Source organism: Haliotis rubra, unplaced genomic scaffold (assembly GCF_003918875.1).
Source record: "Haliotis rubra isolate DU_JTF1 unplaced genomic scaffold, ASM391887v1 Scf54, whole genome shotgun sequence".
Taxonomy (NCBI): domain Eukaryota; kingdom Metazoa; phylum Mollusca; class Gastropoda; order Lepetellida; family Haliotidae; genus Haliotis; species Haliotis rubra.
In genome coordinates this window covers 1,738,088-1,810,176 of record NW_025767235.1, presented here as the reverse complement: position 1 = coordinate 1,810,176, position 72,089 = coordinate 1,738,088, and the positions used below count along the sequence as shown (strand labels likewise).

The window sequence follows — 72,089 nt, the reverse complement described above, 5'->3', positions numbered from 1 at the left end:
CCCAAATGGGCACAATGTGTGAAGCCCATTTCTGGTGTCCACCGCCGTGATGTTGCTGGAATATTGCTAAAAGCGGCGTAAAACCAAACTCAGTCAGTCAGTCAGTACTCTCAAAGTTTCAATTTGCACCCAGCCATAAGCTACTTTCAGAGCTACAACATACAGCCCAAAGTGTAACTTTTAGCTTAGATTTTTTTTAGCGAGTTAAGGTTATTCTTAAAACAATTCAGACAACTTGAAAATGTCCTGTCACTTGTTAAGCTCGAGGAGGATGCAAATCTGACCAAGACACGTTATCACTGACAAACAGATACTGTTTGGCTCCAACTCCATGCAGCTCTCATGTGAAAACTAAACGTTCATTTAAAATGTTGTTGTTGTTGTTGTTGTTTTGAATAAAAAACATTTTTGAAATATGATTTGTCTTAAATAAGCATACTGTACAAGTAAGACGCTCTTTATAGCGAAACTGTGCCAGCCTGTGCTTTGATCTGTCGAGGCGGCTGTAAAATCTATTTTGAAGTTAGCATTGTCACAATGAGAAAAAAACCACATAATTACATTCACATATATTCATATATAAGTTTAGTATAACAGTAAATTAGATATGCTTGACATGTTAGACTCATGCGAGGGAAATCTCACACGTTTACACCTTGGTAAAATCAACGAGAAATAATTGGTTCTGCAAACCCAGAATGTGGGATCGAAGGTACTCACGCCGACAGCTGAGTCGCCCTGACCAGGACGCTTTTCAAAACACAGACGTAATTTCCTGTTGGGTATTTATGGCTTAGTAAAAAACATATTTTTCAAGATCAAGATGAAAATGAACATCCTAACGCTATTTTCAGCAAAGACAGAGCCTTTCCACACATAAACCTCTCATGTACATATAATTTACACAACATTTTTTCCCTTTACACCAAACGGAATTTGTTTCTGATGATAGTCAAGACTGGGTATTCATTTAACACTGACGTTCTAAATCTAACAGACAATAACATACACATTACAATGTTTTCCGATTACATGTGAATGTTATCCGCTTCATCGTTGCCGTACATATATAGCCCGATGTGATACTGGTTGCAGACTTTGACCAGTTACTTGAAGCACTCGGGCACAGTCATCGAGATTACGTTACACAAATGTGCTGCAATCACGTTATACATTGTACTACAGTCACATTAAACATTTGAACTCCTGTCATGTTACATATATGTGCTACAGTCACGTTACATATATGTTCTACAGTCACGTTACACATATACTACAATCACGTTACATATATGTGCTACAGTCACGTTACACATATGTGCTACAGTCACGTTACACATATGTTCTACAGTCACGTTACACATATGTTCTGCAGTCACGTTACACATATGTACTACAGTCACGTTACACATATGTAGTCTACAGTCACGTTACATATATGTTCTACAGTCACGTTACACATATGTACGTTACAGATATGTACTACAGTCACGTTACACATATGTTCTACAGTCACGTTACACATATGTATTACAGTCACGTTACACATATGTGCTACACTCACGTTACACATGTAGTCTACAGTCAGGGGCGGTGGGGTAGCCTAATGGTTAAAGCGTTGGCTCGTCACGCCGAAGACCCGGGTTCGAATCCCCACATGGGCACAATGTGTGAAGCCCATTTCTGGTGTCCACCGCCGTGATGTTGCTGGAATATTGCTAAAAGCGGCGTAAAACCAAACTCAGTCAGTCAGTCAGTCTACAGTCACGTTACATATATGTTCTACAGTCACGTTACACATATGTTCTACAGTCACGTTACACATATGTTCTACAGTCACGTTACACATATGTACTACAGTCACGTTACACATATGTGCTACAGTCACGTTACACATGTAGTCTACAGTCACGTTACATATATGTTCTACAGTCACGTTACACATATGTACTACAGTCACGTTACACATATATTCTACAGTCACGTTACACATATGTGCTACAGTCACGTTACACATATGTGCTACAGTCACGTTACACATGTAGTCTACAGTCACGTTACATATATGTTCTACAGTCACGTTACACATATGTACTACAGTCACGTTACACATATATTCTACAGTCACGTTACACATATGTGCTACAGTCACGTTACACATATGTGCTACAGTCACGTTACACATATGTACTACAGTTACGTTACACATATGTGCTACAGTCACGTTACACATATGTTCTACAGTCACGTTACATATATGTGCTACAGTCATGTTACACATATGTTCTTCAGTCACGTTACATAAATGTGCTACAGTCACATTACACATATGTACTACTGTCACGTTACACATATGTTCTACAGTCACGTTACATATATGTGCTACAGTCACGTTACACATATGTTCTACAGTCACGTTACATATATGTTCTACAGTCACGTTACACATATGTACTACAGTCACGTTACGCATATATTCTACAGTAACGTTACATATATGTGCTACAGTCACGTTACACATATGTTCTACAGTCACGTAACACATATGTTCTACAGTCACGTTACACATATGTGCTACAGTCACGTAACACATAAGTTCTACAGTCACGTTACACATATGTTCTACAGTCACATTACGTTAATGTGCTACTGTCACGTTACATATATGTTCTACAGTCACGTTGCTCAAATGTGAATATATGTGAACTACAGTAATATTCACCAAGGGTTGCTCCTTGGCCTACCCATATCCCTCATCAATGAACTCTGAAAAACTCATGTACTGAACATATGTTGATTTTCTTGCATTGCATGCACCAGTATACTTTGTAAACAAAGAAAAGTAATGCAGTTAACAGCAGTCCCAGCTGAATTGCTGAGCTCACTTTATTTTTGTCTGCTCTTCAAAAGTGTTTGCGTGAGACACACTTTAAAACCAAAAAAAAACCTAAAAACATATTCCTTGATGAGAAGGGTTTTTTTCAGCATTTGACCAAACTGTAATGTAAAAAGAGAACTGATTTCGCCACCCAAATGATTGTAAATTCATAATCAAATAATCGTTTGATATTCTAAATTAGATAACGTTCTAACCTTTTAATCCACCAGACATCAACATCTCAAAAAATAATTTTCAATATCAATGATTAAGTTAGCTAGCTCCGCCGCAGGGGTCGGACCAAGCACAAAGATGGAGAAGGACGCATGAAGACTGCCCCCCGTGAGGGCTTGGTGTCCTCTGCCAGTTAATCAAATCTACCTTGACCTTTAAGAGAAAACATTGCAATTGATTTTCTCAGAGTAAGAATCAATTAAGCTTTCTACGGCAATCTTTCGCCGCTTTGGGTAAGCGGGGATGAAAGAAGCGATATTTACCTAGAGATGTATAATCGCTTGTGTTATTGTTGAGGATACGTTAGCTGAGAGGCTTTCAAGGTTTGACTGACAAGTGAGTGAATACACGACTGCCAGACTCGGACACGCGGTCAAAGATAGCCCTTTTCTGGTGTGCCTTTGTCCTCGTCATATGAATAATAACCAGCCCAATACATCATCTTGGTTGGGACGGTTTCACAAGGTGATAACATTATCCATCTCACTGACAACCGCTTCCGACCAAAATCTCTAAATAGACTGTAATTGAAGCCGGTGACAACAAAACTATATGCAGTTGGCTATTAAATGTAATTATAAGGGCAAATTTCGAAAATGAATCACTTCATGAGAAATTCATTAGGACATATTCACTTAATCTTTGACATTGCGTGGGCGTTCAATGATTAAATTGTATTTTGCGTGGGCTGTGTATTTAATTGTTTGGTCTTTTATGGTGAGAGATGAGAGGACATTATTCCAATCAAAGTTCCGTCAATGCTGATGCATTTATGTTTCTTATTAAATTTACAAATCACACATCGTATTTGGTCTGAGCAATTGCAGTTGTTTGCGTGCAAGTGGAAACTACACAGCATACGAAGTATTGATAATATGTGTATTTATAGATTTAGTAAAGTACAAGTTCTGTGTTTTTATACGAACTTGTTAACAGAAAGCAAACACATACTAGCTGTTGACAGCTTTTCGTACTGATGTTGTTATCGTGACAGTTTGTTCTCTTCTAATGTTTCAGACATGGAATATATTTGCTTGTAACCAGATCATATTGTCATAGAATCCTTCTCCAAATACCAAAGATCAGCATGAGGGCTTTTTCATAGGTAGCACTGCTAGATTGCGAAACTCACCACTTCAAGCCATTCTACATGCACGCTATGTCGAGGAGAAATGGACAACGATCAGTCGCGTAAACCCATTTATCACTTCCTCACCATCGTTAAAATGGTTTTAGTTCGAAATCTTTTCTAAGTGTAAACTCTCGGCTGTTTCAGTGTGAAAGAGGGTCACTTCTTTTACGGATATTGCTGGTCCAAGTGTGAGAGGTTACATCAGAAATAATGCATTTTCAACATAACCGCAGTATGCATTCATATACCTTTCTTTGTGTTGGGGAACACGTAAGATCAAAAGAATAAATTTAGTGCAAAAGGAATTCAAAGTCACACGGTTCCCTATATGAGAAACACCCATACCTTACATAGAACAGAACAGAACAGAACAGAACAGAACAGAAGTCTATTCTCATAAAAAAATCACACAAAGTGATATATTCAACATAAAATGAAATATAAAGAAGACACGTACATTCACGTAACAAATTTTGCTAATTTTAGTATAATTGGATTGTAATCACAATTCATAAGATGGAAAATTTGGCTACAGTTTGATTTGAGCAGGAATATTTAGGTAGATAGGTTTGACATTGAGAGGAGAGTGATGGAGAGACATATAGAAAGTGGAATTCATCACAGACATCTAAGTTACATAATGTACAGATGTTATTTTCATTTGATACATTTACCCAGCGCATAGCTTCAATTAGAAGTCTGTGATTAAGTTCATAATTTTGTAATCCATAATCTCAGATTAAAAGGTAATTGCAATAAGTATGGTTCTAATTTTTAAAAGCCTTTGAACTTTCGACGAGGAAAACGAATTACACATATATACATCCGTGCATAAAATAAGCACCACCCTGTATTTTTACCAATTAATTTTGTGTAAAATGAAATTCTAAACTCTTTCCAAAAAATAACCTTTATAATTTGATAGAGCAAGCATTTAACATTTCAAAAACGAAAACATCATTGAAATTACCATGTACTTTAATTAGGAATATTTCCTATATTTAATACAGGTGTTATTCTGTCCTATACCAAGTTACCTCTTTTGAAAAGTGAAAGTAATAATTGATTGTTATGTGGCCTATAAATTGTTATTCATTGTGAATGGATGAAATCTTGTAAACTAAGATTTAAGAAAAGTTACAGTTAAATTAAAAATAAGTAAAACTTTAAAATGCACTAAAAGTTGCTTTACAAACAAAACAAACAGATGTTAGCTGTAATTATCAGTATAGTCAAAACTTAATTTAATTGTGTAGTTTGTGCAGGAGAGGAATAGTCATTTTGGGTAAAAATTCAGTCCCATCACATTTTCATGAACACATTCTTTCATAAAGAATAGAAAAGGTTATGCTATTTGTAAAACTGTCAATGGATAAAGCTTCTTTAACTATTGGTTGATTAAATTGATGGCTATACCCTAACTTTTCTGTAGCATCACATCTTCCGATTCTCTTCCCACACTTCCCACACTACAGCCCCAAACCTGACACAGCCGTCCAACACAAAACACTTCCGGTTCTCTTCTTACACTACCGCCCCAAACCTGACACAGCCGTCCAACACACCACACTTCCGGTTCTCTTCCACACTACAGCCCCAAACCTGACACAGCCGTCCAACACAACACACTTCCGGTTCTCTTCCTACACTACAGCCCCAGACCTGACACAGCCGTCCAACACAACACACTTCCGGTTCTCTTCCTACACTACAGCCCCAGACCTGACACAGCCATCCAACACACCACACTACAGGTTCTCTTCCTAAATTTTCTCACCACTGTTTGACCAAGAAAATATAGTCATTATTAATATTCATGTAGTTATGCCCTGGGAATGGAAAATGTTCAGATATAGCTGTGAGTCGCCTTAATGTCTCCACTGTCATTAATGTATCAATTTCATACACGCTTCATTTATAGCCATCACTTTTCAATACTCTGTAGACAAATTAGTAACATGAGGATCGACGAGACAACCGTTTTTCAGTGTCGAAGTATCTATCGGTTAGCTTCCAGACACACTGGAGGGTAAATATAGCAATATTAAGCAATAACAAGTTTGACATTTCTGGTTTATTAATTTTGACTGTAGATGGGACTTACAGTTACACGTGCATCTTGTAAACTGTACTCCTTACCGTATGTTGACCAAAATATACTTCTGGAATAAAGTAAATGTACATTATTTGATGTCATGCCATTTTTATTACACAAAGATAATAACATTAATTGTGGTTTTATCTTTAATTAATAATAACTGTCTACAGGACAATATCGAAATCTGTATGATTTGACACTAGGCATCGTGAAGAGATGAAGAGATGTGGTGTCAAAAGTCAGTTCACAAATTCAGTATCGTGTGTGTCCACCATTGGCGTTGATGCAGGCTTGACAACGACGACGCATAGGACACTCAGCGATTGAAGAAAGCTTGGGGGACTGATGTTGCTATGTCTGAACCAACGTTTGTCCCAATTCAGCTGACGTCAATGGCTGATTCTGGGCTTGACATAAACGTCGCTCCATTTCATCCCAAACATGCTCGATAAAGGACAGGTCCGGAGAAAGAGTACCGGAAATGTTCTGCGGTCAAAACACGTGACGTCACGCGTGGACGGTCAGTCCGAGGCAAATCTCTCGTGTTCCCATTTTGTTGGAAACGTCTCCATAGAGATGAAATCGTATTTTGATGGACACCAAAATGTCTGCCCGCTTCGTTTTGGGCCATTCCAGTCTCCAGCATACCCACGGCGAGCAGATGCTGATTTTCTGTTAACCGTGCCATTGCGTACGCGCAGTTTAGGTTGTAATTAACGTCTATTCCACAACATTCACAGGCAAGAGAATAATTAACAGTTCTTCAGTTTTCAATATCAGGTGTGTAAGTTTCAGGTGTCAAAAACAATGCAAAAAGTGAGTAAGTACATTGTGCACAGAGTGCACGTGCCACGCGCGATACGTGACATCAAATTTCATGCTTTCAAGTGCTTTCCTATGAACATGTTTGTTTAGGGTTATTTTATAACTTTTCAAATAGCTTATCTTATGTAAGTTTATGTTATACACATTTACTTTTTTCCATTAGTATACATTGAAGAAACATACATACTAGACGACAACCAAATCGGTTATTAATATGCCGTTGTAGAAGAGATCACATTGCATGTCGGTAATCTCTATAATGGTCTAAATTTGCTGCAGGTACACACCTGTCAGACTTATCGACACTATGGCTCAATAGATAATAAGCTGTGACTCAGGTTACTATAGGCCATCATAAAGGGTAAAATGTTCAACGCCATTTCTTCTATAGATCGTAATCTGCAATACTGCATTCTAATAAACGGTCGATTTAAGCGTGTGTTAGCTGTGAATGGTGGAATAAATCAAGGATGTGTGTTATCTCCCTACTTCACATGCATAAGAAGTGCGTCATGACTGCATTTAACCATCTTTCTTTTTGCGTCATCTCTGACAATAGGACAGTTTGCATTACAGCGTACTAAAATCTATTACAATTAGTTGGACTGAGTGTATATGTGCTTGTGACGGTGAAGCTGGGTGTGGTAAAGTGTTGTAGATGTGTAGTGACTTTTCAGGACCTGTCTACTATACAATTCCATGGCAACAGCCAGGTTCGCCAGGCAAAACTTTGAATTATTTAGAGCCAAATGCAAATCACTTAGTGGTATAGAATATAATAATATATGTACAAATCTGTTACGACTCGAATGGAGGTAGTATGTAGGTTGCATGCAACATAGCAGGTACAGAAGCGGTCCAAAACCGCGTAATGCGTTTTTGCATAGAAGTAAGGAGGTTGCAGGAGATTTGGGTTGGATTCCAATGCGTGTTCGTAATTGAATAGTATCATGCGTCATTCTTTGCGTTCATCAAATGTTTCATGGAACTATTGGTGGGCCATTAGAAGAACCTCAGCGGACCCACAGTCAGATAGGCAAGATACAGTTATCACAAACCATATTAATTAACAACAAAGACCATAATCATCAACCAAAAATGACAATTTTTATTCATATCCAACAGCCAATTGGAAAACGTATGTGCTACAGTATGAGAGAACGTAGGTGAATTATATAAATAAACTCCGTACTGTGTATCTAAGGACATATGTGGGGCTAAATGTCATATCAAAGGTGTTTCTTCCCTGAAGACGTGCAAGTTTTCCTTGTAGATATGTGTTATATTTTACCGTACACTCTTTCTGGGTCGATATATTATGTATGCCCTCTTGTGTATGTAACGATATGAGAACGAGGTGTAGATTATCGGGATATCTACTCAACCACGGATCAGCATGGATTCGTTTTGTTTCACACGAAAAAGTATCCGATATTAAAAAGCTTTCAATGTAATGTTTATTTCCAGATGTATAAGTACCATTGGGGAGGAAAAACCCTTCACACTGAGTGGGAATGAGCTCGTATTTTTGTCAGGCTTTCTAATACTGAAAACATATTTCATTGAAATGTGAAATTGTCCTCATTCCTCAGGTTACGACAACAGCAACTAAAACACAATTTTAAAAATAGACATGTCAGTTTTGCAAGAACTGGTAACATCATCGACAACAACCAGTCTCTATCCGTGGGCGAGCTCACGTTATATGGTGGAAATCCTATTGCAACCAGAACTCATCACTGCAATAATTACTTCAACATCAAGCTTATCAGTTTCAACCGATGATAGTTTTGGTTGTGTTTTTATGTTTTGTTTGATTTGCGGTTTAGCGTTACCATGGTTTCAAATTGAAAACGTGACAGATTTGTCTCATAATAAATAACAAAAACTCAGACATTGTCATAAAAAAACGCTATTAAAAATGAGTATTGGAAAGGATGTCCAAGGAGCTCAAGAGGACTCCAGTAACAACACTGTTCACCAGTTCAGCATTCATATCACTTAATCTCATTAAAATCAATGTTAGTGGCATTTCATAAGGCCAAGTCATTAAGACATTTCATCCGACCAATTAGAGCATCGCGTACATGAAAATGCAACCTGTACCAACACGAGGCTTCCCGAATGACAGTTACGGGCTGTAAAAGAACACCCATCATAAATGGCACAAACTTCAATAACCAGTTGAAGGCACTGCTGTGTCATCGTGGCCATCCAATACACAAGCCACAATCTCTAATCGTTAAGGGGGAGGTGGTATAGCCTGTTGGTTAAAGCGTTGCCTTATAACGCCGAAGTCCCGGTTCTATTCTCCACATGGGCGTGTGTGAAGCCGTTTTGTGGTGTCCTCCAAAGTGATGCTGCCGACACCAGTTTTGGGATTGGCCTTGGATTCCCACTACGACAGGGCATGATGACACGTTTCACATACACAAGGTGCCATCAATGAATTTAATTTAATAATTTATATAATTTGTTGCCTTTTACACCAAATTCAGTCTGTTATTTTCTGGCGTTGTTCTATATTTACATTTGGGCGGTGGGGTAGCCTAATGGTTAAAGCGTTGGCTCGTCACGCCGAAGACCCGGGTTCGAATCCCCACATGGGCCCAATGTGTGAAGCCCATTTCTGGTGTCCCCCGCCGTAATGTTGTTGGAATATTGCTAAAAGCGGCGTAAAACCAAACTCAGTCAGTAAGTCTACATTTATTCTTTTTAAACACTCTAAGAGAGTTCAACGTAGGATAAGCGCCTCCCTGCTCGGCTGCGTGGACGTTTTATACTAACAACATTGTGTAATATTATCAGATAACAAAGAACATACACCATAACGATGAGACCTAGATTTGGTCCCGCGTTAGCTCGGTTCCTGTTCTTAAACTTTATCTTGGCGAGCTAATTCAACCTGTTGAACAGTCGACTCAGTACTGTTATCTGCAAACACGTGGAGATGACGATGAGAGCTGTTCATGACGTCAGTGTTATGCTGTTATGTAACATAAAGTGTGTGGGCTGACAGCTGGATCAAGCTGGCTCAGGTAATCAAGTATCAGCATCCACATTTGTCAGATTGTTATCAACCGGCGTGATGCCATCAATTAACACCCCCTTCTTAAACGTGCCCCTGTTAGTGAGGTGTCGATGCTTTTAGCGCTGTCAGCATTCCCCATGGGAACATCAGGAACGGACACCTGGACACGATCTGTACCCAGGAAACGACGGTCGTTATGACCTATGCCACTTAACTCACCTGGTGGTGCTGCTAGATGACTTTGTTGGCTGTGTCGATTGCTGCTCATTACAACATCACTACATTAACTGATCGAGATAATATCTCCATCATATAGTTGGAGTGAGTGAGTTTGGTTTTACGCCGCTTTTAGCACCAGAAATGGGCTTCAAAACATAGCGCCCATGTGGAGAATCGAACCTGGGTCTAACCACTAGGCTACCCCACCGCCCCATATATACACTAAACGCCTAAAGAAACGTTACCCTCCTACCTTTATGAATTACTTAAAAACTATCAAAGATATGTTATTAAAGGTATATGATATCAAAGGTATTAGTTTACAAGAAAGCTTAACAACACAGCTTTATGCAAATCTCAAATGCATTCATTTATAGGTGAAATGCATCTTTTTCAGAAGAGTTGAATTGTTCTATTTTCGTCCATGCCGAAATATGCCAAGAACAGTGATTTAGATGTCCAAAATAAAAGTTGAGATGAAATTCTGCTTTGGGACAATGATAAACCATTTAAAGTCATTATTTTTCAACTATTAAAACAAGAAACAACTGTTTGTAGAGTGTGTAAGATTGTAAAATGATCTTTCCTATGATCTCAGGCTTTTAAAACATTTTCTGCTGATTTTGCATCAGTGAAAACAAGTAAAACGTGTATTTGATATTGTGAAAAAAGTTAAGGAACATCTAAAATTATCTTTGTTAAACATTTTTGCTTGCAAAGTAACATTTTTCCATTTTCTGTTTACACATAGCAATATCAATCGCCAAAACACAGCAATATTCAAGCAGTATTTGCATCCATATCACATGTTGAATGATTCTATAGGGTATGAAGAGAGTCTACAATAATATGATACACAAGTACGAGAAATATGCCACGATTGACATCTGAAGAGAGAGAAAGAGCCACTGGATGGTGCAGATGGGGTCGACATACAATGCTGTTGCCAACGCCCTCGGATGCCACCGTATCACGGTTATAACATTTATTCAGGGCTTCAGACAGACTGGGGTCACCGTAGACAGACCAAGAAGTGGACGTCCACGCATCACAACGCCAGCTGAAGATAGGTACCTCCGTCATTAAGGAAGGAGGGTAACGCTTCTTTTGGCGTTTAGTGTAGTTGGAACACTGAGTGTCTCGGTACACAAACGGATTATATTTCCAAATGAAACATTCGGCACTTGCAAGAATATAATTAAATTATTGTATGCTGGTAATACTGTCATTTGATGTTATTAACATGGGAAATGGGTGATAAGGAATATACATTGTCTGAATCTGAATTTTTGTAGATTAACCGATTACTAAAGTTCAACAGAAACACTTTGGAAATGATACAAACGTGTCTGGTGATGGCAACTGGATATTTACTCAGTACTTATCCAGTCTCATTGTGACAGTAATTACACTGTAAATGTAAGCATTGACGTGTTTGTTGTTGCTTAAAGCCGCACTCAGCAGTATTCCAACTATATGGCGGCGGTCTGTAAATAATTGAGTCCAGACCAAACAATCAACATCATGAGCATCGATCTGCGCATTGGGATACAATGACATGTGTCAACCATGTCAGCAAGCCTGACCACCCGATCCCGTTAGTCGCCTCTTACAACAAGAATGGGTTGCTGCAGATCAATTCTAACCCGCATCTACATTTGACGTGTTTAATGGTTTCAGGATGCATTTAGTTATGTCTGCCAATGAAACTAAAACAATGATATCGACCTCACTGTCTGATCATACGACATGATGATAATGTCTTCCTCTTTCAGCTGGACACCTCGCATCGGTGTTAGGATAGAACACGGGTGTCCGGGGTGGAGATCTATATTTACATACTTAAGCATATATGTTCGTTGCAAAGGGCGATGATTGAAAAATAACAGTTACACAAAAAAGTTGTTGGATCAACTCATCTCGAGAATGTGACATTACCGCTCGATGTTCGATGCTCGATACGCAACAATAGAATAGGGTGTTGTACGATGGTACTTTATGTCAATACAGTAAGTACTGGGAGAGTCGGGGTCAGCAATGCGTCTTCATGGCGTACCCATGTTAAACTGGCGCGCGCGCGCACACACACACACACACACACACACACACACACACACACGCACGCACAAGGAGATCTGAAGAAACGATTTACCTAAGTTTGATCTTGCCACTATACTATCTGGACGAAGGAGAATTTCTTTTTTTTCAGAATTCAAGTACAAATAAACCCTGTATACATACCTTTGAAGTATTTGATTTAGCAAGAGTCGTTTTCCACTCCAAACGTCATTCGTATAAATCTGCTTTTACTGACAATTTTGTTTCACTTATCATTGACCATGACTGACCATAAAACTCATTTGAAGCAAAAGTAACAGATGAGATTCCGGGTCACATAATGAACTCAATGCCAGCAGTACTGGTGAGAGGTGGGTAGATTAGTGGGCCCCAGCACATCAGAGACACTTCATCCCGGAGAATGAATGATACAGATACGTGTCGACCCTTTGACTGATGTGTTCAGGGATTTCTGTTGTATTGTCAGAAACACGACCCCGAGTCACAGGTGCCACACAAGCAGGGCACCAACTTATAAAAGAAACCCATCATATTGGTCAACAGTGAAACAGTACCTTCAGTTACATGAGTTCCTATTACTAAATTGTAGACATTCGCGAAAACGGAATGAAGTGTTCCATCAGTTTTCCTGATAAGCCACTTGATAAAGCCTCCACATTATTTTGTTAGCATATGTATGGATGTAATTGCTTCTAACACAAAGGCTGTCAAATGTCAGTAAAAACATGAACGTGAATTATTCTTTAAAACACAACAGCACCCCAGAGGCACTCCGTGGATAACATTCTTTACACAGAAGCAATTTGCTAAAAGGAATCGCTCTTGCGTGGTAAAGTGGATTGCAGTTTTATGCTGACAAATGGCATCGACTCAAACAAACAGAAGAACAATACGTAAAACTACAAGGGTGTCGATCGTCAGCCGTCCAAGCAGCAGAACCGTGATTGGTACACGGTGTGCTGTATAGATTACAATGTGCTGTATAACAAACATAACTAGAACACAAAAAAGTCAACTCCCACACTCCAGTGTTAAGTAGATGGTACCCTTGGCACACTATAATCTGTAAGAAGAGCACTGATTTACTGGTATGCCAGCGACATAAAAAACATTTCAATTCATCTTCAGCTGTTGAACCAAAGGACTTGTCGATAGCTCTTAAGGCCACTTCACTTAAGGAAACATACATCACACACGAAACGCACAGCTATGAAAAAGTGATGAGTATGAGATGCTAAACTGTTTACTTATTGAAGGAATGAGCAATTAATATTTTTGAACAGCTATCTCATTGATGTAGAATGTCAAACGGTCAGGCGATTAAATTCCTGCGACTAGCAGCATCACGGACAAACTTCAAATACGTTTACATAATGTCAGAGAGCTACTGTGAGATAAATCTGTATTTCTTCATTTGATCAGGCAGCGGTGTGCACTGCTAAGCCTTCGCTGCTGACATCCGGGTGTCTTAGATATCTTTGTATTGGCAAGTGAAGCCCAGATCGTAATAGATGTCATTATCTGGCTGAAGTGAGGCCGCCACTGTAACGAGGCTCAATTCACTCCTTTGAGGATAATGAACTCTGCTTCGTTGAATGCATAAATGAGCTCGTTGGAGCTACTAATTACTTTATGCTATATGTAACATGGGTGGGTGTGAAAATACGCTTCTAAGTTGATAAGTAATGCTTGTTGTAGCCTTTCTTTTGTTCTGCTATAAAGCTTATATGAGTGCAAAAGATCTGTATTTGAGAACGACAGAGGAAGAGGTAATTTTCCATGAACATACGAGCCAGCGCGTGTATTCATGGTTTAGAAACACCCCCAGCTTGCTGGCTCTGCCTCCGTTTCGACAGATTCAGGATTGACATCAGTTAAAGACACAGTGATTTACCCAAACCTAACGTAATTTTAACAGTTTGAATTGAAACCATTTCTAAGAAATAGTACCTACATTTTACAGCATCAGTTTCCTAAAAACGATACTTTTGTATATCTGTTTCTAGCAAGTACCTTAAGTGGTGGGGTAAGGGAAATAGGGGCTCTAATCACTTCAAATGTGTCACAAAAATTCCACGCTGCTGTGGGAAGTTGGGCTCTGATGTGATAACAATACTTACCCCCGAACACTCAAAAACAAAGTAATCCTGAGAATTCTTTATCTACAGTTAATAAGTTAATACGTTGTATGAGTGTACTGATACAGAAAACGAATATTCCATTCACAACGTGTTATGAATATCGTGCAAACAGGCCAATGTCGTGTAAGCTTCTGCCATGATGTGCTAGTGAGCATGGTTGGGGTAAGAGTAAAATGCTGAACATTTCAGTGATGAAACCAGGCTGAACGTTGTTCTGATGCTGTTTTAAACTCAATTAAACGTTGTTTTAACATGCGGCGCCTGTAGGAAGGGCTACGTGCAGTCCACGGTGAGTACAAAGCAGATTACAATCATGATAACGACAGACAAATAACGCATGATGACAACTGCGTCAATCTGGTCGACCAGGGACGACAACTGGCGCACATTCCATTTCATCAAAGCGACTACCAAGTGTTACGAAACCGTTGTATCACTCAAATTGGAGATGGGTTCCACACAGCTCTATTGTTAAGGGGCTATCGTCCAGGTGCTATCCCACACTGTCTCACTACTGCAAGATGGCGTTCGTGGGCGTTATATTTTCGGATGAATCAAGTTTTACTTTTGACTTCCTTGACCGGCGGAACCTGAATGGCGTAGACGGAATGACCGTCTTCATGCCGTCAACGTTAGAAACAACGACCGTTTTGAGGGTGGCTCTATAATTGTGTGGGATGTGACTGGCGGAACAATTGCATTAAATTGTTACTGAGTATCTCCAACAGAAGACTATAATCACCATCAGTAACCATTTACTACTCTACAAGAACTTGCCGCTGTCCTGCAGGAAGAGTTGCATGGAATGAACGAAGTGGACGTTTGATAAAGATTATGCCTCGTCGAATACAGGATTGTCTTGCGAATAGAGGCAGATTCATTTATTATTCTGACCTTTGACGGTAAATGATATGATGAACAGATGGCCAATCATCCAACAAAATCTATCATCTGACGTTCAACGACTAATGCAAATCTCAGTCAGATATCAGGTGTGGGGTAGCCTAATGGTTAAAGCGTTCGCTCGTCACGCCGAAGACCCGGGTTCCATTCCCCACATGGGTACAATGTCTGAAGCCCATTTCTGGTGTCCCCCACCGTGATATTGCTGGAATATTGCTAAAAGCGACGTAAAACTAAACTCACCCATATAACTCAGTCAGATATCCCTGTTACAATTTAGAACAATTTCTCATCAATGATGTGAAATATTCATAGTTGGGACACTTTTCTATTGAATGTACGATACAGTATTTTAATATCATGTTTTTCTGAAAGACTTAGTATAAAACGAGGATTGAAGCAAACCGATTATATAAGACGATCTACGTTGCCTTAACTTTGCTGTGTGTTAGAACAACTACGATCATATCACTACATGGAGTGTAATACAAGCTGTATTGATCTATAAGCACAACACACATTATTAGTCAGTACGTGTAGCCTGGTGTGAAGGTGACGTTGTGGACGATGTGTCCGGCGTGCCTGCATCACGTGACCTATACAGCCTGGCACTACCTAGCAGTGAAAGATACAGCATACAGCAGCAATACGGGATCAGGTCTCACCGCCTCAGAGTCCCGTGTGCTACAGTGTGTTCATCAGCCGGCTCGCGGCTTAATGCTTTCCTGGAAGGGTTATTAATTACAACCATGCACAAACACCAAGGCTGAAAGCTTCCAACACAATGGTATGTCGCAGCTGTCAACAATGAGGGTAACGAATACATATTTATTTAATGGTGTTGAGGGATGACAAAGGATCTTTGAATGTTTAAGTAACTTGCCTCTTACAATTTCATACTACGCCTAAGCTAAAAGCCTTCAGTAAAAGACAACAGGTGTTTACAAGCGGTAAGGTATGCATCATGTACTAATGATGTGAGTTTCTACAGTTAGTTGTAGAAGGTAGTATTGTCTTCTTTGCACAATGGTTCAGAATCAGGAAGGATGACAGAGTCTCAGGAAGTACATAAACCATCCCTGTGACGCATCCCCATATGTAGTCACGTGATGTGTTTGGTCAGAATATAGACTTTTGTAAAGATGTGATTAGGTGAAATGTATTTCCATTGGACTGACTGACTGAGTTTGGTTTTAAGCCGCTTTTAGCAATATTCCAGCAACATCACGGCGGGGAACACGAGAAATGAGCTTCACACATTGTACCCATGTGGGGATTCGAACTCGGTTCTTCGGCGTGACGAGCCAACTCTTTTACCATTAGGCTACCCCACCGCCCCTATTTCCATTGGAAAGGGTACTGTAGTCAACCCACGTATCTAAACTGCCGAGCAATTGGGAACATATTCTGGAAATTTGGATTGAGCAACAACCCACAAACCTTATGATAGCATCACATGACCGGGAACAGACGCCGAAACCCTGCAGGTTCTAAGTACTCTTATTAAACACATCACCATCGAATCAACATTGCATGTTAGTTTCATTGTAAACATTTCGGTATAGTAGCCATGTGGTAGTCATGTCTGACTCATCACTCATCCCTGGTTGGAGTTGTACGGTAATCATGCACCCATGTTTTTCACAGGTGACCAATGAGCCTTTGCATGTGTTTGTGACGAGGGCCGCAGGTGGGGCAGGACAGGCCCATCCTCTTGTCAACACCTGTTATCATCGCTATCTGATATAATTCTTAAACGACTGCTAATCATACAGCCGGAATAATATACGGGCTCAACGTGGTTCCTGCGTCAATAGTGTCAAGCCCATTTCTGGTGTAAACCGCCGTGATATTGCTGGAATATTGCTAAAAGCGGCGTAAAAATAAACTCATTCATTCATTCCTGCGTCAATAAAATGGTTCTAAGGTTCGCAAGAGTGTTTTCAGAGGGGGACATCAAGCAAACTCTATTAGTAAATAATTCTTGAGATAGTTCTTCTGATGCACTAGTCATTAAATAACAACTTTATCAATCCTTAAATAAGCTGTACAAAGGATGACATTGGTCAAACTCTCTACATCAGGAGATCCTGTCATTGTCAATAGTTTCAAGTCTCTGGGCGTACATAAGAGACCAGGCAAGAAAACCGAGAGGGGAGTTTCAGTTTAGACTTGGTATGCACCTGAGACACATCAGACACATCTGTCTAACAGTTGTGGACCATCTGTCAGTAGACTAAACCCCTGACAAGAGTTGTACCTGCTTGAGTACACCATGAAAGGCATGGACGTTTAATTTGTTACAACCCACACGTACGCATACACACTCGCACTCGCACTTGTACACGCCCACGCACACGCACAGTTCCGGATTGTCGCTTCAGTATCACATCACCTGCGTGGCTGGAGACTTACAAAAGTGCTAAAATGGTTCACATGAGGCTCCAGTCGGCAGGATATCATGTATGTACAGAGGTCCCCAAACTTAAATATTTTCAAAAATAATCTCAGCACTGTTTGACCATCAGTACAAATTCATTGCTATCATTGATATTGTTTCTCCAAGGGAATCGTAGATATTCAGATATAGCTATGTGTCGCCTCAATGTCTACACTGCCATTAATGTAACTACGCCAGACACGCTATCTTCTATAAGCAACACAATGTAATACCCCACAGGCAAATTAATTAGATGAAAATTGAACAGACCAATCAGGTTTGGTGTTAAACTATATTGACATCTAACAGTTAGCACACAGACACTAGGGATGGCAAAACGGCAGCAACAGTGTGGGATAGCGGTGATGTTGTAACGAGCTGCCAGAATTTCACCTTCTATTGTAAATGATTGAATCTTATTGATTAATTAGAAGTCATCAATCACAATTGTTTGCTTCTGTCTAAACAGCTGACAACTGCTTTGCTGGGTGTCAGCATATACCATAGTATGACTTGTCGGGTGTCTTGCCATCAGCAAAGTACCATGAACGTATTGGCAGATCACAAATACTGGCAGTCATTGATTATATTTATCCAGAATTCTGCAGGGTTACGAAAGCAGTAGATTAGCTAAATAACTCCAATCAAAACTGACATATTAGCCTGTCCAAAACGGAACTTTTATTCAGCACTAATTAACTGTCAAGTGTAGTCCCAAATATAACATATGTAACTGTTAGTGTTGGCGTCCATCCAGCTCTAATTGACTGTTAGAGGCGGTTTCCATTTGTTCCATTGTTTAGCCTGCAACTTTGTTGTTGCATTACTTTTGTTGTTCTTACATGTACATATGTACTCATCGAAAACATAGGGGAACGCGTGAATTGATGGTCATTGTAATATATTTGAAGAGGTAAGAAAAAAGTTCACACAGATAGAAATGTTGGTCTCTAGCGATCATTTTCAATATCGGGTGTGTCCCCCGTGTTTGTGGACAACTGCTTGGCATCGTCGTGGCATGCTCCGTATGAGTTTACGAACGGTACCATTCGTCTTGTAGAGCCCGGAAAAGTTCATCCAAGTTGTTAGGCTGCACAGGTCGTTCACGAACATTACGGCCAAGAACATCCCATAGATGTTTAATGTGCCATGGCAACACTCGGATGTTTGCAGCCCTCAGTCTGTCCCTACAAACATGGACGATATGAGGACGGGCATTGTCTTGCTGGAACTCAAGCATCCTTCCTGCCGTACGCACAAAAGGGCTGACAATCGGATTTAAACTTTCGCCACGATAGCGTACACCTGTCATCCTCCCATCAACACGAATAATATCTGTTCTGCTGTCAAAGTTGATCCCGCCCCATACCATCACAGCACCCGCTCCATAACGATCATGCTGTTTAATGGCGCAGGCACTGAAACGTTCACCAACACGTCTCCAGACCCGGATTCGTCCGTCATTATGGTCTATAGTCCGTTTGGCTCAAAAGCGGACCGATGAATTGCAATCTAACTCGAAAACTAATAAACATAAAATACTCAATGAAACGCTGATAATAATCAAAACATCATACCCACTCTGTGAGGTTTTTGCAGAATTCTTGTCCTAAAAATAAAAAAGTTGTTTAACAAACTATCATTAAAATATTGACACGGTTCACTCTTTGTTACGAGGGAGGAGTGCAGCGAAAGGGACAGCCAGGTGCTCGAGAACGGATCGAGACGGCACAGCACAGGTTAATGAATAAATAACTTTGTCTGTGAACGTGCTTCTCGAACACCTGGCTGCAACGTCTCCTCATTGAACTGATAAATCTCAGAATAATGTTTTGAGGCAATGCATTCCACTCTTGTTGCAAGGCATCCTCAAGTTCACCAAGGTTGTTGATCTGTGGGCGACGTGAGAGACGTCGGCCGATGTAATCCCACAAGTGTTCAATGGGCGACAAATCTGGTGACAATGCAGGCCATGGAAGTAGAGGAATGTTGTTGTTTGCCAGAAACTGTGTTGCAACACGTGCAGTGTGCGCTCGAGCATTGTCCTGCTGGAATGTGTGCAGATCTTGATGTTGGTTAAAGAAGGGAACGACGTAGTTCTGAAGAATGGTGTCACGGTAGTAAAGGGCATTCACTCTGCCACGACAAACTACCAGAGCGGTTTTGTGATGATAACTGATCCCTCCCCACACCATAATGCTGTCTCCACCCCACCGATCTGTTTGCACAACACAGTCCTGATGGTAACGTTCTCCCCGTCGACGCCATACCCGTAAACGCTCGTCAGCATTTCGCAAGTGAAACGTGACTCGTCGGAGAACACAACACCATGCCAACGTCGGAACAACCACAAACGATGCTGTTCAGCCCATCGTCGGCGTTCACGGCGATGTCTATCAGTCAGGATGGGTCCAACATAAGGGCGTCAACACCGTAATCCTGCCGCACGGAGACGGCGTCGGACGGTGGTAGCACTGATCAAACCACGTCGGCCTTGGACAGCGTTTGCGGTTCTGGCAGCCGGCAACGTACGATCCCGAATATGGCGCCGAACAGTGTTTCGATCTTGAAGAGGGGTGGTAACACGTGCCTGACCAGGACGTTGGCGGTCCCTGGTGGTTCCTGTTTGTTGGTAACTGTTGGCAAGTCTTATGATGGTGGAATGATGGCAACCAAATCGTCTGGCAATAATCCTGCTTGATGTGCCAACCTGCAACATGCCCAACGCCCGTTCTCGTTCCTCTGGTGACAATCTTGGCATTGCAAAATAAACTTTACTTGCGGAGGTACAGCTACAATGAGAACGGTTTTTTGCCGACGGTCATTTATACCCCTAATCAGCATGTTTTACGCATGCAACTTGTGCTTTTCGTGTGTGTTGTGCATGAATTTTGTTTTTGTCATGTGATGTGTTCCATGATGTGTTCGGGCAATACGTTATTTACTGTACAGCATTATTTATTGTCTTTTGTGTTATTAACAACATTTTCAACTCTCATTTTCACTCTCAAAACAATCCTATTACCATATTTCAAAATTTACAGGTGGTGCGTTTTCAATGATGTTCATTATATGATGGGTGACACATATGATTCACCTGATGAAGGAGTAGGGATATACTCCGAAACGTTGTTGACATCCACAAAAGCTCTCTTCCTCAAAAGGCTTTTCTGTCTACTTGTGACACCGATTGATGGTTTGAAAAGTACTGGACATCTGTAAATGCAATAGAGTCTTTTTTAAATTGCTGTTGCCTAATATTTATACATATTGTATTGCCTTGTATGATTGTTAGCCTAAATCCTGGTATTACAATATAATTTGTTGGCTGTTCATTGATAGTGTGTGTATGTGAGAGGTCTTTTTATAAATTCTATAAGTTTTATAAATTTCTGAGTTACTGGTCGCTGAGCTCACATTCCAAACAAGGACATTTGACCAGTTAGAATAACTGAACATCCAGCTATCTCGTTCAGGAAAAGACAACAGCTAAATTTCCTTCCACTATTTAACCCACCTAACTATTAATAAGATAATAGGAGAGAAAGCGAAATTACCTCATATGTTCATATTTAGATATATGCATTGCGATTCCGAGTGACATGACTATGATAGGATGGATCGTATTGCCGTCATGTCAAACGATATTCCAATAGCCCCAGGCTTTAGTGTCAGTATTTCGCAAGTTACAATAATCTTGCATGCTGTTACTACGAAGATTTCAAAGATCGTCAGACAGCTCAAGCTAGAATGATTTCCTCAGAATGTACTGCTGTTAAAGATTTTATGGTATCTGGCGGACATTTCCAAATGTGAGGCCCTGGTGACCAAAATGATGATGATGCGAATCCTTATTTTGACTTGTACCACATAGTATTTTTCATATTTACTTGAAGTTACTTCGCTGTAAGCTGTGACATTGGAAGATCTTTGTGGCTTGGTGAAAGCTGTGAATCTAATGCAAGGTTGCATCTTGTGAGAACAGTCTATGGTCAAATCATCAGCTCCGAATATGGTGTAGTCGTACGTCACCTTTATACCAAAATTAGAGACACTGATAGCCCACTTAACAGTAACTTTTTGCCGGTAATAACTAAATGAAGCTATAAGCAATCACAATGTCAAGCTATGAAAATACACCTGTGTTAAATTTGTTGAGAAAATATCAAGATCTTCAAAAAATGAGACATATGACCATTTTCTGTCTCTGTGAAAGTCTTTGCAAAGAAAACTCGATCAATAGGTTTATTTTTTAAGATCCGGTTTAGGATCAGGCTAAATCAAAGTTACTGCAATCTGTATTCTTTCTTGGCCACCAGCTCACCTATCTATGTGCCACTTTGGAGGGCTTACAAGATGTGCTAAGGAAACGGCAACTTGCACAGACTGTGTCCATTATGACACATATAGTAGTGACACACACATAGACACACAGACAAACGCACACACATGAACGCACGTTCAACGTTGAATTTCGTTTAAGTGTGAGTAGCAAAGGAATGACTTCTCTCAGCGCCGTATACCAACGCGAAAGGGTAATGAATATGCTTTGAAAGACATTTGTAGCAAAACGGTATCTAACTGTGATTTGTTAAATAATCTCCATTGTTTTCTGTATTCTTCTGGACACCCTCTGTAAATATTACATTTCTGGTGTCCCCCGCCGTGACATTGCTGGAATATTGCTAAAAGCGGCGTAAAACCATCTCACTCACTCACTCACTGTAAATATTAAATATCTTCAGTGTTTTCTGAGGAGAAGAAAATAGTGCCAATCCAGTCAGTTTGTAACAACAATGTATGGCTGCGGCGGATGTTTTAGTTTTCTTCGTTGTAGAAAGAGACATGTAGAACATTCATGATACTGATATGTTCAGTAGATATGGAGAACATGATTAATCTTGAAATATATATAGATTTACCTGGAGGGTCCATCTTCAAACCAATTAAACGTAATTGCTATTTAAAATGTCAACAGGGGCTTCGTCCACCCAAAGAAACACCACTGAACATAAACTGTTCAAAGGGGGGAGAAATAACTGATACTTTATGAAAAAATATAGATTTTAAACGGTATTGCATATTCCTATATATCCTTTGAGGATAACAAGGTTTCACAAAACATTTTTTATCTCGTATTTCTCTTTCCTTTGAGCAAATATGTACTTGTGGTCTATGAAGTTGAAACTCTTGAGCGAATTTGACAATTAGTTAACCCCTCCAAAACTGAATTTTAAAGGATGAACAGACAGAACCGCACTGAGGTGTTTACAAACCTGCGTTTTTTGGAATCTCTGTACATCATCATCCGAGCGCAATACAACATGTACTGCACAGGTTTGCAACCACTGAACTATCTTATGTCCATTCGTCGACCAACATCTTACATAGCTTGTTTATAAAACTTGGTCCTTGGTGTCAGCTAAAGTATGATCAGCAATGCATTGAATCGGAACCAGACAACTGGATACCCAGTCACATGCAGGTGGTCGACAGCGTTCTACCACTCAGATGAAAAACAGGTTTCCGATTACAGCATGGAGTCATCACTCCGTGACTGTCACCACACTCTGAAATGACCTGCTGAACGTCAGTGACCTTGACGGTAGTTTACAGACGTAAACAGGTAGTAATCGTCATCGTGAGGCTGTCTGATTTGGGAAGGGCATACATTCTCACTCCACTGGCCCAACTTCACGTTATAGTACATGGGCTTATGATATGTAGCAAATATACTTTCCGTGGAAAGCGCATGTTAATTTTTGAAACCACTGGTAATTGTAATCAGTATTGCATATGGATTCAGAAAATAGCATGGTTCCATTTTTTTTCTGATGATTTAAGTATCATTCTGGGGTAACTGAACATCGTACCCGTAATCGAGCTGCAACATCTATGTGAGAAAAACATATTTTTATAAACCATAGGCATGTAGTAAATCAAAATGTACCTTGTGATGGATGTTTTACAACTACCATTATATATCATGAATTTCAATAATATATGTATGCATAATATACTATGATCATAATTGCCCCTGCCAAAACCGAACGTTTGTTGCAGAGGGTATGTATTCAACCCTGTCTGTGTGTGTGTGTATTTATGCGTTAGCAACTTTACTCAAAAACTACTAGATGGATTTGAATGGAACTTACTGGATATATTGGGTATGTCCCCAGGGCAAATCAATTACATGTTGAAGAAAGTACACTCTTAAGAAAAAAAAGCAAAGCAAAATATCATTGAAAAAATTGTCATATTCAATTATATGTAAATCAACGAAAATAAACGGTACAGCCTTGTAATTATGTAGAGCAATACATTGATATCTGGTGCACACTTCACAAGGATGACATTACTGCTGTCCACGAGGTGGCGTTGACGTTACTACCTTGTATGACCACCTCTTATTCCTACACGTTTATCGATCAGATCCCGCAGATAATCAATTGGTTTCAGATCCGGGGATCTGGAGGGCAAGGGGAGGACATTAATGTTGTTATTGGCCAGGTAGTCCACTGCAGCACGTGCTGTGTGACGTCGGGCATTGTCCTGTTGATGCTGCTACCTCTGGCGGTCGACAAGGCGATGCACGTGAGGACAGAGAAACTGGTCGATATATCAAGCGTCCGTTAGATTGCCTTGGACGAGCACCAATTCCGATCTGCAGGTGTATGAGATGGCTCCCCACACCATGACACCATATCCATCAAATCGACACGTTGTCTTCCATCACGTCGCTTGAGGGGATACTGCAATCCATCACTGAACCATATGTGCCTCCAGTTTCCAAAGTTCCATGGCTGCACCGTGTTACACCACCTGATTCGCGGACGTTGATATAATCGTGTCAGAGAGGGGACGTCCGGCACCGTTCTTGTACTGTGTCCAGGGCGGAATGATGGCAGTCACGTAGGTGAGTTACCCGGATGTAGCGATCTTGGGCTAGTGTGGTGACTCGCGGTCTTCCTGGTCTTCCTGGTCATGTGTGGAATTGGAATGCACAAAACAATCCCACAAACGATTTACTGTGCTGGGATGAACACTGAAGGTCCTCGCCACAACACTCTTTGATTCGCCAGCTTGTAATGGTCCAGTGGCAAAATTTCGGTCAATATTTTCTCATTCAATTTTTGCAAGGTCTTGGATGAATTTACTAGATGCATTTGGGTCTTCTATAGTTATATGTTGTACTCATGCTTTGCACGTGAAAAGCAATAATTGTGGGTTTTGGTTGTGTTCCATAACAGTCAAACTCATCATGACAATCAAGATCGATAAAACCATTCAAAATCGTTTATGGTTGAATTCGCTCACGCATGTTCTTCTAAACCATACCAACAACAATATTCAACCTTCAAAACAGATTTAATTTGACATGTGCGTACTGACTTTCGATCATTAATTTTCAAATTTTATTTTGCGTTTCTATTTTTCAAGAGTGTATGTTAAAGTAAATGTACACGGAGGTACTTTGAAAATAATCACAGTGTTAAGGAAATGGGGAATATGAATAATATCTGAAAACGTTGGATTTGGATTTGGATGGATTTGAATTAATCTTGGTGGTTATGTTAGGTATGACACAAGGACTATCTGCGTACGTTTTGGTGAAAGTACATTAAAGTACAAGTACACAGTAGTGGTATGTTCTCTAACGAGAGCCCTCTAGTTTCCAAATAAAGAAAAACATATGAGTAGAATTCATGCTTGTGTTTGTATGTCAAATAATTTCGAAGCTTGTATTTCAACAGCATATTTTGTTCTTGCAGGTAAATGACGGATTGATTGACAATGCAAGTTATTTTACAATGCTAAATCATTGTGAAAGTTGAAATAAATATACTAGTACACATTATATATTGCGCTCGCATACCCCACTTGTAATATGTAGTTATCTCTTTACTATGATATAATTTGTCACTCCTGTATTAACACATTCAGTTTATATTGACGGCAGATTTGGCTTTATGTCATTTGTCATTTAATTATCCAGACAGAAGTGTCAGTGTGTCAATTCTGACTGTAATGGTAGGCCTGATTTGACACTTGTGCATGGCTATATGACAGTAACAATAACTTTACTTGGGTACTACTATTACTACATAAGAGTATCATGGTTGTATATATTATGAACTGGAAGAATACATTAATTGAATAAATGGTTTCCATGAATATAGGCCAATACTTACAATGTTGGTGTCCGATGAAGGATAGATAATAATTGATTCATTTATATGATTATGTCATATGTTTTGTCACCAAATTGAAATTAGAAGCATATTATGTGGTTACTTCTATATCATGCGTCATAAGCTACCTTTTGATATGCTACATGACTATGTTGTGATAAGTTTATGAAAATATTTTTTCTAGAAATGGTGTCGCAAGCAATTTAGGAAACTCTTATAGCAAACAGAAAAAATGGAGCCATGTTTTTTCTAAATCCATACACAATAGTGACTACAATAATTTATTAGTATTGGTTCCAACAATTAACATGTAATTCCCACGCATTTCCACAAGCCCCTGCACTGTTACTACCTTTGAATGTGGTGGTCCTTTGCAAACATTTGAGTAGTGTATATTTCTTTGTTGGAACGAAAGGCAAAAGTAAACAAAGATATAGAAATATCCTACTGTAACTTTGTTGTCTGTAAAATATACGATATTTCTGTAAACATTTTACAATAAACTCTTCACTTTGACCTTTTATGAAATTTATGTTGATTTAGTCCACCTTTAAGTAATATTCCAGCAATATCACTGCAGGGGCACACCGGAAATGGGCTTCACACATACTGGAAAATCGAACTGGATTCTTCGGCGTGGAACGCTTTAACGACGAGGTCAACCCATCACCCCTGTACAGAAGGTTGTTAAGGTTTATAATCTCACAAACAATGCAGTGCCAGCATACGTTGTTTTATAAGAACAATCCACTTTGTGTAGGTGTGTGGGTGAGAAAGAGTGCGTACGAAACACTTGTCATGCGGTCACACAAGCTCCACCCGCATTTGAGTACACCTAAATAAGGAGACCGAACACAGATATAGACTCCCTGCTCATGTACAGTGTAGGTTTTGCAAATGATATGTGAGCTACCTACGGGGGAAGGAATCTAGATACGCAAATTCTATGGATTGAAGAGATGGCTGTGAATTGTTAATTTGAAAGGTCAAGGTTTTTTCTGCCATTGTATTTTTGCAAAGGTGTTAGATTCCAGATTAACAATCTTGAAAGTAACGTATGTACCTTCTGTATTCCTGGATGAATCCAAGTAATTATTTGCGTAATGTATTGCCAAAGAATTTTTTAATATTTGGAGAGGTAATTATCGTGAATATGCTTACGTCGGCAGATACAATCACAATGGCATCAGCATATACACTGAAGGGACGATATAGTCGTCGACGGCAGCGACATTACAATCCAGTATCTATTGTACAACTCAAGCTCTTTGTCTGGGGAAAATAATCATCGTGCATAGTGTTGAGTCAATAAAAAGAGCCACGCCCATGACGAACATCAATATACGTGTACAGTGTATTTAACAGTTGCTTGGATGTTGATATACACAAATGATTGAAACCATCCTTAGGTCTCTACATAATTGAGTGGAACACAAGATTCATGCGGCTTATTAAGCCTTCTGCATTGTCGTGAGGCTGCATGTTTTGTTGCTATTGAGTATAGTTTTAAACTTTCAGCAATATTCCAGGAACCCCATTGGCTTGTACCACTTGTATTAACACTATCTGATAAATTCATACACACATGAATATCATATAGTCGGAATAGTCCAGTCGAATTAGCGGACATTAAGTATATACCTAGAAAGGGTTTTCGTTTATATTTACAATAGGTGGAGGCGAGGATCTGACAGCCTTTTGAAGTTTCTGAAACAAAGCCATACAACTCCCATAGGCAGTACATGCCCCACAGACAAATTAATCAGGTGAGCATGAAACAATAATATATTGTTGGTGATTTCCCCTTCGGATATTTAACAACACACAGAAACGGCCTGGTTTAGGGATAGGGGTGACACTGTGCAACAAGCAGCCAGGTTGTCCCATTAACTTAACTGTTGTAAATTCTCCCTTTGTATTGATTACTTAGAAGTTATCGATCACAATCATTTGTATCTGTCTGAACAGCTGACAACTGCTGTGTATCAGCAGAGATCCCAGACTGATTCGTTTAGATTCTCGCCGTCACTAACAAAACTCTTGAACTGATCACAGATCCTGACAGTAATTGATTTAAAACATTATGTTGCTGGCAGGTGCAATCATGGCAACATTTGTTCAGGGGGATTGAGCAGTGTGACATCTCTTACTGTTCCGCTTCTTCAAATTCTAGAACTAACAAATAACATTTTTAGTTATTGGTTTTAGTTTTAAGCTCCCCTCAGCAGTTCAAAATTGAAAGCTCTGGTATTTATCTCGTAGGTCAATAAAAATCAATGTTTTCATTCAACAAAGCAACATAGCATCATTAAGGGATATGTAATTGAACAAATGTAAAGTTTAGTTTCTTTATGGAACCGTTAAGATTGAGCACACTTATTCAGTTCTTGGAATAACAGAATCCAATCACAAACTAATAATCTATTTTTCCTAACTGCATTATGTACTTATATTGGCATGTTGCCAGTAGAACGTTTTATAGCATTTAGTCTGAGACTGAATTCTCTAAACAGATTGCTCAATCTCTTTGACAAGTCAGGTATAGAATTCCAACATTTCCTTCAGGAGCTCCTGATATAACACAAGTTGATTGACATGCTCGCCACCTGGATTGCTGTTACACGTGGCTGTTTACAAGGCCTGATGTGTACACCTTCAGTGGATACATTGACACAATGGTGTCTATCCTTAGTTCCGTGAATTACATGTGATATGATTGACTTCTACCACCAGACTGCTTCGACCGGCTACAGACTACACGTCAAGTCGTCTAAAGTATTTAACATTGTAATTGTTGCTTATCAAATTAAATTATTTAGTATACTGCGTGCTTAGAGACAGGCTGCACTATCAATGTTTCAAATGTTCTGGCATTAGTCTGACAATTCAGTGCTTACTGATCACCATACAGGGCTTACCACCACACAGCGCTTACCGCCACACAGCGCTTACCACCACACCGCCACACAGCGCTTACCACCACACGGCGCTTACCACCACACAGCGCTTACCACCACACAGCGCTTACCACCACACAGCGCTTACCACCACACAGGGCTTACCACCACACGGCGCTTACCGCCACACAGCGCTTACCACCGCTTACCACCACACAGCGCTTACCAGACAGTTTGGGTAAGGTTGAAATCTGTCGTAATGTGAACACGGAGAATAGTCAATGAGTACAGTTGCCTAAGCAGCTGGTCATTGTTGTTCATATGTTTTGGAAGGTAGAGCAACAGCAAGGTCAACAAATGATTAAATGAGTTCAGAGGAAGAGGCGTTCCTTGATTCCACTGCTTTGATTGTTTTGTTTTGTCCGCAGCTGATTGTGGTGATCTGCTATGTGATTGAAACCGCTGCTTCAAAACGACATACATTCTCAGAGAGAGATGATAAAGATCGGAACGTTCTGATCAAGAACCATGGAACTGAGCATGTGGGAACATCAAGAACTGAGCATGTGGTTACATCAGGAACTGAGCATGTGGTTGCATCAGGAACTGAGCATGTGGTTACATCAGGAACTGAGCATGTGGGGACATTAAGAACTGAGCATGTGGTTACATCAGGAACTGAGCATGTGGTTACATCAAGAACTGAGCATGTGGTTGCATCAGGAACTAAGCATGTGGTAACATTAGCCATGCCTAGTTTTTTCGTCAATATGTTTCCAACTCATGAGAGCCCTCTACTGGCTATGTTATGTCGTGAGGCGTCCATCAACCTTTTCCTCCATGGTGGCATTTTGGGGGCTTCTTGCTTCTTGGATCACCTTCAGTGTTCCTTCAGTCCATCTTGATATACACTGTCCACATCTCAACAGTGGCAAAGAAGAAACACAATCCTCTAACACCATGTCCACAAAGAGGGCTGTTGGCCTTAGCCCTTCAGTTAGAGATACTTGTTAAATATGATGTCTGGTTATATATTGGAATGTTTAATGTTGAATTTATTGGCGAATGTGACTATTCAAAATGACACGTTGCGTGTCTTACACGATTCAAGGTCAATACCTCCATGTGACTGTATGACATCCAGCACTACCCCCCTCATACCCATTGTCAGCGGGGACAGTCTACGCCATTCCTCATGTAAAGCAGCTTCCAACTGGGCAAGGTTCTGTACAGGAGCATCCCTTTGTTGCACACGACGACCAATCAAGTCCCAGATATGCTCCTAATGGTTAAGATCGGGGCTCATTCAGTCGTGAGATATGTCAGGGGTTGCTTAACTAAGTTCTGTGTGTATATGATGTTTGGTTATGTATTGCGTTCATTTAATGTTTGTTTTATTGGAGACGAGTGAACTTAATAGATTAAGAGTGAATAATTCATAGTCAACTCGGTGCATAAATTGACTAGTTGATAATAGTGCCAATTGCCACTTCAATGACCCCGTTTGATATTTTCCATATCAACGAACAGTAGCGTGAACTTCTCTGTGTATTATTCTCGTAATCACCCTTGCAATAAACTACTGTGACAACAGCACCTTTCCATATTGTGACAGAAATTGCATTTTGTAAATATCATTGATCCATATGCAGCAAGGTCCAGTTGACTTTTTGAAACTATCGACTTTTATGTGTATCAACATAATTTTGTTTACTCTCTTTCGAATTACAAAAAAATATTTAAAAAATATTTACATCTTTGAAGTATTTGAATTGGCGGTAATCTGGATTCGCTCCAAATTACACAGCTATTTTTAAACAGCACTCTCCATGATCAAACGTGTGTGTAGCTGTTTTGTTATTATTGTTCAAGAATAAGAAAGAAATCTTTCTACAAATTCGTTTTTATTAACCATTGCTCTTCAAGTATCCCTACAGATCATAGACCAAGATAATTTCTATCAAACAACCGTAATAGATGAGATTCCAGGTCAGATGTTGAATTAAATGCCAGTAGTACTGGTGAGAGGTTGGTAGATTAGTGGGCCCAGCACATCAGAGACCCTGCATCCCGGGGAATGAATGATACAGATACGTGTCGACCCTTTGACTGATGTATTCAGGGATTTCTGTTGTATTGTCAGAAACGCAGCTGAAAACTAAGACCTCAAGTCACAGATAGAACACAAGAATAGATCTGAGTGTTCGTTCAGCAAGGAGCCGAGGACTTATAAAAGAGACTTTGATAACGACATTCGTATAGGACAACATAGAGAAACAGCGCTTCCGGTTAACTGATAGAGGATTTAATACGATATTTCATAAAAAACTAAACGAACATGTAACGTGAAGAATACGTGAACCTGATATGGCAATCTTTATGCATTAGATACTGTTGAAGACACACACGGGTGCGGCTGCTTTTGGACCCAATGCCATACGTTTGTAAATACACGTGAATGTGAATTATTTCTTAAAACATGACAGACGCTACTTGTCTCTATACATAATCTAAATGCTAAAGGGAATCTCCGGTGCGTGATAACTTGCAGTTTTATATGGCAAATGACAGTGACACAGGAACAGAAAAATAATACGAAGAACTAGAAGGGCCTCGCTCCACAAATCAGTCCTAGCAATACAGTGGGCTTGTTCATGATGCACTCTATCACGAGACGAGGCCCAGGGTATATGACACAACATTTTCTACTTTCCCGGCCGTAGTAGTTTGCACACAGGACAAAATACTGTCCGACATATTACCACCTGAGTGGACAACACCACAATGTTCTTGAGGTGAGAAGAGATCGTTTCCTAGTTTTCTGAGATAGAGTACGTGTCCGCGCCAAGAAGAAGAAGTAACTGATGTAAAACACTCGACTATCGCACCAATCAGCGTGACTGGATCACGATATGCTTTGCTGTGATTGGCTGAAAGCCACATGGCGCCAATTTCATCGCCGTCCGGCACCAAATCGCATCATGTTGGCTCTACCAGTCTCTCTAGAATTTCCTCTCATTGCAAGAAGACGTTGAATCAGTTCGTTCAGACTGCTTCGCTTGTAATCTGGAAAAGAAACAACACTTTATTAAAACAGTCCAAGTCCTTGGATCCAAGTGATTCAAATGATTTCGTTTTTTCATACATCTTGAGGACATTTTATTTTAAGAAACAGATATATAAAAACCTTTACAGCTCTTTTCTTTACATACTGATAAGTTCGAGATGTTAAACTGTTCACATTTTGTAGAGAGCGATAGGGCGTAGTATTTTGGAAGAAATATCTAATTAAGAAGATCGATCTGAAACCTGTGGTGAAATCCTTTAGAATAAGTCGCCTGCAAAGTTCAAATACGTGGCATAATATCAGATATAGCTGTGTATTTCTCAGCGTTGCGCACCGCTTAACCTTCTCGACTGACATAAAGGTGTCTAGGTCATTATTGTACCAGCTGCTGGACCAAGTGATAACAGTTGTCACTATCTGACTGAAGACAGGACGCCACTGTCACCACTCTCAACGTCACCAGGTAATGAGCCCACGGGATGTTTTGTAGGATAAAACTTTGTAAATACAGCTCTTGGAGCTACTAATTAACTATGCGGACATCTGTGAATATTTGTCACTCACTAACTCTGTTCCCTTACTTCATCAAGTTTACCTTTAGCTAACTGCTGTTCGTTGTGCATATGTCATATTACGACCTAAACCAACATAGTTCGGTCCTATTGCGCAACTTAGTACAATAACCAGTCCAGAATTCTGAGACCAATTCATTTAACTGGATACATAAATACTAATCAGTATTATCTAACCACTTGTATATTGCAACACTACGCCCCTTCTAATCCTTGCAAACACGTCGTGCAGTGTGCTCTGTCGTCCAGCGTGCTCTGACAAACGGAAATCTGGAAATCGTGGAAATCTTAAAACGAGGCTCTGCCGCTAGAAAAGTTTGGAAGTCTGGTACGGACTTGATATTAAATCAATCACATTTTACGACCTCATCAAACTTGGGCAGTCTGCGACGTCAAAGTTAAGGTCACGCTGCCTACACCTCGCCATAAAATATAAAAATACGATGTTATTAAAGTTTAAAATTAACATTCAAGTGTAAATACCATTTTCTCATGCAACAAGGAATTGGAGTGTAACCAGTGTAACCATAGTTGTTTGTGGTGTCTCTTTGTACTTTCACAAGAGAAAATTCGGATCGGCTGAAAAGTAGGTCATTGTCTGAATAGGTAAAGAGACTCATGTTTCGGTTTGCTGATAATCAGTACTGTTATTTACAAGATTTCATCTGATTTTACGTAATTTAATTTATCATAAGTATCAATATTTCAAGGACGTATATTTCTTCATCGCCAATGAACACATCTCTCATGAATGCGGTGTAGTGTTATTTGTTGGTCGGTTGTTGACATCAGCAAAGGCATACAGAGAAAAATGCGGGACATACAAAAGGGTAATTGTGCAGTTAAAGTCCATTTAGAATTCTACAAGATGATATAACTAAGGGGCATCTTTGACGTATTTAACATATTATGACACGGTTTCAGGTTAGACGTTTGTGGTAAGTTCTGAGAAAGTATTCCTTTTTGATTGGTGTTGGGAAAATAGTTTTGTCTAAATATTTGTGTTCTCGCTAAGAGTAGATGTGTCATACATTAGAATAGATGACACGTTCATTTACAGTGTCCGTTAGTTACACCTGTAATCAGAACTGACTTTCAGTGATCGACTCATGTAGGTTTTGTCGTTAAAACTCTCGGTAAACGAAATCTGCGTCCGTGGATACCGGGACAGGTAGATCTCATGACTAGACATTTTGTCTGTTCTCCGTGCATCCGATGTATCTAACTTCTGTCTTTCTTGAACAAATACTATAAGAAGAAGAGGTTTTGACATGATAATCAAATGTATCCTGCTTGCATATGAACGGGGCTACGATCTAAAAGTGCATCGACTTATGGTCGTCGCCACATTGGTAATGGATTTGTGGAGAGCAGGCTGCAAACACGGCCGTCTGTCCAGATAGCCTTCCCGTGACCACTACGGACTGGCACTGCCGTGGTGATACACGACCTGCACGGTCAGTTACATATGCTGCATCTGTATACGCCGTGTCACCCTACACCATCGGCCCGTGTCTGGAACACTGTTTTACTTCAAATGTTTGTAAGTTACAGTAATAAAAGCTATACATTAGGTCGCAATATGTCACAAGCGCCAAGGTGAACAGCTTCCGTCATTGAACATAACGGAGCGTGTATTTCAAGTATGGTGTTCAGAGGTGATTTTGAATATAGATCTACTTTTGCATAGTATTATGCTTTAATTCAAGCTTACTTCTTTCTCAGATTGTAGCGTGCATCTAGTGTTGACAGAAAATTCTCATTGCAATAAGGTCTGGCCCCGAGTTCTCGAAACAAACTTAGGGTCTTACTCAAATTTCAAACTGGGTTTGACAATTTGAAACAGCTGAATTTTTACCTCAACTGCATTTTTAAAAATAAAAAAGCCCTAACAAGTTCAACAAGTAATCTGTCAACCAAACTCAAATTGTCTACAATGTTTGAGTTTAATATCGATTTCAGTTCATTCTGGGAAATGCATTTTCTCAAATTTGAGTAAAAACTCTAACTTATGTCAAAACTCAGACTTAAGTTAGCTTCGATTGATCGGGACCTGGTGACATTTGTACAAAACAATCATTGTGCTAAGTCTATTATACATCTGTGTTATCAGTGCTATGAGTAAAAGGATCCATCCGGACCAGATTATCAGTGGGTCATCTGTCTAACTGTTTTGATATTTCCAAACAATATCACACGTTGAAATACAAATGAATTTACAGAAGTCAACAATTTGTAAAACATCTGTCGTGGTAAAAGAAGTGTTATTTCTGGTTGGTTAAAATTTTTAGCACGGGTATTTTTATGTGTTTGCGTTCATAGTTAAAGCCGTTTTTATTTGACTATTTTATTTTATATCTATATTTTCCTCACTGGTTCCAGTTGCCAACATCTACAGAAACTAATGTCCAAAGTCGCCTACGTCCACTGACGTAATGCATTCAGTGGGTATACACGTGATGTTGCTGTCTCAGAATATTTATTTTTGTAAATAAGTAATTATTTTGAAGATGCTTAAATGTGATAAACTATTAAATTAGCATATTGTAAGTATTTTGTGCAACTTAGCCCTGGATTAAAAATACCAAACGTGTTGAAGAATATGAAGTACATTTACCACTTCTGGAAGGACCCACGTCAGAAAATGTAATTTTGTAAAGAAGTAATTATAGAGAATGCACTTAAATGGGAAAAGATAATAGAATCAGCTAATGGTATTGACCACGAAGTATTTGGGAAACAATGAGTTTTGTTTCTGAAGACAAAAATGGTGACAATTGTGTTACATTTAATGATGTTCGAGTGTTCGACCTTCATGTATTTAAAGCAGATCGAGTGAAGGGTCGACATCAGTAGGCTTCTTTCAGTCTTCTTCTTCTTGATGCTTTCATATTCATGTGCTTTGTAATTCAGGCCGTCGGGAAATAGAAGGTCCTCACAGACATCATTGTATTCAAGACTTGCATTCTATAGCGTTCCGGGTGAGGGCGCTTACAACACTCGATGTAAACGTCCGACTTAAACAGGCGTGAATTATAAAAGGCAGAATCGTTTTTCACCATAGGTGTATTTGTAGTTGTGGCAGGGTCGTGTTTCACCATAGGTGTATTTGTAGTTGTGGTAGGGTCGTGTATCACCATAGGTGTATTTGTAGTTGTGGCAGAATCGTGTTTCACCATAGGTGTATTTGTAGTTGTGGCAGAATCGTGTTTCACCATAGGTGTATTTGTAGTTGTGGCAGAATCGTGTTTCACCATAGCTATGTTTGTAGTTGTGGCAGGATCGTGTTTCACCAAAGGTGTATTTGTAGTTGTGGAAGGGTCGTGTTTCACCATAGCTGTATTTGTAGTTGTGGCAGGGTCGTGTTTCACCATAGCTATGTTAGTAGTTATGGCAGGGTCGTGTTTCACCATAGGCGTATTTGTAGTTGTGGCAGGGTCGTGATTCACCATAGCTATGTTTGTAGTTGTGGCAGGGTCGTGTTTCACCATAGCTGTATTTACAGTTGTGGCAGAATCGTGTTTCACCATAGCTATGTTTGTAGTTGTGACAGGGTCGTGATTCACCATAGCTGTGTTTGTAGTTGTGGCAGGGTCGTGTTTCACCATAGGCGTATTTGTAGTTGTGGCAGGATCGTGTTTCACCATAGCTATGTTTGTAGTTGTGGCAGGGTCGTGTTTCACCATAGGTGTATTTGTAGTTGTGGCAGGGTCGTGTTTCACCATAGGTGTATTTGTAGTTGTGGCAGGGTCGTGTTTCACCATAGGTGTATTTGTAGTTGTGGCAGGGTCGTGTTTCACCATAGGTGTATTTGTAGTTGTGGCAGGGTCGTGTTTCACCATAGGTGTATTTGTAGTTGTGGCAGGGTCGTGTTTCACCATAGGTGTATTTGTAGTTGTGGCAGGGTCGTGTTTCACCATAGGTGTATTTGTAGTTGTGGTAGGGTCGTGTATCACCATGGGTGTTTTTGTAGTTGTGGCAGGGTCGTGTTTCACCATAGGTGTATTTGTAGTTGTGGCAGAATCGTTTTTCACCATAGGTGTATTTGTAGTTGTGGCAGAATCGTGTTTCACCATAGGTGTATTTGTAGTTGTGGCAGGGTTGTGTTTCAATATCGGTGTATATTTGTAGTTGTTGTAGGGTCGTAGTTTACTTTAGGCGTATTTGTTGAATATGAAGCTCTAAAAGCTTTGGCAGATGAAAGGGGTAATCTGTAAGTTTTGAGTCTGACGAATCTGGTTGTTATGGTTCACCATAGGTGTATTTGTAGTTGTGGCAGAATCGTAGTTTACTCTCAAAGCTTGTGGGGTACGGCAGATGTGTTATATCTGACGCATCTGGTTGTTATGTTCACTTGTATCCTGTATTGACCTGTGTTTGTGGAATCACCCTCCACACTTTGGCGTGTTTCAGTGGCTTGATTATAATTGTCCTCGCCTCTAGGGGATGCTCTCCCTTAGCATGGTTATGGACAGAACCGAGTTTAGAAAAGTCATTAATATTTTCACCCTGGAGGGTCAATGACCAAATCATATTGATGAACGGAAGGACTGTCCTTCACGAACGTCTACATTTGTCAAAGGTTTGATCCCGGGGGGTTCTAGAATGCCAACGTATGAGATGGAAGCTGCGTGTCATCACGTCAAACACCCTCTTAACCAGATTTAATGGCAACCCAGAAGATCTTCATTTGAGACAAATGAGTGATCAAACATCACATATCAACCTTTACCATACATGGAATTGTATCTTTTGTTAGAGCAAGATATCGACGCTGGGTACAATGTTTGGCGCGTTCACGACCATACCACGGCTTGTTGAAGAAAGTCTTAAGGGACCGCTCATAATTTATGGCTAGGGGTGATGATGATTTTAAGTGGGGACCCATTTTGTTCTGGGGAGCTAGGGGTCATAAATTTTGTACACGTGTATTAGGGGATCATCAATTTCGTGCATAAAAGTATTTTAAAAGTATGCTTAGAAATTATGGGAGGGAGGGGGTGTTCATTGCATTTGTAAATGACATGCAGGGGGTCACTTATTTTGTACATATATTTTAGGGGGGGGGGGGGGTCATCACATTGTACATGCTTCTCAATAAAAATCATTAGCATCCTCCCTAACCTTAAATTATGAACGGTCCCTAAGCAGTAGTACAGTCGTTGCATGCTGTCTCTGTGAAGGCCGTCCCGTCATGTGCCACAGGTAGACATTGTGTGTAAAGTAATCCAAGCGGGGGAGAGAGTGTTTGGAAGGCGGCCAATATGTCACTCAAACACCCGCACTGGCTGACCCTTCATCTGGTCATCTAAGATAACACTGATGCTTTCCACAACCTGGTACTGAGCAATAGGCGTTTTACACTCGATGAGTTAAAGGAGACCCTAGGCTCTCATGGATCAATGTACAATATCCTTCACCAACATCTACGTATGTCAAAGGTTTGGTCCCGGTGGAGTCCTAGATTGTTACCGTATGAAATGAAGGCAACGCGGGTCATAACTTCTAACGCCCTGTTGACCAGATATAATCGGAACCCCGAAGATTTTCATTTGAGACAAGTGACAGGCATCGAGACTTGTTTCCATCACTATGCTCCCCAGTGCAAACAAGATTCATGGAGAGGAAGCAGTTCATCCAAAACCAAGACGCTGAGTCTAAACAAGGACCACAACGAAAGCTATAACCACCGTCTTTAGGAACGGCCGAGTCACAATGCAGTACATTGAATATCTACCATAGGGAATCGTATTTTTCAATAGTATGGCGATAGTATGTCATGTTTAAACGATTGAGTGAATCTACCAAAGAGAAGTACTGCGACTTTCTCACGTTCCCACCAGGGCATGTCGTAATGGCTGCTTCGGGGATGTCCGCGCTGCAACCTTATTCTACCCGGGAAGATCCGGGTTAGAATATTGATCTTCAGTAACCCATGCTTGTCGTAAGAGGCGACTAACGGGATCGGGTATTCAGGCTCGCTGACTTGGTTGACACATGTCATCGGTTCCCAATTGCGCAGATCGATGCTCATGCTGTTGATCACTGGATTGTCTGGTCCAGACTCGATTATTTACAGACCGCCGCCATATAGCTGGAATATTGCTGAGTGCGGCATAAAACTAAACTCACTCACTCACTCAACCTTATTCACATTATTCAAAAGATCTGGCCTAGTACCTACTTAGTGATTTCAAATTTTGAAAATATATATTGTGGTCAGATAAACCTATGGTCAGAATTTGGATGTTCCTGGCGTACCGGTTCACAAACCAGGACTGGACATTCTACAAGGATAAGATGAAACAGAAGTACTGAACTGCAAGGGAACACTTTTGGAAAAGTGTGTTCGTATGTGATGCTCTGAGCTCTACGATACCCTCTAACATATGTTCTCTTTGGGATTGCACTAAGTAAGTAGGATACCCTCTCATTTTCAACGTAGGACCAGCACCATTACTTCAACATTTAACCCTACTTACTTGTATGTGGAACCGAACGTGTCAACACAAGGTTTATCTCTATCCTGTCTTGACAAAATGAAACGAATGATTTGACAGAGGTTTTCAAATTGAATAAAGGAAACATCAATACATCCATTATACAAAGAACAGTGCTGTGCATAAGTATTTATACTTCAACCACACACGTCAGGCATTAATAATGTATAGCGAAGATAAGCTAACATGTCAGAAACTATGACGTCACAGTCGTTTAGGAGTAAGGTGACTACTTAGAAAGCACTCCAAATAAGAGGATACATGGTATTAAGTACCGAGACCAATATTAACTGCCATGGTAGGATTTATTCCATAGTAGATAACAGACACGTCTTGGCTTTCAGTGTGTAGTCAAACCGGACGATTACTTTGCTTTGGGACGACGTCGGAGTGGGAACTGAATTTCAACATCAGAGGTAAAAATGCTGACAGCATACACCGAGTGCATGCCGGATCAGGCAGCGCTTAGTATTGAATGTGACATTGTACCTTGGGGTCCTAGGTTAACATGGCATGTCCAGGCGTGATTACCAGCCTTCAGCTTGATAAAGCCTGTTCTCTTTGGGGATAATACATCCAAGTGGCCGTACCATAGCCACGTCGTATTTCCCATAACTTGATTGTTTTGTAATAATATCGTGTTGTGTGGAGACATATCTCATGAGAATATGGGCATAACATTGCCACATTGTAGTTCCCATAACTCGATTGTTTTGTTAAATATTGTTTTGTGTGGAAACATATGTCATGAGAATATCTTTTGTGAACACGTATGGCCCGCGATGGATGGGAATACATGTTTGTGATGCGGCTTAATGTGTGGTCTGTTGAAGGGATGTACGGCCTTCATATCCGTACACAGAAAACGCGTTACGCTGGACGTTGCTTACCTGAAAACTCAGATTTCTGGGGGATTGTTATCGGTAGTGTATATATGCATACTAAAGGTTGTGAATTGTAATTCTTAAAAGCAAACAGCCTCCATCCTTAGAATGTAGTACGAGATAACGTTCATCCGGATGTGTGTTGGCGGATTTACAGGGGTCCAGATTGAGAATGTTCCTACAAGTACTCACCCAGGTAGTATCCACGTTGAGCTCTTTTCGTCTGTGCCGGTAATTCTGACAAGCTATTGGACAGTAATGGATAATCTGGAAGATAAAAATGAAACAATTACAATCCAGTTAGAAATTGATGTCAAGCATCATATATCAACATTTACCAAACATTTCACGTTTATTCACACTCATTTCGGCGTCCAAGCACCGTCCACGTTTGCGTAGGCTTTTATGAACACTATATGAAAGTCATAACCTGGCTTGTTGAGTAACGCCTTCAACTATAGTACAGTCATATCCTGGCTTATTGAAGAACACCTTGAGCAATAGTACAGTCATATCCTGGCTTGTTGAAGAGCGTCTTAAGCCATAGTACAGTCGTATCCTGGCTTGTTGAAGAGCGCCTTCAGAAAAAGTACAGTCAAATCCTGGCTTGTTGAGCTAAAGTACAGCCATCCTGACTTGTAGAACAACGCCTCCAGCAATAGTACAGTCATATCCTGACTTGTTGAGCAACGCCATCAGCAATAGCACAGTCATATTCTGAGCAACAGTACAGTCGTATCCTAGTTTGTTGAACAACGCCTTCAGCAACAGTACATTCATATCCTGACTTGTTGAGCAATGCCTTCAGCAATAATACAGTCATATCCTGACTTGTTGAGCAACGCCTTCAGCAATAGTACAGTCATATCCTGAGCAACAGTACAGTCGTATCCTAGTTTGTTGAACAACGCCTCCAGCAATAGTACAGTCATATTCTAAATGGTTGAACAACGCCCCCAGCAACAGTACAGTCATATCCTGACTTGTTGAGCAACGCCTTCAGCAATAGTACAGTCATATCCTGAGCAATTGTACAGTCATATCCCAGTTTGTTGAACAACGCCTTCAGCAACAGTACAGTCATATCCTGACTTGTTGAGCAACGCCTTCAGCAATTGTACAGTCATATCCTGACTTGTTGAGCAACGCCTTCAGCAATAGTACAGTCATATCCTGAGCAACAGTACAGTCGTATCCTAGTTTGTTGAACAACGCCTTCAGCAATTGTACAGTCATATCCTGACTTGTTGAAGAACTTCCTCAGCAATAATACAGTCACATCCTGGCTTGTTAAAAACAACAAACAACATGAGACAAGACCCTGTATTTTGTGTTTATGTATCACATGTTTGAATGTCACAGATAATTTTTACCATTTTTACATAACTAATGTCTGGGTTTTACACTAAATATTAATTCATTGCTGGAGTGACCCTCAATACCCTACACCAGAGTTGGGTCTCTTTTAGAATATGCCTTGAGAATTGAGCCTTTGGGTATCCCTCAATGGTGTATCTAACCTTAAGCCATGCACCACACTCACAAATCACTAAATCCATTGCTTGTGCAGGAATATCGTTTTACGGAGTAGATAAATTGTGTCCACGTCAGCCGTGAACTGAGCTCAAACACAGAGTATGAAACAAGTGTGCTCAGTGCTTGTAAACTTACATTAGGGTGGGTGTGACGGGATGAAAGAGAATTTTAACAGGATACTCGTGCATGTGTTTACCAGCCACAAAATCAGTCAAGATAATAACAAGCTGAGTTGATGTCACAAGGGCATTAGCAATATTGCAGGCTATGATATAGTCAGAATGTGATTTGATTTGGACGACATCAACTGTACGTTTATCGATGCCATCTTGCAATGCCGTCATCTGGGCAGGAAATAGAGAACTTTCGGAAAACTGATTAGACAGTTTCGTGTTAATCGCGAAGCCCACCCTTGACCCTTGACTTTAGGAGATCGGATTACGTCCGGTTTGATATGGACCGTGTAGCAACATACGGGATGAAATAAATACATTATCGCATTAATTCTGTGGAGCGATCGATGTCTTTGAGTATGGGGACGACGGTGCGCATGTTGACAAAAACGGAGCCAACTTTCTGCCTCAGTAATTTATTGGGTGCTGTAATTGATTTACATGAATCACCAAAACACAAGACAGTGTATCCATCACCAGCAGATGAAAGTTGATTTTTGCAAAAAATCTCATTTAACCACTTAAAGACTGTTTCTGCGTTTCCCAGACCTTTCAACATGAGGAAATGCATTATAGAGTTACATATGTGCATAGTGGAAACCCGTTTATCCAAACGCCTCCTTTTCACAAATAGTGAGTGAGTCAGTTAGTTTTACGCCGCACTCAGCAATATTCCAGCTGTAAATAATCGAGTCTGGACCAGACAAGCCAGTGATCAACAGCATGATTTTCACAAATAAGACGAAGAGTGGGTTAATATGAACACTATTGAACACTATTCTGCTGTCAAACCAATAATATAATCCGGGATTCGAACCCACACAAACATTGTTCCTGCTTGTTCTGGATGCTAGTGGCAAGGGTTGTGGTTGGTGGTTTAGTGCCTCTCCTGATTTCGGCATCTGACCCTTTGACCGTCCTCACCGGGGTCATCGGACCAATCATAGAGAGATATCATTTTGGCCAGCATAGCTTCAGTATTTCTGTTATATCACGGTGTGTCGGTTGGAGGATAGTCCGACGAGGTAAAAGCGGTAGATCAAAGCACGCGGATGGGTGTCAAGAGGATAAATAAGCCTATGCACAAAGCTATGAAAGCAGATTGGGCATGAACACGAACAGTGTTTTCAGGAACGGTTATCGATGCTTGTAACTGAGCTTCTCTGATTCTGCTGTTCCATCAGATCCTTCTTCAGCCACCTACTCTTGAAGGCCGCTTATCGTCATCTAGGATCCACACAAGCGTCCGGTTAAAACTCATCTGACGGCTGATGACCAGCCTTGTCTAGACACTGGGTTTAGAGGACATAGTAAACAATTGTCACAACGTTGATAGCAGCCATGATTAGATACCTCACACCTTACCCACCGAGGGATGAATCATGGCCATTTACACCTGAGGCAGACTCTTTTGATAGAACACTGTGCATTCAGAGACATCAGAAACTGTGGGGCGCATGTTCTGTGAGGCTATGGTGTCGTGGCATGCTGAAAACGAGCAGGTTTATGTGTCTTCGGTATACCAGGGGCATAGGCTACTAGTTAACGGAAAAAACAAACAGGTTCGATTTCATATATTTCAATATATGATATAGTGGTTGGGCACGCTGCAATAAAAAGGTAAACTACGCCCCACAAGTATCAGAGTAACACAGATTTAAGAGTATGGCTACCGAGTGGATGGTTGCATTACAGGTGGTAGGAACATATCGTGGATTGGCCTGATTTGATGATATATTTGATTATCCATAATCGATCTATTATCACCGTCATAGATCACCGCTGCGATCTGCATGTTGCTGCCTTGCGGGTGAAGAAGTGTAGTGTATCAAATCACGTCTGGCATGAGTCTGATAACACACATTCAGGACAGAGATGAGAGCATTAATTATATACACATTTCTTTCCAGCCAAGGGCGATAACCTATTTCAACGCAGCTAATTCGTAAACACTATCTTAAATGTTTCCCCATAGCACTGCGAGTCCGCATGATTACACTGCAAAGAAGCTTGTGCCAAACGTATGACGTATGTACCTTTCTCGGAGACTTTGTTTAAGCGATATATTGTCAAGAAGCTGTAGGTTCAATCCATCGTCTTCGTAACAATTTGTCAAATCTTGTACATCATATATCACTAAATTAATTATATTAGAAATTTCTGATGGAATTATATTAGAAATTTCTCATGGAATAACACTGGGCACACACTGCCACTTCCAGCCACCGTAATGGAAACCTTTCCTTGAAGGGGGCTGTTGACTTGATTAGTAGCTGCGTTATATACTCCACACCTGTTTACAATTAATCAGGAGATTTCATAAATCTAAAATGACGAAATATCACAACTAACTGTCTGATCTGAAGAATGGAACCACTTTCAGGCCAATCCTACAGACATCATTTGCACGCACCGGAAGAGAGAGGCCAACCCAGATCGAAGGTTAGTGTTTGGGAAGTATTGCTATGGGGCGCTTGTGTATTTGTACAGTAAATATACGCTTAATCGTTTACAAATTGGATGCAAACGAGATTTTGACATTCTGCTGCTGAGGAATCAGTCTAATCACATTAAAGCAACTGATACATGCTGGACGCCTCACATGACTTGAATCATTCATGCCATGTTTTATAGCAGTTTTAGCCGTTCAGGTGTACGCAAGTAGTATCACATAATCGTATAGGAAAGCATCTGACCCGTAATAACCTCTCAAGGGAACTCTTCTCTCAATAATTCACATTTATGGGTTCTTATTTTCGCTGAGATGACTCTGGAAAGGATTTGTATTTTCTGTATAAAGACTGTTTATTCGGGAAGCTGATATCAACATGATTTTGTAGAGACGTCTTATGGATGTGGAAAGGGTCTTGTCGTTTCTAGTTACACGTTTAATTTCGGTTTTACAATGTTCAAATGTGTACTTAAAGAGATGGGGTAATAAAGGCCTGCCAATGTCCCTCCGTACGTTGAAGAGAGAGCTGTGCTCGACCACTGGCAAATGTACATAGGAACTGATGAAACTATTGAGGCTATGGTCTTTTCTCTAAGGGCCTGTTCGATTATTGCGAAACTGGTTTTGGTTTTTGAAACTGGTTTCTCCTGTTATAAACGAGTGTCTAGTTTCGGACACATGGTTTCAAAGTGAAACTAGTTTCTAGTTTTATAAACGAGTGGATGGTTTCACCATTCGGTTTCAAAATGGATACCAAAAGAATGTCTCAGCTACTGTATATGTGGAACGAATTGGATGACAGCATATGTTTTTCATTTTATCAGTGAATTAACAAATAATAAAGAGATGAGATGCTTTTGAAGGTAAATATTTGCGTATATGTATTATACTGTTACAAGTAATTATATATATACAAATTACATAAAATAGTCAATAGACTGGGGTTTTAAATACTATTTTCCTAGTCCTCAGTTGATTTTTATCTTTATTTTGGTTCCAAAAACTGCTGCTCTATTTTGCCACCAAGATAAGCTGAATTTGGCGCTTTCGTTTCCGCCATGTTTGTTGTGAGAGAACGCGAAAAAGAAACTTCGAAACCTGCCTCGCAGATGGTTTCGAAGTTTCATGACCCAGTTTTAGGTTTCGACATAATCGAGTGCATGGTTTTCCCGAAACCAAAACCGGTTTAGCACAATCGGATAGGCCCTAAGATTCAGGTCAGTAGTGAAAGAACATTAGCGAGCAGTGTAATGGATGCCATTGACAGGTTCTTTGTATCCATGTTCAACCACACTATATAACCTGCAACATAGATCCATTTGTAACTACTAGTTATATACGTATTAATAAGCCAAGCGTTGTAACTCTGGTTATATACGTGGAAGACATTCTTGACTCCCCAAATACTAAGGAGGAAATGCTTCATAGGAACACAAACTTAAATGTTAATAAATCTTCTGGTATAGACTCTACAAATTTATTATTGACACACTTAGAACTGACATTTTTTATCATTTTGGAAAAGGGATACTTCCCAAAATCATGGTCCACTGTCATAATAGTTGCTATTCATAAGAACAGTGACCTAAATAATCCTGAAGATTATAGGGGCTTAACATTATTAAGCATATTTAGAAAAATATGTACATCGATCATAAATAAAAGATTAGTTGAATGGGCAGATACCTTAGACAAGATAACAGAATCACAGGCTGGCTTCAGGAAGGAATACACTACGATTGTAAACATATTTGTTTTACATTCTATTATTTAGAAATATCTTTATCAAAAGGGACACAAATTCTATGCCTTATTTGTAGATCTTCCAAAGGCGTTCGATTCAGTGAACAGAAATAAACTATGGAATCGCTTAAACAATTACTGCAAAGTATATATGAAAATGTGGAAATTTGTGTAAGGAGTAATAAGGATCTATCAGATACATTTGTGAGCCAATTAGGAGTCAGGTAAGGTTGTATATCAAGTCCATTTCTATTTACATTCTTTATAAATGATTTAACAACCCAAATCCACGAAACCTGTTCAAACGGTATCCAATTACGTCCAGATATAATACAAATATTCCTGTTACTATTTGCCGATGACATCATATTGTTTTCAAGCACAATCAAAGGCCTACACACAGAGATTTTGTTACATGTTGCAAAAGTTTGGTTTAAAAACCTTTTGATGTTATATATCAAAGTCCATTTGTATGCTTGTAAGACATTTCTTGGCGTAAAAACAGCTACGTCAAATTGTATGGTTTACGGAGAATGTGGAAGATATCCATTGCATATAGAATCAAACATTAAAAATTATTAGATACTGGTTAAAATGATTACCATTGAATGTCTTCATAAAGATTGCCAAGGAAATGTTTTGATATTACGATACTATATGATAGCCATGGAAAACGTAATTGATTAACAGACATAAAATCCGTGTTATCATCTATCGGCTTTGGCAATGCCTGGCATGAACAATTTCTAGAATCTCATTCTCATTTTGTCTGTTCAGTTAGGACTTAAAATATTTTTTTCGAAATTGGTTAACTAGTTTCTCTTTATCTGATAAATGCTTATACTACAAAATGATAAAAGATTCAATATATAAAAAACATTATCTTTCAGTTTTGACCATAAGGAATCATAAATATGCACTGGCGAGAATCTGCTGTTCTGTGCATGATTTGCATAATTACTGATACTGGGAGATACCAAGGAATTAAGAAAGAAAATTAACTATGTCAAATCTGCAACTTAAATGATGTCGAAAATGAATATATTTTTTTGCGTTTGCCCAATATGCTTATCGTAAAGAAATAGATATATGAAGATATATTACTATGTACATCCTGAAGCTCATAAGTTTATATGATTTGATCAATAATTTCAGTAAAACACATTTAGAAAGTTTGTCCATATATATATATATTCACAAAGCTTTTATTCTCAGAAAGAATGTACTACTACTCATAATTGTATTGTACTACAGGCCTGTGGCCTTTCAGTATGAAATACTGATTGATAAAGATTGACATATGCGTATTAATGAGCCAAGCATATGCAAATCTCGTGTTACCTTCAGTGGTGTAGGCAGCAAGAGAAAAGAACAATTTGAGATAGTGTCAAAAACTGTAATCGATAAACTAAATGTATTTGAGAATTACCGGCAGAAACATATTATATGTTACTCTTCAGATAAATTGTTCTAATTTATTGCTTTACTTTGACATATATCAGGTTATTTCTATTCTATTTGATGGCACCTACTGCGGAATCTAATCTATCATCTTAATGTACTATGTCAAAACTAATGACTGTAATCGATAAACTAAATGTATTTGAGAATTACCGACAGAAACATATAATATGTTACTCTTCAGATAAATTGTTCTAATTTGTTGCTTTGCTTTGACAATAATCAGTTTGTTTCTATTCTATGTGATGGCACCTACTGCAGAATGTAATCTATAATCTTAATGTACTGTTAATAACTATCAACACACATACAGTATGTTGGGGCGGTGGTGTAGCCTAGTGGTTAAAGCGTTGGCTCGTCACGCCGAAGACCCGGGTTCGAATCCCCACATGGGTACAATGTGTGAAGCCCATTTCTGGTGTCCCCCGCCGTGATGTTGCTGGAATATTGCTAAAAGCGGCGTAAAACCAAACTCAGTCAGTCAGTCAGTCATACAGTATGATGAGGAACAGAGTTGGCCTATTTGTCTTGCTTAGCAGAGGTCCGTCCTTTGACAAAGCCAGGATCTAATGATATTGCAAATGCTTGCAACATATCTAATGATATTGATAATTCCTGCAACATATCTAATGATATTGCTAATGCTTGCAACATATCTAATGATATTGATAATGCTTGCAACATATCTAATGATATTAATAATTCCTGCAACATATCTAATGATATTGATAATGCTTGCAACATATCTAATGATATTGCAAATGCTTGCAACATATCTAATGATATTGATAATTCCTGCAACATATCTAATGATATTGATAATGCTTGCAACATATCTAATGATATTGATAATGCTTGCAACATATCTAATGATATTGATAATGCCTGCAACATATCTAATGATATTGATAATTCTTGCAACATATCTAATGATATTGATAATGCTTGCAACATCTTTAATGATATTGATAATGCTTGCAACATATCTAGTGATATTGATAATGCTTGCAACATATCTAATGATATTGATAATGCTTGCAACATATCTAATGATATTGATAATGCTTGCAACATATCTAATGATATTGATAATGCTTGCAACATATCTAATGATAATGATAATGCTTGCAACATATCTAATGATATTGATAAAGCCTGCAACATATCTAATGATATTGATAATGCTTGCAACATATCTAATGATATTGATAAAGCCTGCAATATATCCAATAAACCAAATCGATATAAAGCATGAGAAATATTTATATTCATTGTTGATCAATGGTAAATAACGTATTTGATCAATAAAGGATACCCTCAAACTGGGCTGAAGCAAAGTGAATCTGGTGACGATCATCTTGGTGATGTCAGTCCGAAATTCTGATCGTGTCGCACCTTCATCACTATGAAAGACTGCAGGTTGAGTAATACACGGAGAGAAGACGCATCTGGCAATTAACACGTTATTAAGGAGTCGTGAATGACATAATTACTCATTAGTACAAACTAGTCATACTAGTACAATGCTAGGGATCATCAACACCTTTTTGGGAACACCTAGGAAGATTTGCATCTATGGCATACATTTAACATATATGGTAAATCTCCACTGAGCGTCTCTATTGTCAAATATATGAACGCAAGTCGATATCAGTTTTAAATCCCGAGGGCCAAGGGTTTTTGTATGAAAGAAAACGTGGGTGAGATTCTATCATCGTTCTTCCAATCGTTTTAGTTTGTAAACAGTAATTTGCAGTGTCTTTTGTGCGCAAAGTACAAATAAGGATAATCAATGACGAAAACATCAGTGGTTCCATATTGTTGACATTAATGATGCAGCTCTAATGGTTGTAAGGATGTAATTTCATAATGTTGCATAACGGCATAATTTCATGGATAACACTTTAAGCGATATCTCCGTTTGGGATAAGTAAATGTACCTATAGCCCAGTATGAATATCTATAAAGATAGAACCGAGTGGTAACTACGTGACGTTTGGGTACGGTTGAACTTAGCTGTATGAAAACTACTAGAGAGATGTACAAGAACCTGTGCATAAACAGCACTTAGAGAGAATACAAAAGTTTAAATGTGTAAGTCTTATGGTTTCTTCGTGAAGTACTTACAGAGTGAAAATTACTAAATATTTGGCTAGAGCTTATGTGTGTTCAAAGCAAAATGTATAACGGCAAGATACATTTCTTTACGACACATCTTGACTTCCTTTTTGAAACAGAAATAGTTTTACATTCGAGACTTTGCAGTACGTAATGAGTTGTTGGGTTGGAGACGAATGACTAACGGTAACAACAAGTATATATGTCGTCTATACGATAACTGTTCCTTGAAGATGTTCAAGAAATTTATTGCGTTACTAGTTTCATGTTTCAAGCTTGCAAGATTGACTGGTCGAATATCAACGTGTTTTGCAATGTACTTCATCACCAACATATGTAACAATTGCATGGATACTCGGAAAGCGACACAACACAGATATGAAGAACATTGGACGAGAAGGGCCCATTACATATATTCATGTACATTATACACAGTACTAAAGAAGGTATAGTCCATCAATCGTGCCTTTGTACTACTCGTCTACTTTTAATATAATATTTTAGATAAGTTCAGACTGAACTTCAGAATGAAATGATTTATTTGGGGCTGTAGATAAAAACTGATTAAGAAAAATATGAAACAGTCATTATTTCATCAGTCATTAATGTTCATTGTTACTGAACCATTATTATTCATTATTACTAAGTTCGAAAAATGGTAGATTAAAGTAATACATTTTTTCTTTGTTACCTAAACCCTCAAAGCCTCGCCTCGCCGGTTCAAGAAAAAGAAAAGGATATTTTGCTTATCATATGAACATTTTCAAAAACTTCAAAACAACATTCTAAAGTTTTCGCTGGATGAATAAAGTCTCTTATCATACGTCACTAAAAAGTAAATTACGTTGTTTCTTCTTGTTGTTTTTCTTCTGTAAGTTTTACACATTTCGGAACGCCGATTCTGTGCAGTCTTTAACAAATATAGTGGCTTTGAAAGAAAAAACTATCTGAAAAGATACAGCTTGTAGACAAGTCAGTGAACACTGATGCTCGGAAAGATCAAGGGTGACGACAACTTACGTAATTGCAAAAGACAACCTGGTGTTTCAGTGAAGAGTTTTTTTCCAGCATGCTCGATGCACTAAAAACTTGTCAGACGAAATTGACCCTTGTCAAGGTGCCAGCGTCAAGCTGAGCAGGAAGGAAAAGAAAAACTGGTTTCTTGATTACATTTGTAAGAAGTGAGGTGCGATGAAATTACCTGTTTTGACTTTTACCATAACTTCTTCTTTTTTGTGTGAGAACATTTTACTTGCCTTTGCGTTTGTTTGTGATGGGTGTCACCGGTGGGGCAAGTTACGGTCGCCTCGAAAAGTCACTATTTTAAAGCGACTCATAAAGACACACTGTGATGCCTCAGAGTCGTACAGACCCTGTACTTTTAACAGAGATTTCTTGGAAGGGTTTTTGTCGTTTATATTTACACTAGAAGTAGTCACATTACGCAACAGATGTATGGTGTCAGGGCAAGGACAACGGAGCTGTGGTGAGTCTTTGAGTGCGTGATCAGAAACTGTAACTGGGCTGGGCTGGGCTGGGCTGGGCTGGTCTGGCCTGGTCTGGTCTGGTCTGGGCTTGGCTTGGCTTGGCTGGGCTGGGCTTTGTTACACTCTGGCCACCAGCAGAGACATTAGATACAGTACATGTCAAGTATTGGTTCCACAAAATATTATACAAATATAAACTATATTACAGGGTTATAGTTATAGTATAGTATATTATAGGGTAAAGTGTGAACTTTTTTTCCGAAGAGTCGGATAATGTACAGAATACACCTGAGAGTTTGTGTACAAACATTCATGATTACTCAGAGACTCCGTGTTACTTACGGACTCTAGTTTACTAGTTAAGTTGACTTCAGGTTACTAATACTCACTATTTTACAGTAGTAAAGACACCACTTTACATATAGATTCCAGTTTACTTACCGAAGCCAGCTTACTCACAGGGTTCATTTTACTTAAGATTTAAGTTTTTCACCGAGTCGTGTTCACACGTTGAGTTCAGTTGAGTCGCCGATATAAGTGTATAAGTTTACTTCAGTTTCCCCTTACTCAGCACAATCCCGGAGGGCAGTGATGCATACATCCACCATTAAGGTCTCCCTGTATTGGTTCAGCTGTCGTTTGAAACCTGTAACCATCTATAATGTAGGGTTAAACTGCTGTAATGGAACGAATGCATAACGCGACCTTTGGTTAACATTCGTATTCATTGCACTAAGGAGCATTTTAGTAAAATATATTGATGTTCAAATGCCAGCTCTAGTAAATTTCATAATGAGCTGTAATCAATATGTGAGCTGTATATTTGACGCCGTTAAATAGCCTGTAACCAAGGCTGTGCTTGACTCACCCACTTATACAATGTCGCCATCGGAGGTTGAAGAGGTGAACACATGGTTTATTTTAAGTCTATGAAAGTGAATGTATATAAGTGATTGATGTAAATTAAGCCATCGGGCCAGTGTTACTCGATACACCAATTAAACTTACTAGTTATTATTTCCGTCTTTAGGCAGAATTCAAAACTCTCTCAATGGGAAACATTTCTCAGAATCGAACCGTCCAACATGAGAGATTCACTGCTTCTGGTTCTGTACAGCAAGACATAGAAACACATACTCGCAGACATAGCTAAGTATGTTAAACACTCAAGAATTACTCCATTCACGAGTTCAGTATATCTGATTTGCAGGTAAACATAAATCTTAAAGAAGGTAAAACATCAATGGTGGATGTACCCTTGATGGATGCAACCCAGCTCGTCTTTTTATCCAACCGTTCTTATTTTACATGGGGACAAATTGTTCCAGGATAATAGTTAGATAACTGCATTCTGATGACAGGAACAACACGACATCTGGCTGAACAAAGAGTATGTGGATGACATGACCAGTTAGATTGGTCAATAGGAGTTTGAGAACCTCAATAAAAACCTCAGTTCAAACTACCTGAAGTCAAGTAAGCGCTTCAAGTCAGATTTCTAGCTTTGAACAGGAGTATTAATTATTGTAAATATCCCCTTGCACTGGCGTCTTTAATACGGTATTCAGTGTGTGACCTGCCCCTGGCTCGGCTTCTCTGACAGCATACTGACAGCAATTAAATTGTTTTGAGGTTATCGTAATTATACACAGCTGGAAATTTAACGGGTTTTAAGAATTCGCTTTTACATTTGAAGCGGAAAATCAAACGGAATTTAAAATATGTTTTCCATGAGCGATCGAATTATGTCCAAATCAATCGTCATAATTACAAAGCTGCTGTTGAAATCAGATAAAGGCACATGACAACACAAAACCAGGTTTCAATTATTTCAAGAATACTGCTTTTAAAGGGATGTCATTTTATAAAGCTAGATAGCCATTTTGCTGCAAGTTATCTGTCGATGTTTGATTTATATTCCATACATTTAAATTAAATATTCATAATAGGCATCTTTTCCAATCATACAACTCACATCGCTCTCTCAGCAATGATTCTATTGCACTTCAAGAAGTAACACAATACTCAAAGAGATAAAAGACACTACGCTCTCAGTCTGCTTGCTTGTTAATCGCCCAAAACACCATTGAACCGAGGGTAATAGATGTATATAAACTAAAACAAAATATAATATGCAGACATAATATTGCATGTCAAGAAACCTCATATAGAAAGGAAGATGTGTCGCGTCATCGATGACTATGTAATGTGACCAGTGAGAGGTTGAATATGAGTTTCACTTTATATATTTCATCTGAATGTACACTGTTGGTTATTGATCTGAGAGTCTGCTGATATTTGATAACACAAACTTATGTATAAATCATAGTAACTATAATAGGAAACCATTAACTGTGAAGTTTGTCTCGCGATAGCATGTCATATGACACGTTATGGAAGAAAATACCTATTTCGCTCTGTTCTTCAAATGGGCCCAGTGCAATAAACAATACATGAAATTATATGCACTATATCACCACATCACTATATCACCACACTATATCACCGTATCACTATATCACCACATCACTATATATCACCACATATCACCACACCACTATATCACACTATATCCTCACTATATCACCACCTAACTATATCACCACATCGCTATATCACCACATCACTATATCACCACAACACTATATCACCACACATCACTATCACCACCATTTTATCACCACACACACCACACCACTATATCACCACATCACTATATCACCATCACCTAACTATATCACCACATCACTCACTATATCACCACATCGCTATATCACCACATCACTATATCACCACATCACACCACATAACTATATCACCACATCACTATATCACCACATCACTATATCACCACACCACTATATCACCACATCACTATATCACCACATCACTATATCACCACATCACTATATCACCACACCACTATATCACCACATCACTATATCACCACATAACCACACATATCACTCATATATCACCACATCACTATCACCACATATATATCACCACATCACTATATCACCACATCACCACTATATCACCGCTACACCACATCATATATCACCACATCACTATATCACCACATCACTATATCACCACACCGCTATATCACACATCAACTATATCACCACATCACTATATCACTATATCACCACATCACTATATCACCACACCACGATATCGCCACAGCTATATTCACATATCACCACATATCACCACATATATCAACACACTCTATATCACCACATCGCTATATCACCACACCGCTATATCACCACACCACTATATCCCCACCACCACTATATCACCACATCACTATATCACCACATCACTATATCACCACACCACTATATCACCACATACCACTATATCACCACATAACTATATCACCACACCACTATATCACCATATCACCTATATCAACTATATATCACCACACCACTATATATATCACCACATCACGCACCACATCACTATATCACCACACCACTATATCACCACACCACGATATCACAGCTATATCATATATATATCACCACACCTGCCTGCTACAGCACTGCACACACTACAACACTGCATCCATTACTGTCCATACCCCACACATCCTCCTCCTGTACAACACTACACCATATCATGCCAAATCCTTGACGCGGAGGCTCCCGTGCATGTGTGTATTTGTTATAGTTTATGAACTTGTTGGAGTAAATTAGTGTATCCAGCCGAAGTGGCACGATGGTCTTCTCAGTCCCCAGCGACAATGTTGTCCAAACAACCGTTCAACCACTGGCTCCACGGCAGGATGCTCCTAATGGCCCTCATGATGCGCATTATCGCGGAGTTTCAAGTACCCGTGTAATATCAGTTATTCATGACAATATCCCACTTGTACCCCTATGAGTAGGATATCACGGGAACCCGGAAATCTGAGTTTATTCATCAACATCGGCATACCCATCCCTTGGGGTCCAGTTTCATGGTGTGATTTCAGTTGGGTTTTATTTCTATTTCTTCCGGAGGCACAGAAACAATGGTGATGGTTTTTAATGGTTTTGTGGAATATCTGGGAAAACTAATAAATGAATATATAATTCTTTCCTGAAAAGTCGAGGATAAGATGATTCCAATTGTGACTATATTCCTCTGACTGCGACAAACTGAGGTGTCACCAAACTTGTAAATCATTTATGATTCATCACTTCATCACTTCATCACTTTCCTTCTGGTTGTAGTGAGGTATGCCACTGACATGAAGAAATACGATATTGATATCAGGGAAATTGTTGTGGTATTTCACTTCAAAAGGAACGGGAATGAGTAGCTGTGATTGTCTTGAAGTGTTAATGTGTGTTCCAGCAAATGTAGAGGTACAGATTACAGACGTAACTAGATATTTCCAATCCGCGAAGTAGTGATTTCAGAAACATTGAGACACTGAGTGCATTATTAGCGTTGACAACTCAGGATAATAGTGGCTCTGGTTATAGAAGGGTATCTGTAGAAGTGATCATAGAAGAGTACCAGTTGAAGTGAGTATAAGAGTCTCCATAGAAGAGATTATCGAAGAGTTTCAGTAGAAGTTATCATAGAAGAGTATCAGTTGAAGTGAGTATAAGAGTCTCAATAGAAGAGATTATCGAAGAGGTTCAATAGAAATGATCATAGAGGAGTATCAGTTGAAGTGAGTATAAGAGTCTCAATAGAAGAGATTATCGAAGAGTTCAGTAGAAATGATCATAGAAGAGCATCAGTTGAAGTGAGTATAAGAGTCTCAATAGAAGAGATTATCGAAGAGTTCAGTAGAAGTGGTCATAGAAGAGTATCAGTTGAAGTGAGTTTAAGAGTATCAATAGAAGAGATTATCGAAGAGTTCAGTAGAAGTGATCATAGAAGAGTATCAGTTGAAGTGAGTATAAGAGTCTCAGTAGAAGAGATTATCGAAGAGTTCAGTAGAAATGATCATAGAAGAGGATCAGTTGAAGTGAGTATAAGGGTATCAATAGAAGTGATTATCGAAGAGTTCAGTAGAAGTGATCATAGAAGAGTATCAGTTGAAGTGAGTATAAGAGTATCAGTAGAAGAGATTATCGAAGAGTTTAGTAGAAATGATCATAGAAGAGTATCAGTTGAAGTGAGTTTAAGAGTATCAATAGAAGAGATTATCGAAGAGTTCAGTAGAAATGATCATAGAAGAGTATCAGTTGAAGTGAGTTTAAGAGTATCAATAGAAGAGATTATCGAAGAGTTCAGTAGAAGTGATCATAGAAGAGTATCAGTTGAAGTGAGTATAAGAGTATCAATGGAGGAGATTATCGAAGAGTTCAGTAGAAGTGATCATAGAAGAGCATCAGTTGAAGTGAGTATAAGAGTCTCAATGGACTTCAGAAGAGTAACAGAAGTGATAACAGTAGCATTAATCATAGATAAATATTACTAGCAGTAATTATAGGAGAGCAATAGTAGCAGTAATTATAGGAGAGCAATAGTAGCAGTAATTATAGAAGAGGAATAGTAGCCCTTATTATAGAAGAGCAATAGTAGCAGTAATTATAGAAGAGCAATAGTAGCAGTAATTGTAGGAGAATAATAGTGGCAGTTAGTTTAAACATATTTTTATTCACAATGTGAAAAGGATCGAGGACAAGTTCTTACAACTTATGAAACCCTCTCCAAAGATATTTACAATAAATAATTACATCACAAGCAATTATTAGAGACAGAGATTGATTGACAGAGGCGGTTATTATAGAAGAGCAATAGTAGCAGTAATTATAGGAGATTAATAGTGTCAGTAATTATAGGAGATTTATACTTGACGAAGTTATAGAAGGTAACATTGAAGGCGATTATAGAGGCATACCGACTGGTGGAAGATTAGGTACAACATTGTAGTTGCATTTGAGTGAGTTTAGTTTTACGCCGCACACAGCAATATTACAACTATATGGGAGAGTTGCATTTGAGACAGACGGTAGCAATAAAGTAATGGGAGGTTGTGAATGAACCTGTAGTTCTTGTTGTTGGTGTAGCAGTTGTTTCAGTGGACGTTTTTTTTTCTCTTGCCGTGCACTTAATGACATTGGTTTCAGTAGAGATAGAAGAACCGTAGATGTGTTCTATTGGGTGAAGTACTTGTGGTGTAGAAGAGATGCTTGCAAGATAGTACACAACGTTTCGTGTCGGATACTGACTGACTGACTGAGTTTGGTTTTACGCCGCTTTTAGCAATATTCCAGCAACATCACGGCGGGGGACACCAGAAATGGACTTCACACATTGTACCCATGTGGGCATTCGAACCCGGGTCTTCGGCGTGACGAGCCAACGCTTTAACCACTAGGCTACCCCACCGCCCTCGTGTCGGATACAGCTTGGAACCACAATCTACAAGCACTCCGATCTTCTTTCAAACTAATGAATCAGTTAAATCAATGCGTGGTTTAGAAACATTCCCTTACCTGGCCATAGTCTCCGTTTTAACGATAAACCCCTTTGTGGATTATTCCATGTGTAATCTGCATAATCCCCCCGGCAGGTGACGATAATCCATGGCCATGGCGTGTGCTTGGCAAAGCACTAGGACGGACAGCACCAAACAGCTAGCTAGCACCTTCATCCTGCAAATACGTCCACGATTCTCCTCACACTATCACTACTGGTGCTTTAAGTGGCGCTCTCAACAACGCGGGGGCGGTAGCGCGCTGCGCAGTCGGGACGCGACAGGGGGTGGGGGGAGGGAAGGGGCGTGGTCTAAAGATACAGCTTAATCGTCCTGATTTGCTGCGAAAAGAAATTGATCCGTATTGATCCGTGTTGACAATGCTCACTTAGATAGTTCCTCTGGGAAACTGTGGCTGTAACAGAACATTTGTCATTTGCCTTTGCTAATATAAGCAATTTATCCATTACGGTAATGTATTTGTTTATCGATAGATATCTTTACTACTGTCATTTATTCTATTGCTGTAATCAGGTGCAATTAGTCGTGAATATCATAATTAGACCCAGCATACTGTATCAAGTGGAACGTATCAATACAAATATATCAGTTGCAATTATCAATAACGAAATATGTCAGTATGTCCATATTATATTCACAATAAGCAAATACAAGTAATACACGCAGGTACAGGTATCACATGGGTTAAAAAATCAGCGTAGTGTCAACAAAATCAATCTCATATGAAACAATGGTTCATATTACGGCTCACGTCGGGTTGGGTGCAGTTTCTATTGTTGTTTTGAACAGGCAGTGTCTATAGCGACAAGAACATGGCTGACGACGATGACGCATTAAGGATAAAGACCCCTGAGGTCTAAACTTGTGAAATGCCACGGGGACGTGTGTCAATAAAAGGTCAAACTGTCATGAAAAGTATACGGATTAGTTTATAAGACTCCACGACAGTATTTCCCGAATCCCGACTTTGAACAAAGTAACCGGAAATGTGAACACTACACCATTTCACTGCGAACAATGTTACCGGAAATGTGAACACTACACCATTTCACTGTGAACAAAGTAACTGGAAATGTGAACACTACACCATTTCACTGTGAACAATGTTACCGGAAATGTGAACACTACACCATTTCACTGTGAACAATGTTACCGGAAATGTGAACACTACACCATTTCACTGTGAACAATGTTACCGGATATGTGAACACTACACCATTTCACTGTGAACAATGTTACCGGAAATGTAGAACACTACACCATTTCACTGTGAACAATGTTACCGGATATGTGAACACTTCTACACCATTTCACTGTGAACAATGTTACCGGAAATGTGAACACTACACCATTTCACTGTGAACAATGTAACTGGAAATATGAACACTACACCATTTCACAGTCACAGGGGCGTGTCACGCTTAGAAACAGCGTTAGAAAGACGTATAGGTATATAGACCCTTCCCTAGTACTATATCAGTACTAGGGTTGGGTCTATATACCTATACGTCATTCTAATGCTGTTTCTAAGCGTGACACGCCCCTGTGTTCACAGTAACAATGTATCCTAAAATGATGTAACCCTTAAAATGCACAGTGCGTGTAAATAGACAATGTACCTTAATATCGATAGTGTACCCCCGTAACATGAACAATGTACCTTAATATCGATAGTGTACCCCCCTAACACGTGACGGGAGTAATGTATCGTAAAATGTGTACAATTAAAGGAGGAAAATTTAAGCTTAAATTTCGATAACGTATTCCTCCAATATGACCAATATACTTCACATGTGAACAATGAACATGTTGCTGTGCAATCAATATACCCTCAGATATGAAGAGTGAACAATATATATGCAATCAATATTAATGAAACCCTTATTTAAATGTCAATAATAAACCTCTTAAAGCACAGCAATGAACAACTAGGCCCAAACAATATACCTCTAAATAAGGACCATGAACAACTCTTGTACAATCAATGGAATTAATGAAATGAGTATACACATGTAGTATTAAAAATTAAATTTGAACCATTTAAAAGGAACTATTTAAAGGCCAGCAATGAATGTACCCATACATGTGAAAAAACAAATGCAATTGATATAACCATGTAATATGAACAATGAACCACGTAAATGATAACGATGATCATTTATGTGATAACAATATATCATTTTACATGAACAGTGAACCACTGAAATACAATCAACAAACTCCTTAATTAAAGCAATGATCCTCTTAAATACAACAGTCCCATTAAAAACTGACAAAGAATTACATAAAAAAATTTAAACATTATTCCCTTATACCTGAATAATGAACCACTTAAATATAGACATTATTCCCTCAAACCAGAACAATGAACCACTTTAATATAGACATTATTCCCTTAAACCAGAACAATGAACCACTTCAATATAGACATTATTCCCTTAAACCAGAATAATGAACCACTTCAATATAGACATTATTAACCACTTCAATTTCCCTAAAACTAGAATAATGAACCACTTCAATATAGACATTATTCCCTTAAACCTGAATAATGAACCACTTAAATGTAGACATTATTCCCTTAAACCAGAATAATGAACCACTTAAATGTAGACATTATTCCCTTAAATCTGAATAATGAACCACCTAAATGAACATAACTAAAGTGGAGAAAATGTACATATGTTTAGTGCAGTTATAACTGTGCTTACGCTGGAATAGCTGTCGATCTGTGACCTGCTTATTCAAACCGCTCTCATACAGCAATTCTAATGCCCCCGCCGTGATATTGCTGGGATATCGGTAAAAGCGGCGTAAAACTAAACTCACCCACTCACTCATACAGGCACATTGTGGCCCTTAGGCCCTGAGTGGTTAATATAAAATGCGTCCCTGGCGCAGAGCCACCCCCGACAGAACGTGTCTCGCTGACGGTGTACCATTGGTTAGGCTTAGGGTACTTGAGTGGACAAAGGTTAAAGTCATCACAACCCTCAAGCCTACAGTCAAAATGTAAATTAACTTCTTACAAGGTGCATCGTACGAAATTACACGTCGTGTTTTCACACGTTTTATATTGTTAAAAAATATATATCAATTTCGTATTTAGTCATCACGATGTTATTCACACTACTCAATAACATGTACGTTTTGTGAAGTCTCCGTGACTGGACAATGGGAAGGCTCTCATCACTTACATATACTGAAATGACCCTCAGCAGGATAGCGTTTATGTTTCAGCTGTCTTGAGTATACTAATGTTTTGGGGGTTTGTTTCTTGTAAAGACACAGGGGTTTGAAAATCACCTACTTTAAGAGCACCATGTTCCTCTCCACCTCGTAAACAAATGTTTATCTCACGGTTTATTCTCCGGGGTGTCATCCCCAAGCAGCCACGTTTCCCACAACGCACCCTCCTCTTCTGGCGTGATGGTGCTAGCTCGCCGCCTGTGCATGTCAGTGCCAGCTTGGACCAGTGATTTCGTTTTAGCGTCTAAAATAGTTCTTAAATCCCAAAAGCAAAACCGGTCGTTAGGTTAACGTCCTGACCACTTTGACACATGAATCTCTGAATCGAGATAAGGATTCTCATCAAATGTGTTGCCGTTGACCTGCTTTGGTTCCTTATTTCTGTTACAAACAGGCTGTGCGTTGAATTTCTATTCAGATCTACATCAGAAGATAACTCAGATTCAAGCCCACCACTTTCACGTATCATGAATCGAAAATCACCATCGTCCACTGGCTCTCGTACAGACCCTGAAGCAAATATATCCACGAAAGCCCACACAAGTCTAGAAAATGTGGCAAGTCTAGATTTCCTCAGCTTCAGGAAATGAAGAAAGTCTCAGGCTCCTTTTCATTATATATAATTTTTTTTACTATGAACTTTTTTCAGTAAAATATGTTCATTTCAGAGACTAGTTGTTAGTCTACATCGTCCACTGGCTTTTCTTTTCTCATTTTACATTTTGATTTTGCAAGGATATTTTCAAGCTGTGATATTCAGAAAATGAGAGAGGTTAACCAAAACGTTTGGTAGTTGTTTGATCAGTGTATTTTACAATCTGCTGAGAAGCAAGCATCAGTTCATCTGCTGAACTATTCATTTGGTCAAGTGCCCTTTCTAGGTTTTGCGAAACACGCAGCATTTTCCCTTTCGGAGAAATCATCAGTTACATTCAAAATTTCCCCAAAGTCTGAATTAATGTCACTTTCATTTTAAGTTGAGCTTCGGCAAATGTATTTTGAGTGACAAAGACATCGCCAAAAGAATATCCTTCGCCTCACATCGTTAAAACCATTCTTAATATTTTCAATTGTTTTGTACGCCTCAATACGTGCACATGAGACCGTGTTCATAACGTCCAGATTTTGGACGCCAATATTGAAATTGCTGTGTTCGGACGCAAGGATTACAAAAACTAGGACGCCAATATGTATGATTTCAGGTTTAAGGGAATAACTCCCTGAGACTCGGCACTATTCTAGCGGCTGGTAGGGTGCTCGGACTAACGGCCTTGGATCGAACTAGACGCATGAATATTGGCGAGTCTGAGGTGTTGTTTCCATACCTAGTATCACACTACTGGACAGTTCCGGCGCTGCGACAACGTACACCATTAGCGCCAATTAGGTTTCGTTATTCATTCACGGAATACGTCTGGGGAAATATGTGCAAAGCGAAATTCAGAGACAGCGTTGATGCTCCGTAGGTCTTCCTGCATGTTCACTGAGTTACTGTGGACACCTGTCAGGGGCTGTTCATAATATATGGCAAGGGGAGGTGGTGATGATCTTTATGGAGAAGCATGTACAATGTGAATGTCCCCCCTCCCCTAAAATATACGTACAAAGTAAGTGAACTCCCTTGCATATCATGATATCATGTACAAAATCAATGAGCCCCTCCCCTCCCATAATTTGTAAGCATATATTTTTTTAAATGCTGCCCCCACCTACGTACATATTCACATTTGCTACTTTGAACACTGAGTAGGTGCTACTTGAGTATAGGTGTGACAATTGTAAACGTGTGCAGAACCAGTGCTACAGCGCAGGTTGGTAGGCAGATGGCAACAATATAATATACAATATTCCTGTCTTAATGTGGAAAACCCGATGTAATATTGGTTGTCTGGTTGGTTAACGCCGTCGCATGGCTGTGTGGCGTCAGGTTGTAAACGTTGACTGTTTAAGCAGACGGTGTGAAAGGAGTGTCGAACCATACTTTCGTTGATAGCGCCTGGTGTCACCCCTGAGTTTCGCTTTATATAAATTACACTGTCAGATTGTGATTCACGCCAAAACTGACTGAGTGACTGAGGATAGTCAAGACTTGGTAGTCTTTTGGACTGACGTCATAACAAATGTATCAATATGGCATCAAAGTCGTGAAAGCAATACTGCGGAAGATTAGAGACAGCATGCTGAGAAGCAAGCATCAGTTCATCTGCTGAACTATTCATTTGGTCAAGTGCCCTTTCTAGGTTTTGCGAAACACGCAGCATTTTCCCTTTCGGAGAAATCATCAGTTACATTCAAAATTTCCCCAAAGTCTGAATTAATGTCACTTTCATTTTAAGTTGAGCTTCGGCAAATGTATTTTGAGTGACAAAGACATCGCCAAAAGAATATCCTTCGCCTCACATCGTTAAAACCATTCTTAATATTTTCAATTGTTTTGTACGCCTCAATACGTGCACATGAGACCGTGTTCATAACGTCCAGATTTTGGACGCCAATATTGAAATTGCTGTGTTGGGGCGCAAGGGTTACAAAACTAGGACGCCAATATGTATGATTTCAGGTTTAAGTGGAATAGGCTCGCCACTATTCTAGCGGCTGGTAGGGTGCTCGGACTAACGGCCTTGGATCGAACTAGACGCATGAATATTGGCGAGTCTGAGGTGTTGTTTCCATACCTAGTATCACACTACTGGACAGTTCCGGCGCTGAGACAACGTACACCATTAGCGCCAATTAGGTTTCGTTATTCATTCACGGAATACGTCTGGGGAAATATCAGAGACAGCGTTGATGCTCCGTAGGTCTTCCTGCATGTTCACTGAGTTACTGTGGACACCTGTCAGGGGCTGTTCATAATATATGGCAAGGGGAGGTGGTGATGATCTTTATGGAGAAGCATGTACAATGTGAATGTCCCCCTAAAATATACGTACAAAGTAAGTGAACTCCCTTGCATATCATGATATCATGTACAAAATCAATGAGCCCCTCCCCTCCCATAATTTGTAAGCATAATTTTTTAAATGCTGCCCCCACCTACGTACATATTCACATTTGCTACTTTGAACACTGAGTAGGTGCTACTTGAGTATAGGTGTGACAATTGTAAACGTGTGCAGAACCAGTGCTACAGCGCAGGTTGGTAGGCAGATGGCAACAATATAATATACAATATTCCTGTCTTAATGTGGAAAACCCGATGTAATATTGGTTGTCTGGTTGGTTAACGCCGTCGCATGGCTGTGTGGCGTCAGGTTGTAAACGTTGACTGTTTAAGCAGACGGTGTGAAAGGAGTGTCGAACCATACTTTCGTTGATAGCGCCTGGTGTCACCCCTGAGTTTCGCTTTATATAAATTACACTGTCAGATTGTGATTCACGCCAAAACTGACTGAGTGACTGAGGATAGTCAAGACTTGGTAGTCTTTTGGACTGACGTCATAACAAATGTATCAATATGGCATCAAAGTCGTGAAAGCAATACTGCGGAAGATTAGAGACAGCATGAACAGTTTCTTTATTTCTCAGGTAATATCAGTAATTGAGTAATAATCACATGATTCTGAAAAAACAGGCATGAGAGTCTTAAAGAAATTTGATGCAAGTTCTGTGTACTCACGTTGATGAAAATGTCACAGGTGTTTAACTCAACAGATGTAGCCTTCAACTCTGATGTGGCATTCATAGTCTGAAAGAACTGGCGTGATTCCTTGAAATGTGATATCACCAAGTCGTGTGTCCTCTTAACAGATATTGATATAGTTTAATGATCTCTTTTCAGAAATATTCCCTTCTCTTATTACCGCAGTGACATATTTGTTCTTGAATCTCCAGATGATGTGAAAACATCCATTAAAATACCTTGAAATGGGTAAATGACTGTACAGCTGTTTATTAATGAATGGATATATCACGATGGAATGCTGACAACGTCATGGCACTGCGCAGTATGATAGTTATGGTGTACAGGTTTACAGGTATTCATTGCTATTATAGTGAATGGTTTACAAGTATTCAGAACGATACAATTGAGTCGAAGCACTTAACAATCTGCCTGCATGAGTTGTCCATTTCATGTGCTTGACATTTAAATGTTATTGTCTACACTTTAAACCAAGTAAAGTAAACCAAGAAGATATAAGATATAAAATCTGTTACTGGGTCATATGTTGCATGTGTATGCTATGTTTGTATCTCTTTATAACGGGGCTGATGCATAGTCCGACATATAACATAATCTATATCACAGCTGAATCGTTACAAACAATTGTGGGAAATGGATTATTAGTTGAAAAGGTTACCTTTTCGGATTGAAATTATAATGGCATGTGCTTACCTAATAACGTTTGTGATTATATTGTTTCATGTTACTATCATTTAATACACCTTAAACGGTGACCAATGTACACCTTAACCGCAATCATTGTACCCTTAACGGTGACCAATGTAACCCCCAACGGCAATCATTGTACCCTAAACGGTGACCAATGTACCCCTTAACGCCAATCACTGTACCCTAAATGGTGAACAATGTACCCCTTAACGACACTAAGAGTAACCTGAACGGTGACCAATGTAACCTTAACGGCAATCATTGTACCCTAAACGGTGACCCTTGTACCCTTTAACGGCATTCATTGTACCCTAAACGGTCACTAATGTACCCCTTAACGGCAATTATTGTACCCTTAACGGTGACCAATGTACCCCTTAACGACAATCATTGTACCCAATAAGGGTCACCATTTACCCCTTAACGGCAATCAGTGTACCCTAAACGGTGACCAATGTACCCCTTAACGGCTGTCGTTGCACCCTGAACGGTGACCAATGTACCCCTTAATAGTAATCGTTGTACCCCGAACGGTAACCAGTGTACCTCCTAACAGCAATCACTGTACCCTGAACGGTGACCAATGTACCCCTTAACAACAACCATTGTACCCTGAACGGTGACCCTTGTAACTAACGACTATCATTGTACCCTGAACGGTGACCAATTCACTCCTTAACGGCAATCATTGTGCACTAAACGGTGACCAATGTACCCCTCTACGGCAATCAGTGTACCCTAAAGGATGACCAATGTACCCCTTAATGGCAATCATTGTACCCTAAACGGTGACCAATGTACACCTTAACGGCAATCATTGTAACCTGAACGGTGACCAATGTAACCTTTAACGGCAATCGTTATACCATGAACGGTGACCGATGTACCCCTTAACGACAATTTGTAACGACAATCATATCATTGTACCCTTAACGACAACCATTGTACCCAGAACAGTGACCGATGTACCCCTTAACGACAATCATTGTACCCAGAACGGTGACCAATGTACCCCTTAACGACAACCATTGTAACCTGAACGGTGACCAATGTACTCCTTAACAGCAATCATTATACCCTGATCAATGTGTTAGCGCTTCGAGCATGCACAAGGCGCGTTATAAATGGCCATTATTATTATTATTATAACAGTGAACAGTTTTGGAACATATTTGTACAGACGGTGATAACTACCATTGACCGTCCAAAACAACAACTTCACCGACGGTAATGTCCACTGCAAAATTTAGACAAATAATCACAATCGTAAGAAATGTCTGCTATATGGTCATGAGAATGTGTTTATCAATCAGTAACATAAAGGTGTGTGCACCAACGTGAGCGTATCCTTCACCACGGATGACATTTGTCAAAACAACACTTCCCGCAAAGGTGACTGCTGACTGTTCACAGCACCGGTTCCACTGGCGGCAATGTCGACTGCTAACTGCATGTATGTAGCACCAATTCCACAGGCGGCGATGTCGACGGCCCATTGTATAGAGCCGAGGCGCCACCGACAGCAACAAAACTGACAACCAGATCCTGTCTTAAGCACAATGTATCATCCGGAAATATGCGGGAATGTGACCGTAAAGTGGTCACTTTCGGGCTAATCCCTACGATTAAGCCTTGTTTACAAATCATTCCAATATCTGTCGAAACCCACTGAGCAACTGAGTGCTCAATGGTAATGTTATACCAACCCCGAAGGTGCATACTGAACGCTGGAGTCTCCTTGAAAGCACAATCTTCATGGATAACACTTCCAATATTCTTTGCAATGCATTATCATTCACAACACTCCTGACTCCGAATAGTAAGAAACTGTTCAATGATTGATTATTTCTAATTCTATTACGTAAATGTATTGGTGTTAATCAAACTTCCTGTTTAAAACAAATGTCACTTATTTACAGGGTTGTTGATGCAATGTGTTCCCAGGAGCCAGTCGTTCTCCGCAAACAGCCAGGCCTTGCGCCAACTCTTCTGATTAGTATTAACGGTACGTTGGCGAACATCCTACATCAACAATATGTATATATTAGTCTATATTAGGATAATGAATCTCGACTTCACTATCTGTAATTATACATGTAACTAAATATCTTCATACAGTTCATCTTGTGAGTAAATGTAAATTATATACATAACAGTAATGTGTTCAGGTAGTGCAATTATTGTGTAGATCTATAAGAAAGGATTGTAGTGAGTGATTTTGGTTTTACGCCGCTTTTAGCAATATTCCAACGATATCACGGCGGGGGGACACCAGAAATAGGCTTCACACATTGTACCCATGTGGGGAATCGAACCTGGGTCTTCGGCATGGCGAACGAACGCTTTAACCACTAGGCTACCCCACCGCCCCCGGAAACGATTGTATGTCTGTAGGCAGAAAGCACTCGGAACAAAGATGGTGTGTGAAGGAGTAGGAGTATGGAAATTGCGATTCCATTTCCAAAATGTCTTCTTCACTTGTAAGTATGGGAATCTCTGCCCCTCGACGCAGCAGTCGTAAGTCAAATTGTCAAACTGGATTTTCCGGTTCATCAATCACTTGATTGTCTGGTTTGATTACAGACCGTATGGCTTACCTTTTCTAGGCAAACGGCGGGTGCTACCGGTAGGACATGTTTACCCTTTTCACCAATAACTGGCGCCATCACCCAGTTTAGATTTGGTGCTCCTTTGCACCAAAAGGAATCTGTTTTCGAGGAGAGTTAAGACCGGATAAAGCACTGGTGTTTAATATTAGATATCATAGCTGAAAGATATGTTGTAGAATATGCACTAGATAAATGTGTGTTTCACAATATATTTCCAGGAATTCCTTTTTACATAAGACTTCACAGCATCCCTGCAGTGAATTGGAAAAACATAAGAAATCTTAAAATATAGGTGCACGTTAACACTATAATCTACAATTCAAATGTCAATTTTTAGCAAAACCTTATTTTAAACTTTTAAAATATAAATATTTGCTTGGTCTTAAGATATTTAAAAGGTGGTAAAAATAAGCATGTACACGAGCATTAATTAAGCACACGTGAATATAAGGGCTAACAGGCAATCACAACCTTGAAAAGAATGTGCTTCATACAATATGTCCACAGCTATGGGTCGCATGTCCACGTGCTGCGAAGGCGCCAAGCACATTGGGGTATATTTCATAACTTAAATTTTATGAATTAGTGATTGCCAGTATGAGGTGGATACCGGCAGATGGTATCCGTGGCCAGTTGGTATCCGCGGCTAGATGGCATCCGTAGCTATACCAGGTACCGATGTGGTTCATGCAACCACAACAATCATTTGAGAACATTTTGAGAGATTGAGAGAGAGAGAGAGAGAGAGAGAGAGAGAGAGAGAGAGAGAGAGAGAGAGAGAGAGAGAGAGAGAGAGAGAGAGAGAGAGAGAGAGAGAGGGAGGAAGGAGTGAGATCAACACGCTTGAGGCACTGCCCATTGATCACAATATTGGGCTACAACGAAAAATGCAACTTGCATATGATAGTGATGGTACTGTGCGCAATGAGTTCAACTTGGGAAAACAGAGCGGTGCAACCTAACATATTAGTAACCCCTCCCCTAGTTGTGTATGCATGTTGTTATTGTCACTGACAGGGACTGAGTCAGATAGTCGAAAAAAATATAAGTGATCATGGAAGAAGGCAAAGTTAATTTGTTTGGGAACATTGAACGAATTATTGTGACTTGGATGAATGTTTGCACATCATGGCTGTAATAAATCAGTTTCACATAACGCTTGTGAAATCCCACAGACGTAAAATATTCCCTAATTTGTTTATGAATCATTTGGCGTAAACATGGTTCTTACTGCGTCACACTCCTACGCTTCCCGTTGCTTCGTCCATTGTCTGTGCCAGTTTGGCATTAAGGTCATAGTGTGCGAATATCAAACCAAATGAAAAAACGAGGCGACATGATTCCTGACCTCACAGCAGGTGACGTAAGTAGCTGTATGAGGGATAAGGTGGTGATGGGGAAGCTTGCCTGTGTGGGGAGAGGGGCGGTACAAAGGGGCTGGCTTTGTTAGGGACAGGGGAACTATACGACCTCGCGTTGTAGTCAGTACGAACATCTATAGGCGTGATAGGACCTGTTTGTCCCACAGCAGGATGTATCTAGATGACTTGGTGCTGCATACATATTTCGTGTTGTCGACTGTGTTCTCAGCATGTCTAGTGTTGGCTACATGTATAATGATTTCTTGGTGACTAGTGTTGTCTACATGCATGATGATGTCTTGGTGCCTGGTGTTGTCTACATGTATGAATTCTTAGTGCCCGGTGTTGTCTACGTGTATAATTTCTTGGTGCCTGGTGTTGTCTACATGTATAATGATTTCCTGGTGACTTGTGTTGTCTACGTGTATAATTTCTTGGTGCCTGGTGTTGGCTACATGTATAATGATTTCTTGGTGACTAGTGTTGTCTACATGTATGATGGTTTCCTGGTGCCTGGTGTTGTCTACATGTATGAATTCTTGGTGCCTGGTGTTATCTACGTGTACAATTTCTTGGTGCCTGGTGTTGTCTACATGTACAATTTCTTGGTGCCTGGTGTTATCTACGTGTACAATTTCTTGGTGCCCGGTGTTGTCTATATGTATAATTTCTTGGTGCCTGGTGTTGTGATTGTGTATAATTTCTTGGTGTCTGGTGTTGTCTACATGTATGAATTCTTAGTGCCCGGTGTTGTGTACGTATATAATTTCTCGGTGCCTGGTGTTGTCTACATGTATAATTTCTTGGTGCCTGGTGTTGTCTACATGTATGATGAATTCTTGGTGCCTGTGTTGTCTACATGTATACTGTTTTTGTGACTTGTGTTGTCTACATGTATAATTTCTTGGTGCCTGGTGTTGTGTACATGTATAATGATTTCTTGGTGACTAGTGTTGTCTACATGTATGATGGTTTCCTGGTGCCTGGTGTTGTCTACATGTATAATGATTTCTTGGTGCCTGGTGTTGTCTACATGTATAATGATTTCTTGGTGACTAGTGTTGTCTACATGTATGATGGTTTCCTGGTGCCTGGTGTTGTCTACATGTATGAATTCTTGGTGCCTGGTGTTATCTACGTGTACAATTTCTTGGTGCCTGGTGTTGTCTACATGTATAATTTCTTGGTGCCTGGTGTTATCTACGTGTATAATTTCTTGGTGCCTGGTGTTGTCTGTCTATATGTATCTTGGTGCCTGGTGTTTCTTGGTATAATTTCTGGTGTGTTGTCTACGTGTATAATTTCTTGGTGCCTGGTGTTGTCTACATGTGTTTCTTGGTGCCTGGTTGTCTACATGTTGTTCTACATGTACGTGATGATTTCTTGGTGCCTGTGTTGTCTACATGTATAATGTTTGGTGTGTCTGGTGTTGTCTACATGTATAATTTCTTGGTGCCTGGTGTTGTCTACATGTATGAATTCTTAGTGCCCGGTGTTGTCTACGTGTATATAATTCTCCTCTACGGTGCCTGGTGTTGTCTACTTGGTGCCTGGTGTATAATTTCTTGGTGCCTGGTGTTGTCTACATGTATTCTTGGTGCCTGGTGTTGTCTATGATAATTCTTGGTGCCTGTGTTGTCTACATGTATACTGTTTTGTGTGCCTGGTGTTGTCTACATGTATAATTTCTTGGTGCCTGGTGTTGTCTACATGTAATTTCTTGGTATCATGTATAAATTCTTGGTGCCTGGTGTTGTCTACATGTATATGTTGTCTATTTCTTGGTGCCTGGTGTTGTCTACATGTATAATTTCTTGGTGCCTGTATAATTTCTTGTGTGTTGTCTACATGTATGAATTCTTGGTGCCTGGTGTTGTCTACGTATATAATTTCTCGGTGCCTGGTGTTGTCTACATGTATAATTTCTTGGTGCCTGGTGTTGTCTACGTGTATGATGAATTCTTGGTGCCTGTGTTGTCTACATGTATACTGTTTTGGTGTCTGGTGTTGTCTACATGTATAATTTCTTGGTGCCTGGTGCCATGGTGTTGTCTACATGTATAATTTCTTGGTGCCTGGTGTTGTCTACATGTATAATTTCTTGGTGCCTGGTGTTGTCTACGTGTATAATGAATTCTTGGTGCCTGTGTTGTCTACATGTATACTGTTTTTGTGTCTGGTGTTGTCTACATGTATAATTTCTTGGTGCCTGGTGTTGTCTACGTGTATGATGAATTCTTGGTGCCTGTGTTGTCTACATGTATAATGAATTCTTGGTGCCTGTGTTGTCTACATGTATAATGTCTTTGTGCCTGGTGTTGTCTACATGTATAATTTCTTGGTGCTTAGTGTTGCCTACGTGTGTGAATTCTTGGTACCTGGTGTGGTCTACGTGTATGATGAATTCTTGGTGCCTGTGTTGTCTACATGTATGAATTCTTAGTGCCCGGTGTTGTCTACATGTATAATTTCTTGGTGCTTAGTGTTGCCTACGTGTGTGAATTCTTGGTACCTGGTGTGGTCTACGTGTATGATGAATTCTTGGTGCCTGTGTTGTCTACATGTATACTGTTTTTGTGTCTGGTGTTGTCTACATGTATAATTTCTTGGTGCTTAGTGTTGCCGACGTGTGTGAATTCTTGGTACCTGGTGTGGTCTACGTGTATGAATTCTTGGTGCCAAGTCTTGTCTACATGTCTAGTGTTGTCTACGTGCATGATGATTTCTTGGTGTGTCTAGTAGACTCATAACGTTAGTTAGACTGCAGATACAACATGATATGACCCAACTGATAGATCCACGGAATGTTCACTTACGCACATGGAGCAAGTACACTGCTTTAACACAATGTAGTGGAAACACCATAAATGTGTTACACTGAATCAAGCACGGCGCATCTTAGCCAATGCCTTCAATAAACGTACTAAACACATCCACGTACTGCTGAGCTGACGCACTTCGGTAGTGAGCTCTGTATATTTAAAAGGTCTAAACGATAAAACTCAAATTCCGGAATAC

At 39.6% G+C, this 72,089-nt stretch overlaps 1 long non-coding RNA gene across 1 annotated transcript; it reads right to left on the bottom strand.

Moving 5' to 3' along the window:
* Nucleotides 1–30,954: 30,954 nt before the first annotated feature.
* On the bottom strand, nt 30,955–57,732 carry LOC124253391. The gene is made up of 3 exons (XR_006892201.1): nt 57,518–57,732; nt 40,285–40,359; nt 30,955–32,135 (listed from the first exon to the last, which is right to left on the bottom strand). It is a non-coding gene; the product is annotated as an uncharacterized LOC124253391 (long non-coding RNA).
* Between the last annotated feature and the right edge of the window lie 14,357 nt (nt 57,733–72,089).